General features: G+C 42.8%; 2 protein-coding genes across 3 annotated transcripts in view; both read left to right on the forward strand.

Moving 5' to 3' along the window:
• Positions 1-390: 390 nt before the first annotated feature.
• KIAA0408 (KIAA0408 ortholog) lies at positions 391-18,009 on the forward strand. Its single transcript, XM_068405071.1, has 6 exons — positions 391-564; positions 4,679-4,878; positions 7,608-7,949; positions 8,297-8,376; positions 9,719-11,093; positions 13,017-18,009. Exons 2-6 carry the CDS (start codon positions 4,744-4,746, stop codon positions 13,188-13,190), a joined length of 2,106 nt encoding a protein of 701 aa, XP_068261172.1. The 5' UTR covers positions 391-564; positions 4,679-4,743; the 3' UTR covers positions 13,191-18,009.
• A 49,594-nt stretch (positions 18,010-67,603) lies between these two features.
• Positions 67,604-72,089, forward strand: part of ECHDC1 (ethylmalonyl-CoA decarboxylase 1) — a 47,499-nt gene continuing 43,013 nt past the window's right edge. The window contains exon 1 of one of the 2 annotated variants that reach the window (XM_068395406.1): positions 67,604-67,819. The gene's annotated coding sequence lies outside the window, so the exon portion shown is untranslated. The remainder of the gene's footprint in view (positions 67,820-72,089) is intronic. The other variant, XM_068395559.1, reaches the window with a different exon arrangement.

The following is a 72,089-nucleotide window of genomic DNA, read 5'->3' on the forward strand; positions in this document are numbered from 1 at the left end:
AAGCAGTTTATGAGGATCAAGTTGCAAAGCTCAAAATGATCATACTAAAAAATATAACCCTGAAAAGTGGGTCTGGAAGGCAGCAAAGAATCTTCCTTTACAACATGGATGCTAATAAAAGAAACCTAAAATTGCCTATTGTCATAGCTTTGATATTAACACTGGCTGCTTTGGCAAGCTTTAAAGACTGGACTGCACTATAAAACCTAAAAACGTCCTGGACTTGGGAATTGTTTACACAAAATATGAGGAGATATAAAGTTACAGAGCTGGGGGTTGGAAGAGATGGCTTTAAAACCATCCTCCGAGCACTGACGTCACGTGGAAGCCAGCTGCTGGGATGATGCTGAACGGAACTGCTTTTCAGTTTGCAAAAGTTGCGGAGTTACTCAAAGAGAGTTGCAAATGCTGCCCCAGTTGAAAGGTTGTGTCTTGCTTAGCGTTCTTATTTCTTTTAAAGCTCAAGATTCACAGAACTGGATGCCAGCTAGCTATGCATTTCATTGCTTTTACTGCTGTTTAGAAATGGACTGAGAAACTAACGGATTTCTTGTTCCATGAAAGGTATGGTTATGGTTTATTTTAAATCAGTGTTTTTGAACAGTTAAGATTAAAAAAGAAAGTAAATTACTAACGTGGCAAACAGTTATTTAAACTTCTCTCTAATGTTATTTATATATAATGTGGCGTTCATGTATGTTATATATGGTCTTTATTCTTAGAGAAAGACTCTTCGTTAGTTCAGTCAGTTTCTTCAGAGCAGGCACAGATACTTCAACAGAACAGGGATGACAGGTAGCATTGTGAGCACTCAAGTCTTTCCTTCTCTCTCTCTTTTCCTTCCTTTTTCTTTCTTTCTTCCCTTCTTCCCTCCTTTCTTTCTTTCTCTCTCTTTCTCTCTTTCTCTCTTTCTCTCTTTTTGTCTCTCCTTTAATTTCTCTCGCATTTTTTCCATTCCCATCTCTCTCTTTCACTCTCTCTCTCAACTGTAGTTTCTTTTTATGTATAAAGTGCACAGTATTGTGACACATGGCACACTTCATAATTGAACAAATACTTAAATTTACAATATCCTTTGTCATCCAAAATGCAGCACTTTGCTGGAAATATAATTTAATCACTTTTTTCCTGTAAAATCAAGGGAAGATTTGTGTATCTGAATGGTTGTGCACATCCAATCTAATTAATCTCTGTTGACAAATAACATCTCAGCTGATGTCACTGCAGATTATTTTCAGAAGTTGATAGAGGTAGGTTGCAAGCTATTTGCATTTAAAATATGTAGATAGAAAGGGCACAAGTAAGACATGGGGGAATAATAACATTAACATCAAATAGTTGCTTATAAACATTTTTTGCTTGAGAGGAGGAAGGGCTAAAGGAAAAATTAAGGGAAAATTCATGTGATGTAGACAAGATTGATTCTTTGGTTGAATTTGATTGCTCTAATGAGCTTCTGACCTTGTCTAGGACATGTGGAAAGTGCCAATACTGCAAGAGCACAGATACTGTTCTGATTCACACAGCAAATTATAATGTGGCATTTTACATCCCTTTGGATTGCTTAAGCTGTGTGAAATAGCCATGGGGACATCTCGGTGCACTATACAGACAGAGGGTATACTACCAGGACTACAAATTGGATTTTATTGCTAGTAGGGAAAAAATCAAGCAAAAAATGCCCCAACAAAACAAACAAACAAACAAAAAATAAACAAAGAAAAAAAGGGGAAAAAGTCATAGAAATAGGAGTTAAAACTCTCTGATGAATTTATCCACTGTACAATAGAAGCAAAACTGTACAGTCCTCCAGCTGCTAACATCAATAAACATGAGTTTTCTTTCTCAGAATTTATGTCAAGAGGAAATCGGAGAAGCATAAGAAGCAATACGAGCTTTTTGGGGAACTTGTAGCTACAAGTGACTATCTGTAACTTCTGTAACTAACCTCTTCCAAGACTTGATTTCATTTTGATGGTCTCCAGTCTCTTTTTACAATCGGAGTCCTATATAAAAGAACTTGGAATTTGTTAAGATGAATGTAAACGTGGCAATAGTAGTTCCCCACACTAAGAAACCACCAGGGGCCTTTTCAATGCTATATGCATGCTTGAAAGGGGTACATATTATATATCTATTCTTATATGTGTAAAAAAAAATATGCTGTATGGTATTGACTTTCTTTCTAGCAATATGCTGCTGATTGATGCATGGTCGTTATTACTAATAGTGCACTAGCAAAATCACCATTTGTGCAAGTTGTAGACAGATTATGCCTGCCTGTCTTGTTCATGACTTTACAGCATTTACATGTTTTTCTATTTCTTTCTCACATGTATTTGAAGGATTCTAGTGGAGCAGAGAGTTGACTTTTGTTTATTTCTCAGAGATATCTTGAAAGGTTATAAAGACTTAAATGTAACCAAAAAAAAGAAAAAAGCAAATGACTACTAAAAATTGCAACCTGTGAATTAGCAAAGTGAGAAAGTATTGAAATGGTTTCAAAGTTCATTAGCAATAGATGTTCAGATTGCAACAGGTCTTAAGTGAAGTGGAATTTTTTTGTAAGTTGTTTTTTGGTCAGTACTTAACTGAAGTCTGGCACAAAACTGAAACGTTGGCCTGGAGAGGTGCAGTTTCTGTAGTCTGGCTGCCTTCCCTAAGAAGCCGTGAGCAAACCAGTGCTTGATTTCTTTTGTGATGAGAATGCTGTGCTGTCTTTCAGCAGCTCTGAGTTTCAAGGAATTTTATGCTGTTGTAAAGCTGCCCTGTATGTTTTTAGGCAGGTGGAAGAAGAAGGGTCTGAAATCTGTTTGTAGATAATTGAGGGACAGATTGCCATTTCAGAGCTCCAAGGCAGGGGTGAGTCAGAGTTTGAAAGAGTAAGCTCCAATACCACGTTACATGGTGACATGGTTACACCACTGTGAAACAGGCTGACAGAGACATTTGAAGAATAGTCAGCTTGTTCTCTAAGTCCTCTGTCCAAAATTGCTTGGGGTAAACAGTTTTGCAATCCCTGAATTAGGACTGAGCCCATGATGGCTGTCCGTTGAGAGATCCTGTAGTAGGACTTCCTATGACCCGAAGACCTGAGTAACCCGTTGGGTTAAGCTGAGCTCTTCTGCTTACTTGCTCAAGAAAGAAGCTGACTCCAAGTTTGGCATCAGCTTCCCAGTCAGCTGAAATAACGCAGACACTGGTAAGCAGTGATTATACAGTAGCCACAGCTGCATCAACAAGACTTGTCCAATAAAATATAAGGTGGGGAAGAACTTTATGTGAAGCTCAATAATGAATTTTTATTATATCAAAGAAAACATGGGTGATAAAATGAGTGGTTCCTGTGAGTTGACAATCACTGACCATCAGTCAGGGAAATGAACAAATTCCAGGAAGGTAAGCTAGGCTTACCCCTAGTTAACTCTCTGACAATTCGTTTGCCTGCCCGTAGGCTTGGTTTCTGGCAGGAGACCAAAGCAATGCAGAGGCATTTTGTGACTAGAATTAGATGCCATGTCCATCTAAGTAAAAAAACAGCTGGCTTTGAGAGCCAAAGTTAACAAACACAAGTATCAATGTGTGTGTACCAGCCATTATATCACAGGAGCCATCATAACTGAATGAATTAATATAATTTCAGCCCTGCTGGCATAGTAAATGTGCTGATGGTAGTGGAGTTTCTACTGTAAAGTGTGAGAAAGCAAGAGGAACACCAGGCCCGTAAAATTTGTAGCTGTTTTCCTCCGAAGTCAGATGAGCAGATCCAAAATATTTCCCTTAAAATATACATACGTAGTGGTTCAATTAGTAATTTTTCATTCACAGATACTAAGATACTAAAGACTTCTGAAGGGAAAGGAGAAACTGAAGCACAAATTAGTTAAATACTCTGAGTAAGGTTTTGAACTAGATTTTAGTTAGTGCTACTGGAGAATAGTTTCTATTTTTCCCTATGCTGGTCCCGGAACTAACATTTATAGATTTAGATTTGTAAATCCAAAACACATGAGCTCTTCATAGTGACCTATAGTCCTTTTTATAGTAGAAAGATGCTTTCTACTGTATATGTACATTTGTTACCTGTTACTAGCTTTCCTCTCCTGATTTCCTTCATGTATTCCTACAGCCATGAGAATTTTCTGCATGTATCAAGTTTACAGTCTTCAGTTGCCAAAAGAATGTCACAGTCTTTGTCCTGCTACATGCATGTGTGAAAGGAGTGCGTGAGCAAACATGATGCCTTTACACTTGCAGTTGTCTTTTGAACAAACATAAAAATAGCTTTCACCCTCAAGGGCAGACATTGCAGGATCCCAGGGTCCTGAAGTGCCATTCAATATCATGCAGACTTGAATTTCATTGAAAAGAGGTTTATAGTGAAGAGTAATGGCAAAGATGCGAAGTGGCCATGTTACAGAGCCCGCTGTGGCAGACAGTTCCTGAATTCTATGATGCTGGGTGCGTGTCCCTCCTCCCCTTTCCCGACTGGGCCTCTCTGCCCTTGGGTTTGTGTCCTATAATGCTTAGTTTGTGCGTATTTCAGGCACACTCCAGATATGTGATGCTGTCTCCTGCGATCACATTTCAGTTAATTATTTTGAGGTTTTGCTTGGTTGTTTTTTTCTCTGAAAGCTAGAATCAAACACAAGTAAGACTTATTTTGATAAACTTCCAGGAAACATTCAGGGAAGAAAGAAAAAAAAGCAGAGCTATCTTCTTGCTGTTACATAGACTGTAACCATGGACCTGCGTAAACAACTGGAGAATACTGAGAGCAACTGGAATAAAGAGAAGATGGAATTGCTGGAGAGATTTGACAATGAAAGGAAAGAATGGGAATGTCAATGGAAGGTCATGCAGAAGAAGATAGAAGAGGTACTTTTAAACAAAACTCTGAACACTTAACATTTTCACTTGAGTCTTATCAGTGACTAGGAGTCACTTCAATTTATTTTTTTTCTTAACTAAATCCTATTTCTTATCTGTCACTGGAAGCTTCTAATAGCTGATGGTAGGATGAAAAGCCTGGGGTTAAGCAGTATTTGCAATTGCTCATTTCGTACTCATGAATACAAAGCAGGAGGTTAAATGTCACTTTATGGGAAGTTTGCTATCATATTGTTGGCTGTATATACTGCTGCCAGTTCTGGGCATGCGCTACACTGCTTGTTTTATACATGCTTTTTTCAAGTACAGATTCTGAACAACAGCATATGTGGGATTTAGGAAAATGCATATTTAGTAACAAAAAATCTAGGTATCATAATTCTCTGGCAAAAAGGAATTACATGGCACAGGTATGCTGGGGTAAATGGTAATATTAAAAAGAACATCATACATTAAACGTTGCATGATGCAGAATCATTCTGGCTAGAACCTGCTCCATTTATGGACGGCTTTTAGTAGAGAAAACGGCAATGGTAAATAGCACAGAAGTCCTGACACCGCTTGTGTTTACACATAGTAACAAACACTCTCTGCCATTTCTAACGCATCTTCTTCCAGAAATAGTTTAGGTAATTATTTATTGTTCTTTTATCCCCAAATTGTCACTGCAGCAGAACCCTCTGGCACTCTGTAATGCATAAATTGAATCTGCCTTGGCAACACATAGAAGCAAGGTTTTCACCACTGAGCTTTCCTCATTTTTCATTCGAATATACACATGGAGTAGTTCTGCTTGCTCTCTGCCAACACTGTCCTGTAGCTGAGCAACACAGGAATGTATGGCAGAGATTGCTCATATGAAAGTATGAGAAGGAAAATGATCAGAGCCAAACGAATTGCAGCAGTACACTGCCCATTAAACCAGCCTGCAGCATAACTCCATAACGTCAACTCTTTTATATTTTACCTGCAGTTCAGCACTTTGGTGTGATAGTCTTAGTATGAAAGCCTCATTTTGTCTTTTGTGTTAGGACATTTCTGTGCTGTCTTACCTAATTTCACCAACAAGGTGAGAGTGCTTCAAAAGTTGGTAGTGTGATCTGCATCTGTAGTTGAATTTCAGTTTGTTAGGTATATGAGCTGTTCTGGAATGACAATGATGTGTTGTGAGTAGTTCTGACAATGGGAGCAAAGAACATGTTTTTTCCATGTTTTTTATTAGCAGATGGATTAGGAAGGTGTGACAGAGACAAAAAAAAAACAGATAAGAATGAAATGGAGCTGAGGGGAAGAGAATGAAGCAAATCACTGGGTACTGCAGAACCAGACAAAACTGCAGATGATGATACCCCAAGGTTATCGGTATCCTAAGGTCCCTTCTTAAGCTGTGTCTATAGCTGCCCTTGATTTCAGTTGTCTGACATTTCTTTGCCAACAGGCCTGGAGAAGAGGGGCGATACCTTTTAAATGCCATCATCTGTAGAGGGATTTCCTCAATAAAACTTGTGCTACCTTATCAGCTTGCAGTTTTATTTGGTAGCTTTCTCCTAACCTAACTTAATTCTTGGAATCTACCAGGAAGACCTATGTGGTTCAGGAGATTATATTGTTGAGTTATGAGGGGGTATCCTTCCTTCTCACTGCTATGCTGAGTCCTTATGAGGCCCTCATTTCTTGGAAATTACGAAGTTCAGCCCTCAGGTTCAGAGTGAAATCTGAAAGCCGAGGATGAGGGCAAGTGTTAAGTCTCTGAACGTGAGAATACTTCTAATCCACAGCACTACCCATGAAGTGGCCACAAGTTCTTGATGTTATTCTTTTTCACTGTCCTTCCAAAACCTGTTGTGTTGGCCTTGTGCACTGTGAGATAGCAGGCAGATGGCTGCTCAGGGGTGCCTGCTCTGCACTTTATTCGTAAGAGCAAGTTAAGAATGAATGTTTATAAAAAGCCATGGGATTCTTGGCACTGGAAATGATACTGTAAGCAGAAGAGGTTTTTATGATGTTGCTATTTTTTCTAATTAATAATTTATCACAGTTCCCTAGTTTGAATGTGCTGGGTGATGGGAATTAACACCTTTTCATTTACTAATGAAGCCACTGGATCTCAGCAGATAGCATGAAAAAAGATAAGAGGGTGACAGCACATTGCCAAATAATACCATTCTGCAGCACTGATTTATCACTACAGTCACAGGGAAGAATTCCACTTGCCTGAGAACCAGGAGAGTCTGCTCTAGTGCAGATGGTGCTGTATGTGATGAGACTTTACTTCCCCTCCTTAAACTAATACGCATTAACAGATCGTAACATAGCCAGAGCCCTCTCCCTCCCTCACATTGCCCATGCATCAGATCAGGACTGTATCCACCACATAGTGCACTGATATTATTTGGAAGACAACCGTGCAGCTTCTGGCTCAAGGCAGGGCCATTGACCTTGTGAGATCTCTTCCAATCCCGTCCTATGGGTGGAAGCCATACATTAAAACCACGGCAAAGAGTTTGTGAATGGTGACAGCCCTTATCCTGTGACAGTAATGATCTGAGAACTATCATGCTGTGTGACTCAACACTTTTCTACTAACACATGTATAAAATCTTTCTACTGGGTGCTACTGAGTGAAGCATCGTTCAAAACAGAAGATGAATATTTTCTTTTACCATAAAGTTCATCACAGTACCATGATTTAATAGAAGATTCTATTGCTTTTTCAGCTTTACCAGGAGGTAAAACTTAGAAGGGAGAGCAATATGAATGTCCATGGTAATAAGGCCATTCAAAGCAAGATACTGGAGCTGTCCATGAATTCCCCTGCTTCGGAAGAGAGTGACACAGTGGAGCTGAACTATCGACACAATGTGGGAAATGACAGGATGGAAAAAGGGAGTTTGCTCAGTAAAAAAGGACACGAATGTAAAGAAACCAGAGCCAAGAGCAGAAACAATACTCTATTAACGGATAATCTGGCCTTTGAGAACTATGAGGAACCTGAAGACAGCCTCAGCATCAAAACTTCCAAGAAAAATGCCAAGAATTATATTGGTGATCTCAATGTAGTAAGTAAAGTATGAGCATGTTTCAGTTACAAGGGTGAGGAAAATAGTCAGGGCTTTGGCCTGCCGTGTTAACCTAAAATACTCATCTCCCTAATTTTAGCTTTCCAGCAAGGCACTGTCTCTACTTCCTCCTCAGTTTGCTATTGATTAGTGTCTTCTCACTGTTCAAATGTGTTAACAGCATGCTCTTTACCTCTGTTCATAACCCCGGGGGCATTTCTGTATCTTTCCTTCTGCTACTTTCCTCTGCTGTGAGTCTTAAATGCAAATCACCACAAGTTTCAAAGTAATTCTGGAGATACCATTTTAAAGGCTTAAGTTAAAGGACTGTTTCTATATTTATAAAGGCTCTTAAAGAACTTGCCAGAGTCAGTGAAGAATTATGCAGCTATCAAGAGGAAATTCGAAAGAAGTCCAACCACAGAAGGTAAAAACATATTTGGGCTCTTTATATGAGAGGAAGAAAATGAATAATGAGACTGTGCTCCTGTTCACTTTGAAGGGGAGGTTGCTGTTGAATTTATTAGGAGTCGGGCAGTTCCTATCCTCCTAGTGTTTCAGTGCTCAGAATAAAACATTCAAATGAAACATAATGAAATATGATACAAGGGCACGTTTTACTAGCAAAATGGAGTTTATCTCTAGAATCTACAAAATGAAATTAGTATTTACATGAGATGAAATTGTACTTGTTTCTAATGGCTATATAGAGGATTGGGAAAGTGAACAGATATTTCTGTCTGCCCTGGTCCCATTTCCGTGCAGTTCTATGCAACACTGTATGGGTTTGTTAGGCTGGGAGGTTTCTTACATTAAGGCCAGTTCTAGCCTGAAGTGTGGGGGATGTGCCAAGGACTGACGATTCAAGACTGCAAAGAAGGCAAGAGAAGGAAGAACAACTAGACATTTATACTAATGGAAAGATAGTAAGCCAGACTGTGAAAAGTATGGCAAATCAACATTCCACCATCTGTTAAAAATTCCATGTTCAAGGTTTAGCAAGCTAAACACCAATCTTCCTCTTGAGTTGGGCAGAAATTCTCAGAAGGTAAGACTGAACCCATGGTGTGACAGGGTGCACACCATGAAAAAGGTTGAGAAAAGCTATGTCTCAGCTATGCTGAGACTCCATGGAAGTCTGTGTCATGGCAAGCTCTTCCCAGATGCTCCCAAAGAACAGAGAGACTTCTTACACTCCCCCATGCAATCAGTTGGCGGTCTGTCACTAATTTATTATTGTAGCTGGGTTAGTGTTTGTATCTGTAAAGCAAATAGATTCATAGCTGATGCATAGTTTCTAAATCCTGGCTGAGAATGGTGATTTTTGAACAGATCTCAAAAGGCACATTTGTATTGTCATGTGTGTCGTGTAATGTTAGGAAACCTACACAAGTGATGCATTATGTCCTAAAGCTTTCTTCATTCAGTTCAGTCACATAGGCTCTTACTGGAGTCATTAGAACTCATAAGATCCCACTGTCCTTACTGTAGGATAGGTAAGAAAACAAGCAATCATCTACAAAAACTCAGAAAAAGAATTTTAGTGACAAGGGAAAGGAATACAAGATTCCCTTTGTTGAGCATTCTTCATATTCTTCATGTATGTTTCAAGTATGCTGGGTGTATCAGCTGCAGCAAAACTGCTCCCAAATCTCCTCAAACAGCCAATGTTAAAACACCTGCTCATGGGGAGAATGAATCCATGCTGAGGTCCCCTGGGGGAAGGCTCTTATTGTTCATCCTTAAAACACCTCTCCTTTTATTTCCAGAATGAAGTCACTTCCTTTCCTGGGGGAATTTGAGGAAACCCAAAACACAGTTATTCTTCCTGAGATGAACCATGGGTCCAGCAATGAATCACAGACTTCAGCTGCTTTTGAAATAGAGGAACATAATAACAGGAAGAATCTGATGAACTCCAGCAAGGCTTTGAAGGACATGTCGTATGGTGGTCTTACTGGTGACAGAGGAACAGAATTCAGACCTTGGCAAAAGAAAGAAGCTCCACCAGTTCCTCCACGGAGCACTTCTCGGCACCTAACAAACTCACTTTCTGCAGTTGTACAGCTTTCTGAAGCACCAATAAGAGGTCCAGGCATCAAAAGCAATTGCAATGCTCAGGACTTCAAGAGTGGAAGAAAACTGATGAATCCTTCATCTATAAACCAGAATGAAACTGCAGCAGCCTGTGCAAATGAAGGGCAGGCTGTGAAAGGTCCTGTGATGATAACTGCTGCAATACCTGTAACCAAAAATGAGTGCAATGTACCAACAAGTTTCTGTCACAACACATGGGCATATGATGTGGGCAAACTTGGAAAAGACAACAAAAGTGAAGCTTTCCCATTGTCAGCCCAAAAGAGTTGTTCAGATGGAAATATGGCCCAAAGCAACAAGATGTACCAGAAACAAAATCCCAAGTCTCACAGCAGCCCTTTTTACAGTAATGACTTTTATGCCCCTGCTACCCTGCACAAAGATCTTTTGGAAGACTCTAGGTATACTTTGGGAAAGACCCACAGAAATGAAACTTTAGCAGCAAAGATTGATGAGTTTAACCGGACTGTATTTCACACAGATAAACGTAACAAAGCTTTGCAAGAAAACCAGGTGCCTCAAACAGCATCAGAAGATCACAAACCCTGCATCCCACTGTGTGACTCTGCTATTAGCAGGGCAGAAACTGTAAATACATCTTGTGTTTCAAATCCCAAATTCACTGCAGCAAAGGAGCAAGAAACTAGCAACCCCAGCAAAGCTGTCAGAATGGCAGGGCAACAAAAGCAAATAAATGGACTTCCAAATACTAGTGGTTATAGGCACATGCTTCACGAGCGTGACTGGAGACCAAGTGATTTATCTGGTCGCCCGCGTTCAGCTGACTCAAGGTCGAACTATGGTGTTGTTGAAAAGCTTTTGAAAAACTATGAAAAATCAACAGTGACTTCTCAGTGTAATGCAAAAAGCTGCAAAGATCAGTGGACACGGGCAAATTCTGAGTTCGCCGATGGGGGTTGTGAGACATTGAGTCAGTATTTAGAAATGGTCCAGATTGAGCAAGGAAAGCAAGAATTGCCAAGGAATTCAGCCAGGCATATTGGGCAGCAAATCAAGCAAGGAAAAGAGAGACAGAAGTTACCAGAGGTAAGGTTCGTAAGAATGGCAAGAACAAAATAATTCTGTTTCATACCGAGCTTCAGATTCTAAAATGAGGCAGGCTAACGTGATATTGTAAATAATTATGTAAAAATAGACAATTTAGGCCAGGATCTGGATGAATCAGTAGTATTTCCTCTGAAGATAATAGAGTTGTGGGAGGGCAGAAGCACGCAAGTAAGAACGACCAGTGAAGACGTGTGCCAGATTCTGATCTCTGCTGCTATTGTGTAAAGCTAGATTTTAACTGCAGTGCAGTTATTCAAAGATTGAACTAGTGAGAACGGCAATCAGGTTTTAACTCCCTCCCTTCTTCCTTTAGCTGACAGGTTATTTCATAAGCCTTCCCAAAAGGCTTAAACATACTTGGCCATGTCAGAATCATAGAGGGCTTAGATAGCATTCTTCAGCATCCAGGGTGCTGCTTGGTTTGGGATTTCCTTGGAACTGCCTACAAAAAGGGATATTGTAGCTCCATAAAGTTGCCAGTAATAAAGTGACCTCCTCTTACTCACATTTCAGTTCCAGGCTTCTCCTATATATTCAAGCATAGGCCCGCAGAAACAGAAGAGTATGGCATGACTAATTAATTTCTATTTGGCTGAATTTTATTTACAGAAATTTAGAAATATTGCCTTTGCCAACATTCTTTCTTAATGAAAAGAGAAACAGATGGTTTTGAAAATACACTATAAATTGCAGGTTCTGTAAAAGGCACAAAGAAAGAAAAATCATTTTTCCTGAAGAGCTCTTTGGCCAACGAACACAAAGAGATGTATGTCCCTTAGTGTCTCAGAAAAGAGAAGGCAAATATGTTTGGAGCTGATAAACTTAAATGGGTTCAAACTGTCAGCTGATATGCTTTAAATTGTCACAAATTCACAGACTTCGGTGGAGCTATGTGGATTTAAACAGCTGAGAATATGACCATGCAGATTTTCTTCTGCGTATTTTTCCAACAGCCTTGCAGTGATGCAATGTGTTGCTTAGCAGACACATCTTTACTACAGCACAGACAGAAAAAAACATAAAGCTTCTGATTTCTTTTTCATCCAATGAACTTTTGACAGGAAAACAAATTTTCGTTAACGAATATGTAGGGAGAAATTATGACTAGGTAATGACTGAGTTTACATTGATGTAAGCCCAGAATAACTTTACTAAGCCAATTGGATTTTTTTTCTCCATAGGCTCACACTTTATGTTGTCATTTCTATCTGTACAAACTAAGCGTAGAATATTGCCTGATTAGGGGGTACCATTTTAGGTCCAGCAGCATTCACATCACAGAGATGTAAAGAACTACACATGGCATGAGGCATTTAATTTATTTTCGTTATTTCCAATTTACATCACTGTACCTACAATCAAAATCTGTTGGTTTTCCTGTGTCTATAAGGCTCTACATGTAGATGTGACACTGCATTAATACAAAACCATTCTGAATTAGTTACCAAGTGTAAACAGCTTCACGTTGCACTAATGGAAACAGGTCTTAGCAAGATGTGACTGCTGAAATAGGATCTATCAAAAAATACCTGAAAGGTATGTAGATGATACTCCAGTAATACAAGATGGTATTCCGAGTTCTACGTTTAGAACAGTATACAGTGTTCATTGGCAAAAGAACTTCTAAAAATGAAATGAGAAGTGAATGTCAGTTTGGTTTGCATTAACATTTTATACCTTTCCTTGTGTCTGATGCTTGTCTCCACATATTTTAAACCGCAACTGATGTGAGAATCCCTATACATAGAAATAGCTGTTCTTTTGCATTCTACGCGTTACTGTGCTCCTTTTAATAGCTTCAGACCACTTGTTCTGAGGTCACCCCAAATGTCTTCCTACATTCTTGCTGCATTCCACAAAAGCCATAAGTTGTTAAAGCAAGAAATTGCCTTTGTGTTCTAGATATCTGTGCCAGCTAAATGTTCAAGTGGGAAGGGTTTCTCCCGGCCTGCTCGGCCAGCAAATCGACGCTTACCTTCCAGATGGGCATCCAGGTCACCATCAGCACCGCCTGCTGTGAGAAGAACGGCATACAACTGCTCTGTCTCCTTTCGGTCAGAGACCTCAGTAGTCTGAACCCAGAGCTGTGTTAGATGGTGTTGTGAAAGCTCTACACCTCATTATAACTGTGTTCGGTATGTGTTGTAGCAACCAGTTCTACACTGTTGTATCTTGTCCAAGAGTGACCCCCACCACAAGCCGCGCAAAGCATTTTGAATCTTAGGTCATCATCACCATGGTCTTCAGTGTTTTTATTGAGACAAAATAACTATACCCCTGATTTTCTGTTTTTTTTGGTAATAGTTTGCAACGAATTTCTTTTGAGTGGCATCTTCCTTAATTTGCCAATCTATTTTGAGTTGAAACAATGTATAGTGCTGTATATTCTGACTCTTCTGCAAACAGCAGAACGTAAAGCCGTATGCATGATCATGTGTTCGTAGGTGCATGTGTTGGACTAGGAAGTATACAGGTCTGTATTTAGAAGAGACAAACTGTGCTAGTGTTGACATTGAAATTACAACCTATATGCCTACATATATAGATATACTTTGTGTTTATTTTAAAAAGTTCGAAATACACAGTCCTGATGACATTTATATTTTGTATATCTTTTACATAGGTTCACAGGTGTAGTATTTAATGTACAAAAACTAAGTATGCATTTTTGTGACTGCAGCGATAATGCCTTGCACAATATGTAACTGAAGCAGACTAGCTCAACTGATTCGTCAGTCATGCCTCATGGCATCCTCATTCGGTTTCCTAACCCTTATGCTGCTAGGTCAAAATACCCAAACATATTTTTTCTGAATGAAAATATTATATGATTTTTAATACATTAGCCTTTTTCAGCAGCAGAGACATTCCTGAAATGTTCCAATCCCTTTAAAAAGCTTAAATGTGCCATTATATATATAGCATACTGTAAACACTTTGGTAGTTTCAACTAGTGTAACATACAATTTATGAAGGGAAGAAAACAGTTGTATATGCTCAATTCTGTAAAACTTATTTTTCCTTCTAGCATTATACTTTGAGGTTTGGCAAAGTCAGGTAACAATGGACTTGTTTACTTTCACTCAAGGCAGGAGAACAAGGATGGTTGTTGTTCCCAGTGCTGCAGCCACTCTCCTTTTTTACTCTTCTCCTAGACTAGAGTGCCTGAGCCACTTGCTAATTTACTGCTCCCAGACTGACTCGTGGCAGTCAGTTACAACGTTTACTTGCACTCTGGCAACAAGCTGCATCTAGTATGGAAATATTGCATTGAGGTGTGATCACAATGGTGAAATCCTGAAATGGTGAAATGCCCGAAATCCTAGATGCATGGCGTTGGAAGAATGTTTTTGCCATCACTTGACTCGGTATTATGAGCAATCTGAATGACGTGCACAGAGCCTGGCTTGTTCCTTCCCACAGCGTGAAAGAAATATGGAAGCTGCCCAGACTCTTGCTGAACTTTCAGAAAGACGGTGTCCTTCATCCTGGAATTTTTGCACCCTTCTCTAAGCTGTTGCTGGATGCATAGTGCGGTAATGATGACAAATGTTACCTTCAAACAGCATGTCTAGGTTAAAAGGAGTAAAGAGGCACTTTTTCAACATCAACTTGATCTTGTCTTGCAACTTTTCTTCTCCTGGAGAAACACAGCATGTTCAAAGGAATTTCAAAAAAATCATCCCAGGATCCATTAATGTGCACATCTTCTTATGTGAATGTAAAATGGATTTCAGAGAGAGTGTAGGCCTTTGTCCTAGTGAATTGTATGTGTGGCAATATAGGGAAAATTAGTTGTGTTTATTTTGATAGTGATCTATTGTCCTACTCCAGTCATGTTGAGAATCCACACATTTTTCCTTCTTTTTAGGGCCTTATTCTTCTTTCCTCACAACTTTGGTTTTGCAGAGAGAGAAAACAGGAGGCCATGTGTTCTGAGCAATATAGCCGGTATGGTAGCATCAGTAACTGTTCAGGCATGCCAGTATTGGAGCAAGCAGGCATTAAAGCCATAAATCCCACCTTATCACGCCATTGTGGCTGCCTGTATGGCAAAAACACGCTCAAAGTAATTTGCCCAATCTAGACTTCTGGTCCTTTCTAGGTGTGAGTGGTGGGAAAACCCCACAACAATACATGAAGGCTTCAAACAGATCAACAATTCATCAAAAAATACTCAGACATTATTGCCAAATTATTACTGGAAAAGATGCAAGGACAAAAAATCTTGAAGAAAATTTTTAGAGTTTGGATAGAGACAAAAATCTGTGTGCTTGAGTGAAAAATCAATAAATTGGCCTGTTTGCCCTAATTCAGAGATTGCACTCCAGTAACTTCCTTAGAACTAGAAAAATTAGAGATGATTCATAGTGAATTTGGAACATGGCTTAAGATTGTAGCTAACTGTGGAAATTAGCAAACCAAAATGCCTTGCAAATTGACCTTTTAAATGCCTGAGTAGCTGAGCAGCTTTAAATGCCTAAGGCTGAGGAAAGGGTAATATGAGAGGATTGTTAAAAAATGATTCTTAATTTCAGTCAATGTTGACTGCAATAAAACTTCTTTAAATTACCTTCATGGTAAAGTGAAGCAGTTTTGTTCTGAAAAATGGTGGTGCACTTTTGTTTGAAGTATGTAATTACAAAAGCGTTTTCCTTTGATTAGTCAGTGAAGGTGTTTCTTTAGTTCCCTTCAGTTTCTTTGATCGCCTTTGACATATATCACGTTGTTGAATAACAGAGAAAGGATCAAATACCTACAACATTCCCTGATGTGTGTAAGTTTAATGAACAGAAGGTTTTTGAAATAAACTAATAGGTCAAGGACAAGTCCGTTTTGTCAAGATTTTCTGTGTCCATCTAATTACAGACATCGGTTCTAATGCCCAGAAGTATCAAAACTGGTGATTTTGTAGGTGGACGTACCAATTTCAGAAAATCACCACTGACAGTGGTTAAATATTCTCTTCAACCGCACCTGTAACAGGGACAGTGCACTGTGATGAATTTTTTAGTTCCCAGAACTGTGATTACTGAACCATAGTTATTGCTTTATTGCACTTATTTGCTATAGGGGGAAGAGCTCCGTTGGACTTTCAGGTTGCCCCGTGTTATCTCTAACAAGGAAATAGAGTTACCTTGGAAGCTATGAAGCAAGAGACCCTACACACACACACACGCGCGCGCGCGCGCAAGAACCACAGATGATCTAAGTATAACTTGACCTTTCTATTAATCTAGTGTCACCTATGGAAGCGGTGAGTTTTGTAAGCCTGTTTTTAAAATAGGTTTTTAATATTATTCCTCCATATGCTGTCTAAAGTCTTAATGCAGCTATAGGTTCTTCTTACTTGTGCTCTGAACAAGTCTAAGACTCTCTTTATTGCATGTTTATGGTCTTTAGTACTGAAATAAATGCAGCAGGGAGCTTTCAAACTCCCTGCACACACAGTCAGCTGCCCATTGAATGGACATTGAGTGGGGATGCCACTAGGAATCAGCTGACCAGTACTTAGTTGACAGAAAGCATCATTCTCCCTCAGGCTGGGAGATGGACCCATAGTCTTTCCCGAGACCCTTTTAGGGAGGAGCATGGAAGGGTAGAAACACATCGAGAAGAGTCAGTTAAACCTTATCTACATATGCAACATAGCAGGCCACCTGAAAGCTAGAAAACTGGCTTGACTCAGAGCCTCTGCTAGAGGCAGAAGGAGGAGAAGAAAAAAATTTCCTTTAAAACCTCTGGGTATAATTCCTCAAACTCAGAGTACATTTCCACTAAATGTTTTATCTCTCCAGTGTTAGTGATAGACTTCTTATGTATCATTAAAATGTTGCTGAGGGGATGAACTGTGCTTGTTCTCCAGCAACAACACAATTATCTTTCACTGTTACACATACTGTAAGGGAGTTAGCTGTTATATATAGCAAAGAATTGGCAATCAGTGTAATATAATTTTCCAGAGCATTCAGAGCACCAATTTATTTCTCTAGTTGTCTATTTAAAAAATTGTTTCTGTAAATAGGGATTTTGTATCCAAATGACTTCAACAGCATTTTAGAAAAAATCTACAGCAACCCAGCAGGCAATTAATTCCCTTAGTGTTTTATTATTCCTGGACCAAGCCTAAATTTCCTAGCATGCAAGAGCTTATGCAATTCTCACAGTGCTGCTATGCTAAGAATTTCTTTGGCTTTGAGATCTGTAATACACAGCTCTAGCCATTATACTGCTGATACTCTCTATTGGACTAATCTGTAATGGTGTCTTTGGTTGTGTATGTGCTCTTTAAACTGGAAGGCAGAATGCATTTGCTCTAAATGCACTACATCAAAGCTCCTTGTTGCGTCTGGCCTTTCCACCCCTCCTCGATTCCCAGTGGATGTATATTTTTATGTATGTGGTTTATTGCCATTGGTCTATATGTATATGCCGTACCATAGGACTTTCTATTTGTACCGCAGTCAAAATATTTTTTGGACAGCCTATTCAAAAAAGCAGTGATATTACTATTGTCATTCACAAATGTATTAGATCTTGATCTTTTGTCTTGCATGACTGAAAATTCACTTCCTTCATCATCTGTTAGTGGCATACATTATACAAAACTTGTGCTCTTATTTTCTGAAATTATGATTAATCTGCTTTTGTGGTTTGCTTCTACCCCTCTCCCTTGCACCTTTTCTGTTTTGCAAAGTACTTGCATCAGCAGAGATGTGTTTCTGATGGGTATGGTTGATCTAGTTGCTGTGTGGCTCTGGGAGCTCATACCTAAGGGTGCCTTGATATCTATGTTACTCTAAAAAGAATTGTATCAGAATTTCCATGGGCTAAGAGAGATCGAACCCTCAATATGATCAAAGTGAAAGTGTGCAAATAAAAATTAGAAAGAAAACAGACGGATCAAAGAGGAGGGTGCAACACTTGTAGTAAATGTTGTGGCTAGTTCTTTGCTTCTAATGGAAGATCCCTCTGTCCTACCTCCTTCATACCACCTGAAACTTCCAGTAATGTACTGTCTTTTCTCAATCAGCATTTTTGCATATACGCTTTCGCTGCTCTGTGAGCCCTTAATAGCAAGAGGTGCTGAAGGGCTAATATTAGTAATGTCAGATTAACACCAGTCCTTCCTCCTCCCCTATTTGATGGTATGGTGGTTATTGGAGAATGCTTAAGTTTCATTTGTTAATCCTTTCTGTGGCAGCAGTTTGTTTTACCAGCAGGTCCATGACGGTGCTGACAGCATGAAAATTACGGAAGGTGCAACATATTGTGCCTTCCACCCGTGCCGGATTCCCAGCGCTGCACAAGGGCACACTGTCACACTGCTGAAGTGGGGAGATTCCTGGAAGATAAACGTGAACCAGCCTTGTGCTTCAGTACAACAAGAGCCAGACTGTACCTCAACTCCGCTGGTCGTGCCAGGCAGCGTGACTAGAGTACACAGTACTCAGTCCTCAGTACAGGATGTTTTTTACCACACTGGGACAAAAATACAATCTTATGGTCTTTTCTGGAGGGATGGATGGTTTTTACCACACTGGGACAAAATTACAGTCTTATGCTCTTTTGCAGAAGGATGGCCTTCTCTAGGGACATCTGGGGAACAAAGGAGAAGTAGAACCTATCCTAGGATGGGGCATCTCCTGAATTTGAATCAGATCCATTTCATGTAGTGTTAAATCCCTTACTACTTTTGAGGGAAAAGAAAAGGCGGGAGGGCGGGAAAGTCAGTGCAATATACCAATTAGTGTTTATTCTCATAGTTTTCCTAGTACCTATCCAGAGGCTTCTGTTCTATGCCTTTTTCTCTAGTAACCGCAGTCTACAATGTTTCTGTTTAAGGCTCCAGAGTTTGATTCCTTCTAGTGGTGCATGTTTGTGTGTGTATGGACAAGATTCACTGAAAAATGACACTGTAGGGGAAAGTCCATACATCTTACACTTTTAAATCAGATTATCTAACGTGTGAGCCCAAAATATACTTCTCTGTTGCATGAGATAATGTTTCCCTTTACTACAGAGTAGATGTGATCCCAATATGAATTGGAGGAAAGAGAGCAGGCACTGCACAGATATGTCTAAGGCATGTAATACAGGTAAGCAACTTGTACTGGCTGATATTAATGGGCGAGCTAAAATCCCTTGACTAGTCACCCCAGTAAAGCCAGAGGTTCTTTAATATTCAGTCTCAGTGGATGCATAGACTTCTACTAACTGGCTAACATGTCACAGGGATCTTAATCCTAAGGAGTCTGGTTTTGATTGCCCCTCCAACTGGAGGTATGCAACTGCCTGTGGCAGATGTGCCTGCATAGTCTTTTGCCAGTGCCCCTCAAATTTCCCTAAAGTAGTTTACTGCAGCTGGAAGAACTTTTGACATCACCAAATCATATTCACAGTAGAAAAGGGCTTTCATTAAAGAAAATTGCACTCATATGTGAACTCTGCAAACATGACACTGCCAGCTGGCATGGTGACACAGCAAATCATACTGAGTTTTACTTCTGTATCACGAGGTATCTGCAACAGGTCAGCTATTCTGGTACCATATGTGATATAAAGCTGCTTAAGATGTTATTGATGGAAGTGCACCATAGATAGATATATGTGTACCTATGGTCTGCTTGTTTCTTTGCAGAATCCTTCTAGTTCCCACAAAGATATTCTGATTGTTTTGGGAGTTTGGGATTTTTTTTTTCACAATCACTTGAAGGCAGTTGAGCTACCCATTGTAAGAAGTTACACAGGGAGTTCTTCTGAAACGAAAATGTCTACTTAGAGAAGTAGCTGGATACCAGATGAAGTATTGTTCACAAGCTGGCTCATACACTGTCACATCTCCTTTGTGTATATATATATATATATATATATATATATGACACGTCTTAGCAACTTTCCCTCCATTGTCCAATGCAGCTGTTTTTGCCATAAGACACCATTTACTGCGTATATGAGTACCACAGTCAGATACGTAGTACATACAGACAAATGATGTCTAAGATTGTGTGTAAACAGACTCCTCACAAAGAATGGTACTGAAATGCTCTACATTAAAAGCAGCATGCGACTTAGTGGGATCCAGCAGTTTCTGAAAGCCCATTTTCATATGAGTAAATGCAATCAAATCTTTTAATGAAAAAATGTGCTTATGCATGTCACCTTTTCCTTCAAAATATTGTAAGCCTACCTTACAGCTCTGATCCTGATTTTTTGCCTCTTGTACTGCAGGAAAAAAAAAAAAAGGGGGAAATAGAGATACTGAGAAAAATCCTCTAGCTTAGGCACTGCAAGATGACTGGTACTGATCTCCCTATACATGGGTGTGAGACTCTTGACAGCTTAAGATTAAACAGAAAATCAGTGTTGTCCATGCAGAGAAGCTGACCTTCCTTTTCTACTCTAGTTTTACTCCTTCCTTCCCTCTCCTTCCAACCACCCGAGCAGAAGAGAAATAAGCCTGGTAAAAATAGCTGCCCCCAAGCTACTCTTCACTTTCCAGCTCCTCTTCTGCAGGCCTCCAGACCTGCAAAACACATGAAGTTTCCACGGACGAGCTTTGAGAAACTAGAGAAAGATACCTTTTGTGGTCTTTCTGCAACAAGCACTAAAGCAGCCAGTTTGAGGCTGAATGGTTTTATGATTTTTTTTGTTTTGTAGTGTGGAGAAAGCTTTTGCCTCTTCTATGCAGGAGTCTGTCTCCCTCTCAACCACCTCTTGGATGGGTTTCTGCAATTTAAATTAATTTTACAGAACAATTTCACAGCAGTTTGGACAGAAAGTGAAGAATTCCTCATTCTCTATTGGAAGCTAGCCAAAAGCTGAACTAGATGTACAAAGGGCCAAGAAGAATTTAAAACTGTTTAAAAATCTCCAGCCAAAGTGATCTGCAGTCAGCCCACCAAGGTTTTTAGAACTGAACTGTCTCTTTAAGCTTGGCTCTGGGAAATAAACCAACTTGTTTCTGTTGTAGTGAGTGGAAAGTGGATGATGAAAGTAATTTGCAGCATTCAGAAATGAAGATAACAGCAGTCTGGTGATTTAAGTAGCACTATGCTGCTTGTACAGCCTTCTATGAGTAGTTATGTGTTAGATATTCTGTTTTTCCTAGGATGCCATTCGGTGCCAGCCCATATGTCTTTTGGTCTAGACAGCTGTGTTTCATAGGAGGTATACATTTAAATATGTCTGGGAGAATCAGGCTGATGTAGCGCTGGACACACCATCTCTGTGATCTCCAATATTTGAGAAAATCAAAGCTCACTAATTCAGAGTGCCTGCTTTCCTTTTATGTGTGTACACATACAAATATGTACACATCACATATATATATATATATATACACTGATCAGTTTATTTACTGCTTCCTTCATGCTTTTGTGCTGTCACCCCACTGTATGGAAACAGCAACAGCGGGGCCTGTACACAGGTACAATCAGCCTTAGCTAAACTGGAACAAACAGTGGCATTACACTGGACTTTGGATCTGAACCAAAATCCCAGTGAAAAGAAAAGTTGAAACATTTTAGGGTAGGGAGTTGAACCAAGTCATTTATCATTCATTTCAGCTGAAGTAGTCCTAATCCTTTCTCATGCTATTCTGTTCAAACCTTATAGGTTTGCAGCTGTCTCTACAGGGCCAGTTTGAGTACATTCATATTTTTCCCTACCTACATTTCCCTGTGATTTGGAGAAAGACAGGCTGTAGAAAAAGGACTTCGAGTAAGATTGAAGATTTCCCAATTCAGGATGATTCGTTTCAGTTCATTCACTTGGCACACAGGGGTCAAGTGTAAACTGTGTCTGACTGGAATTTATCAAAAGTTGGAGAATAAATGAGTCTTCAAATTCAGACATTTGGTTTAGTCTAATTGCTGCCTGAACCTCCCTGAAATCCAAAAGCAAATCTCAAATTAATCTGCCAGTCCTGCTACCTCCCAGAGAGTTTGCATTTTGAATGACTGCAGAGAGAAACTTCAAATTTTACATGCATGTGTAAGTATTAACAGCATGTAGAGACTATAACGAATCTCAAAGCACTTCATGTAGCTCAAAATTTCCTGCTAATATTTCACACTGGTGATCTCCACTCTAGCCTGTAAGACCAACTGCGTAAAAGCCATGAACTCTCAACACCCACAGGAGAAAGAATAACAATAAAAACACCAAAAAAACACAGAAAAAAGTCCAAGCTCCAGCCACACCTGGGACATCTCTACTAAAACAAGGAATCAGATACCAGCTTTGCTGCACAGGCTCCAGCATTGATGACTTATTGCCATAGATGGATGTGGAAAAGGAGTGGTCTCTTCCTCTTGTACAGAGGAGCAGTAGAGGGGCTTCTCAGTGGTCATAGCTGGATTCCCAGGTTTGCACCGACTTTCCTGAAAGAGCAACAACTGGCAGAGCTGAACTGGAATCAGCTCTTGTGCAATGAGTGGATACTGATGTCGTTAGTCATCATCTTTGTTCCAGAACTCCTTGCTGTTACTACTGACCAAGAAAGGCAGGAGGAAAGAAGGGTCTCCTTGCCACCCATAGCAAATTTAGGACTGCCAAAGGGTGAATCTTACAGCATTTCTTTTCCTAAACACAGTAAAAAACCCAACAGCTTCACTTCTACTTTTTCTGAAATGCTGTGTACACACCTAGTCACTGTTGACTAAAACTGTTTTTCATGACAATGATATTTCCCACTGTTGACTAATTGAGTATTACAGAAAACGCCAGCTGCAGCAGGTCAGGAATAAGGAAATACCATTCTTGAATTTCTTATTTCTTTGGCAGAGACACAGAGGATTTGGTTTTGATTACACACACAGCTTTTAGCTTTCAGTTGGATCAAGAGGAGAGGGCATTCATCCACCTCCATCATTTCAGGCAGGTCTCGATCTACAAAATTCTTTAATGCTATCACACAAGAAGAACTTCTGATCACTAGACTTTGTTTGGAGGAAGAATAAATGACTGTGATCCAGCTAAGTCATAAATTTGGGGGTTGGGAAGATCACTCTTCTCCCCACAGGTAGCTTACAGTGCAAGAGCATGCTAGATATGTGATGTTAAATCTTAAAGCACTGGTACATATTTATTTTCTAGCTGTTTTTCTGCAGCCCTGTGGAGCAAGCATTAACATTCCTATTTTTGAAGTGAAGGAAAATGAAGCAGAAAAAGAAACAGCAGGAAACTCTTGACTTTCTGGAGGCAAGTGGGAGGAAGGAAGTGAAGCAGAAGATCAGAGCAGAAGGGCTTTAGCAATGTAATACGTGCCATGCTCTTTTTTACTGCCCTTCCAAGAAGGAAAGAGTGAAACCTCCACCACCTTACAAGTCAAATGCTCAGATTGTTGTCAGCTCACCTAATGCTGGGGAAGAGAAAACCTAGCTGATTTTGCATTGAAGTGAGTGAGGGACTTGTATGATTCATTCCAGCAGCTCTTCCTGGGAAGGTGGGTGCCTCCTGCAGAGGGAGGGGAGGGAACTGGTGAGAGGGGCACCTACTAATGAGCCGGCACCGTTGTGTTTGCTGTGATGGCTCACTGCAGCCTAAGCAGACTTTCCCTGCCCAGAACGGTGCTCCAGCCCAAAGATGTTACTGTGCCATTAACATGTCCTTGTAGTACCGAAGACTTTCTGTCACCACTGCCCTAGTAGAGTTGGTCAAATCGGATAATGCATTAGCCTGGCCTGAAACAGTGTATAAGGTGTTCCTGTATACACCCTGCAATAGGTCTGGCAACATGTTCATTTGTTATAGCCAAAGGCAGAACAGTCAAGTGAGGGGCAGAAATCGGTCCCTAGTGATCTGTACCAGGCTACCCAAGGGTAAGCGGCAGGTCTCTGGCTAGAGTGCCGAAAAGATGAGAAGACAGATCTGCTCTCTGAGCTTTGTGTCCTGCTTCTCCATATCAGAACTCAGACTCTTAGACCTCTCTCTCCCCCCACCAACATGAAAAATCAAGCTATTAAGCAGTTCAGAGCTATATTATACTAATGCTAGATCTCACTGAAGACTGAGGAGGTACCATATGTTCTGCCTAGGCTCAGTTCACAGTGAGTAACTTACTGGTTGGGTACAGTCTTCAGTTACTTTCATAGATTAGTAAGGAAAGAATTTTTTAGAGATTTAGTCATTATCTCAAGTAATTTGGTAACTTTTTCAAGCTCATTCTAGCCAGCGAACTGTGCAGTAATTGGGTAAGTAATTCAGTAAATCTATATTCATAGTCTTAAGAGTCTTTCAAGATGGATATGTGTTCTACAGAGCTTCATCCTTGTACGTACCTTTCTGGTCTAACAACTGCGTGTTTACTGTTAGTTTTCTGTTCTTGTTCATCTGTAGGGGCTTAATCCAAATTCTGTAATCCAAAGAACAGAAAAAGCAGCAAGATGGATCATGGGACTGGCACTCTGGAGATCTGTGCTCAGTTTTTTTTGATCTACCAGGACACGCCTTAGCTGATCTTGCTCAACTAACTGGGTGAGATTCTCAAATAGGGACCTAGTGCTTGCTTATTTCTACAGGAGTGAGTGAGGCACTTGCATAGGTCTGTGGGCCTCAGCTTTCATTCCGCTTGTGCAAAATAATGGTTATAATAATACTTTCTTTGGCTGACTGGTCTGTTTAGATTATGTTAGTCACTCTACAGACATAGCAGAGAGACAACAGGAACTCCCTTTCGGTGCAGAAGGAATAGTAACAAATCCAAAAACCACTGAAATCATTAGAAGTCTTTTCTATCTTGGATCATGCCCTGTGTGTTTAAGATAATTTTCAGCTAACATTTCCTATCATTGAATTTGTGAGAATACTAAGGAAAGGAGCCATGAAAGAAGGACCTGAACAGATGCAAAAATAATTCTTTCCTTTGATTAACAAATATTTTGCAATTACTCTTTGGCAAAATTTGCCGAGTGTTAGTCCTAGTTCTGGGAAAATGTGGGTATCCCAAAGGCCAGCTAACAGTCTTGCAGACTGTCATTGAGAGAACAACTTATTATCAAGGTAGTGGATTAAGTTATTAAAATGTTGTTGGATTTACCATATAAGGCATTTTGGATTAAAAACCGAACTGGTCTGTGACTCTCAGTATGATTTAACAGATTCCATGCGGCAGGTTCCAAATCTGCAATACTTTATTCTCCTGCCCCTGATTAAGGTCTTGGATCCATACAACTCTCACATTTAATTGCACTCTTCTCAGTTAAAAACACATCTTTAATCAAGTGCTGGGAAGCCACAGTTAGCACAATCAGATGTTCTAATGAAAGAAAGAAGTTGTAGGTATTGCCAGCAGAGCTCACACAAAGCATGCTGAAAAGGCAGGCAAGCTGACGGCTGGAAAAGTTTCTGTCTCTTCTCTTCTCTTTAATCACGCCTCCCCTCTCCTGCTGACATTTTCTAACTCAGTAGAAGCTGCCAAATTGCAGATGGTTGTGGGGCCTCCGTGAATCAGAATAAAACAAGGAAGCTAGTATTTGTAGGAGAGATTGGAACAGCAACAAATAAGACTGACCTGATTATTCAAGCGTAGTCAGACGTAATGCAAAACTGTGTCTTCTGATATTTGCTGTGTGATTTATATACCAATATATACTTCAGAATGCAGTCAAAAAGTGCGGCATCCCCCTTTTTTCCCCTCTGGTGTGAACCTGGTAGATTTTTGGTGCTCTGAACCTGCTGACTTGTGAATGTTGCTATACCAAATGCCTCAAACACAGTTTACAGGGTGCAGCAATACCAAATCAGATAATGTTTGCTCACATAGTCATAAGCATAGATATTTTCTTACCAAGATTTTTAATTGCTAGGCAACCAATATTCCATTTTGATGAAGATGTGATATTGCATGCTGGGACTTGTATTTTCAGCACTGTATCAGGGTATGGAAGTAAAGGATCAACACGCTGACAACAGTTGGTTCCTAGATTCACTCTGAGGTCACTTTTGTTACCTTTTCTGATGCTTTGTTATTGAAGGTCCGTGCTGGAGAAAAAGTAGGTTCCATTGCTGACTTTTAAAGAACACAGGAGAAGGAGAGGAGTGCTGAGTCTCAGGCAAGGCTCATCAAGCGCTGCTTCTGCCCTCCTGTCTCTCTGGTATTAGAATAACCTCCTCCAGGAGTAGGACTGCTGCTGCAGTACAAGCCCAGCTAGACTGGTAGCAGTCAGTAGTATCATGTACTTTGGGGGAAGGAAACAAAAAAAAACCACCAACCCAAACAACAAAAAACCCAGAAGTAGGAACATGAGTTAATTTGTTCTGAAGATAATGTTTTTCCTATTCTTGGTCACAGGAATATGTATCTGTGCACAGCGATGAACTGGCCTTTTCATATTTTTTGGATGGAGAGCAATGCCATTGTTCCCACTTTGTAGCTGGAGAGCAGAGGCACAGAGAGACTCATGTTTTAAAGGCATTGAACTGTGTCATTCCAGAGACTTCTCCCCAGAGTCAGGTTTTCAAACCAAGTTTCAGCATCTGGCCAGCTATTGTCTTTCCTCCCTGCCTGGCCAAGCTTAGATTACAGGGTAGAGAAGGAAATTGAACCCACACCTCTCACATCCACCATTATAACTACATCCCCACCAACTAAGACTGGGATTTGGGCCCTGCTTACTTGTACTGTTACCACTCTGGAAACTAAGCTGTGAGCGTACATAACTTGCATTTCTGCCTCAAGAGGTGCCTTCTTTAATGGCAACATAGGTTAGCTGTGCATATGGTGAAAATGTACATTTTTTAACCTGCTTTTCTTTCATTCCTCCCCCTGATCTTATGAGACAGAATGAATGAAACTTCCTGATTCACTTTGCGTCATTTTATGTGCTTTTAGTCTTGTTTCTTTTTATTCAAACTTTTTTATTCAGTCTAAGAAAATGGTCCCAAACTTTTCAAACATCCTTTAAGGGGAATTTTGCCTTGCCTCTAACTATGGTTTGGAATTGCCTCTAATGCAATTCTGTCCTCTCAAAACAGGCAGGAGTAAACAGTTTGTTTTGGATAAGAAACTCTCCATGGATTATCAAATGACACAGAACATATTTCATACTGTTCTCCAACCCCTTCTTTTTCTATTCTGGCATACATCAGCTCTTTTCACCACTGCTGCAAATTGGGCAGAGGTTTTTTTGTGGTTCTCTATGCCAACACCAAGTTAATTCCTAACACGGATTACAGGTGTCCTGGGGCACATCCACACAACAAAGTGAAGCTGGGGCACACACTGACATGAGAGATGCTAAGCCACCGAATGTCACTTTGTGGTTGTCTCTGAGTCACTTCAACACATCTTAGTAATGGAATTAGCACCTGGGTCCCAATTAGTGAGCCCTGCATGTTCACTTGGTGCCTCTGAAAGATGATTTTCAAGAAGCTCCAGACGTTCACTTGCAGGCAGTGAAATTACCATGTCTATTTGTTACTCATGTGGTTAGAAAACACACATACAAAAGAATAATCTTTCCTTTTAGAAACTTGCAATTTTGTTTTGTATAGCAGTGGGCAGCAAATGCTAATGAGAGACCAAAAACCATCACCCAGACTGAATGACATGTCTCTTTCTGCAGCCAAATTTAACTTGCATTGAAGTCCATGGGAGTTTTGCCAATGACTAGTAGAAATGCTAGAAGTTCCTCAGGGTCAGACAAACAGTAAAGCTATATAGGGAAAAACCTAGCTGAAAGCTGAACTTGAAATATATATGTAAAAGTTAGCCCTGCTCATAAGAAGTTCACTGGCTGGGCTTGCACAGCTGCTCAAGAGCAGTCCCTGGACTAACTATGAGGCTGAGTTCATCCTGCCGACACCACTTGCCAGTGGGAGCTCCTTAGGACATGGCTCCAAGGAGAGACAGATGATGCTCCCTGATGTGAGCGCTACACTACAGCAGCTTCCCTGGCACACCTCCCTGCTCTGCAAAGCATCCCATGGCCCCATTGGCAGTGGTAGTGGCAGACCGGTGGAAAGGAGTCAATCCTGGACGCTGCCTAGGAATAATCTCCTTAGCTCTTTCTAGAAGAACCACCTGACATGGGCAAGTGATGGTTGAAAAGAGCCTAAGTTCAAGCCAAAAGCAGGGATGCAAGTTCAGCCTGCACAGGTACAAAGTAGGTTAGCCCCTGCTCTGAAACAAGCTGTTATCAAATTTTTGTGGTACAGTCTCATTAAAGTTGCTAGTTTTCTTGTTTGGTAAAATATAACCCTCTCTCCCTTTAAAGAAGATGATAATTAAAGCATGCAAATGCAGTACACAGAATCCTGTTGCTTAGACCTTGATCCTGTTTAGTGCTTCTGAACCCCGGCTCCACTAAAGAAGTGTTTAAGTGGATAATTTTGTTTCAGTAAGTGAACCATTCTCTTAGATGACCAGAGAGTATTTAGTGTTCTGCCAAGCTAGGGTTCAAAAAAAAAGATGCTCTTTAAAAGAGGGCAGACAAAATCAAGTAGGAGGATAATCATACACTGGGTAATTGTTTAAAAATATCAGAACTCTAAGAGACATGCATTTTAATGTGAGAAACACAAATCTAGTTGTGTACTTTTGGAGGCACCAGAGGAGATTTGGACCGCATCGTGCCGGACACATACAAACACATTGATCAGAACTTGTGAGCATGGACAGTATACAGCATTAAATGGACGAGATGGAGAGACCAACAAAATTGTTTATCCTTGTGCTGAAAGTTCCTACTGTAGGCAGAATCAGATAGAAACTATTGCTGGAAATGCTATAACCAAAATAAGTGTAACTAGTGCATCTCCAAATACTCTAGTGTAATTTGTCACACCAAGAGGCATCCTACACCCTGGATTTCTTATAACTGTGCAGACAAATATTAAAAGACATTTTACTGCAAAATGAGATAAATCTTCTTCCACATGAACTCATAGGCTCACCAAGTTCAAGAGATCAGCCATGACTAATTTCTGAATGACTAGGTCATAGCAAAGGAACTAACTATTGTCTGGTATTGAAAGTATCAAGTGTGACCTCCTCCTAACATTGTGTGTTTACGTATTTACCGTGGTGATGCTATTTACACAGCTGTGGTCATTCTGTCCCTATGGGCCTCAGTGCTGCCTATGAAACTGGATAGTGTTGCCAGCAATGGAGGAGGAGGATGTCACCAATTGACCCTGATAGTTTAGCACACCTGATGATTATGTGGCATGTTAGATCTACAAAGCATTGGGCAAGCAGTGGTTTGGTAATGTGAATTCACAGTTTATGTCAGAATAACCATTGGACATCTCTAGTAAAAGTGTAACTGGGTACCTGTGCTTGCTTTGGGTACTTGAGTACTACCAAGACTTTACAAACAGAGAAAAAACAACTTTTGGCAAAATGTACAAGCCAATAATGTAGAGTTTCTCTCGTAATCGGGCTCCAGATATTAGCAACTCCCCAGGACACAGTCACAGTCCACAATCTCAACAGTCAAGAGGTACAGACTAAGAGCAAGCCAACCTCATCTTTCTCAAAGGCAAAGCTATTTTGGGATCCAGGCTGCAAATAATATACTAATGGGTATTTTCAGGTCCTGGCTTCTGTCATCTGTAACTTACTGACAGCAGTGAGTTTCCTCTCACCAAAGAGTAACTGTGTCCAAGAGGCAAATGAATCTGGTTTATCTCTGAGGCTACCTTATATTTTGGTCTTGATTGCTACCTATTTCTCTTGCTGCCTCGCAGTCTTTCTCTCCGTGTTTCTCTCCTTGCCTGGCAGTTGAAAAAAGCAAGAAAGCACAAGCAGTGTCTTAAAATTTGCCACTTAGGGAGACAAAAGGAACTTATACTATTAGTTGCTGTAGGCGACCTCCACATAGATGTGAATACTCTCCTGGAACACCAAATGCATTCTGCCTCCCTTCTTTCCACCTCCCAACAAATCATCCTCACTGGCTGTCAGAAAGCGTTAAATGCTCTGGAGAAACCAGGGATGTAAAAGCGGCTACAGAAAATAGATATGTGAAACTATAATAATTACCATTGTACTTACCATATTGCAGTATATCATTGAAGGGTTTTTTTTTTAAAGCATTAGCCAAGCTTTTAAATCTGTCAGAAAAGAAAGATAAAACATGCACTTTTCTCAGTGTTTCTCATCACTTCATTTCTGAAGAGGGAAAGTGGCTGTAAGTTGAAACTATGTGCTTCTCCCAGGTCCAGTTCTCATTAAGCGTCAGTACACAGTATTTGGATTTTATTTCCTCGTGTTCTGTGTATTTGAAGTCTGCAGGTTGATCATGTTCTGTGAAGGTTTTCCTCAAGCTCATATGGACATATGAGGTCTCTGCCGCATGACTAAATAGTTGGTCGATTGTCATGTACCACCTAAGGCCTGGGTATCACTAGTAATCCTCTGTGGACCAGCTGCTAGGCTGCCATTGATACAAGGTAATGCAACATAGCTCAGACAGCTGTGAAAATAAAGCATGGCACCCAAGGACTGCAGTCACATCTAACAATGCAGGGGTTAGGAAATTTGGGGGTTTTTCCTCTCTCTGGCACTCATCTGCTGTGCAACTTTGGGAAAATCACTTTGACCTGTCATCTTCCTCTCTTCCCTTCTACTTTTCTTCTCTTTCTTGTTTACTTAGGTTAAAAGAACTTGAAGGATCATATGCACTTGGGATCTCTAGACTTCCCCATACAAAGAATTCTTATGTTTGTTGGGGTTTGCATTCAGCTAGAATACGAACCTTTTGGTTCATATGACCTTAGAGAGCGCTGTTGTGAAGACAGCCATATATGTAAGTAGTGTGAGTTCAGTGAAGGGATTACATATTAACTGCAGCAAGACCAGTGAATGGTACAGTGCCTGAGTGCAGAAAACAATAGCTATTAGTCTGAAATAGCCCTAATTGAAACTGGCTCCTAACTAAACCACTACTGTGAGTCACAGCAGTTCTGCAATGTAAATACTTCTCTCAATCAGAGACAATAAAATAGAATTGGAGTCAGCTTGTTGTTATTGATTAGAACATAATGCATTAGACAGCATCCTTTTCCATACGCTCTATTTATAGTGTCTGCATCATGGAACAGTCGTTACAGCTTTTCCATCCTCATTGCACAATCATGAACAAAGCATTGAACAGGCATTCCTGTTAGCACACTAACTCAGGCCTGTCAAAAATGATGGGGACTAAAGCCAATCGGAGAATTTAGCATTTAGCATTTCTGTAAGAATCTATCCAAATAGAGTGAAAACCAGGGAAAAAGAGGTGGGATTTAGCAAAGGATGTTAGCTTTCTCTATGTGGGGTGTGCTACCTGTTGAAGACATGGTATGTATGTTTACACTGCCAAAAACTACAGGGCAGATGGCACTACATGGGTCTTTTCTCCCTGTAAAAGTGTCTCTGGGCCCAGCTCTGCAGCTTTCCCTCCACTCCTCCATGAACCTGCAGTCCCAGGAGAGCCCTTCTCAAAGAGGTTTGCAGAGGAAAGCAAGGGTTGTGTTCTGCCAGACCCAATTCACTTTAAACTGTAGTCAGCTGAGTGAGGTATGTACTAACAAACAGGCACATAAGCAGGAAAGTACCTTTAGGCTAATGCAGTGCAACTGCATGCACAACTAGAGAGAAACTAATGTGCTGACAAAATACTCTTCCTACCGCTTGCTTTGAATGCCATGGAGGGTTCGACTTTGAGGCTGCTATCTTCAGAGCTGTTGCTGCAGGGTGGTGATGATAGTGCAGTATCACACGAAGCCTTTGATCACACACAGAGTCTGCTTTCTGCAAGGGACACAGAAGGTTGCCATCTCAAGAATGAGGTGTGCATAGGCCAAGACTGACGCTATGACAGAATGATGCATCCCCAGCAGAAATAGCAACTTGTAATGCTCTTGAACAAGTCCATTTGGTCTAATGTTTGGAGTAACCTCACAGAGCCCAAAAGGTGAGGTTAGCAGATGCTTACTATCATACAGAACCCCTCTTTGTGATATGAAGAAGGTAGTTAATAATCAGGCTCCCAACTGAGCAAAGCACATAAGCACAGGATTAACTACTTGAAGTTAAACATGTGCCCAAGCAGTCCACTGAACTGGAACCAAAGGGTGGAAAAAGTGATAGCAAAGAGAACATTCAACTGAGAAAAAAGAAAAGAAACATGCTACTGGAGACACTCATGACAATCCTTTCAATTTCATATACTCCAGTATAGTCTTTATTTTGTCGCTGCTTGTACCATAACACAGCTATTCAGAGCTAAGCTGGAGTTATCCATCCTGGAGGGGTCTGCATTTCAGTGGGAATTACTTTAGGAGTGTAATTTATTCTGATTTTTAGTAGTAATTGTCTACTTTTTTGGCAGAGAAAGTGAGTACCATTTAAAAGTGAGTAGCAAACAGCAGTGGAAGAAGACCCACAATAAACTCTCTTGTTTACTAGCCATGAGCAAACACATCTTGCTCCAGATTGTACATCCTTCTGCTACAGCAGACCCTGGACCTCAGAGCACCACAGAGCAATGTGCACCTGCTATAAATAGCCACTGAGGGCTGTTTGAGAGTCTTCTGAAGGTACTAAATATTTTTTCAGGACTAGATCTTTCATTTGTCCTTCATGGTATGACACAACATGAAATTATATTGCTATGATATAATAACTTGTATATTTTGAGCTTGGCTATCATTTAGAGCAAAATAGGCAGTAAAAGCACTAATCAAGTTGATACAGAATTTACATCTATTTCAAGGTCTTTCACACTTCCTGCATTGTGTAAAATGTGCCAAAGGCAGCCACGTTCCTTGGTGATATGCTTATTGTGCTCTGTGCTCCCCACGGCCTCAGCAGCACCCGTGATCAGGACCATGGAGCAGTGCTCCTGCTTCCTCCCTGCAGGAGCCTTCATCCCATTCCTTCAGTGACCACGGTCCATCATGAGCTTCTAGCTGTTAAGGTGTTATGAGGAGAGGCTGAGAGAGCTGGGTCTGTTCAGCTTGGAGAAGAGAAGACTGAGAGGGGATCTTATCAACACTTACAAATACCTTACGGGTGGGTGTCAAGAGGAGGGAACCAGACTCTTCTCAGTGGTGCCCAGTGACAGGACAAGGGGCATTGGGCACAAACTGAAACATGGGAAGTTCCATCTGAATGTGAGGAGGAACTTCTTTACTTTGAGGGTGGCAGAGAACTGGAAAAGGCTGCCCAGGGAGGTTGTGGAGTCTCTTTCTCTGGAGATATTCAAAACCTGCCTGGACGCAACCCTGTGCAACATGCTCCAGGGTGAAAGCAAAATATATATCCAGAGGAAAGAATGCATGTCATTCCCAATGCACAGGGCACAGTGCAGGAGGGTGTGCAGGAGTGGGTAAAGCTGCCTGGATCATCTCACGTCAGATTCCTGTGGGTCCTAGGAGAACATATGGGTCCCATTCCTCACTACATGTGGCCCATGAAGTTATGCTGAGCAGTCTGCAGAACCATGTGAAAGCTAGCATCTGCAGGGAATTATTTGATACTAGCAGTGTCTTGTGGTTTATGAAAAGGTAGGCACTATCCTTTGGTCCATGTGGTGTGGGACATGAGTTTGATCTTAAGCACTATATTGTGTCAAGAAGTGGCCTATAGCAGAATGACAGTGTGCTAGAGAGCACACCCAAATTGCTGTGCAGCAAGGGCAGGATCTGTACAAACACACAAACTTTCACAGGGCCACAAGCCAAAGGACATATATCATCTCCAAGGGATGACAAGAGCTCTCATTGTTTTTTATGAGCCAGAGCTGGGTTGACTGCATGGCTGTTAACTCAGACAAGCCAAAGCTGTCAAACCCAGAAGATCCTGCTGGCCCGCTGCTTGACGCAAAGGACATTGTCCAACAAGATCTGAATTGTTCATAAGCTGCTCCTTATGAACCTCCTTGTAGTGCCTGAACTCATGTGGAAAGGGCAAGTACATCCTTGAAGGATTTCTGTCCTGCTGCTGCCTCCCGGGCACCTGGCAGACTGACAGGCATCAGAGGAGCATGCAGCGGTTGAATGAAAGAGAAGGTCACCACGAAAGGAAGTCAAAAGATCAAGTGCTGTTCCAGGCATGGCTGCTGATATATAAAATATAATCCAATTGGCATGCAAACCTTTGTAGCTGCCAAACATATCCCATGAAGACCTCAGGGTGGTCTCCAGGGCTGGACCACTGAAAGGAAAAAATGCACTAATGGCAGCAAGATGGGGAAGCCTTGCCAAGTCAGGACAAAAATCATGTGTGTACCAGTTTGCATGCCTGTGAAGACAGCTCTGTTACGTCTACGAGAAAGGATCCACACATGGACGCAGTCACGCACATATCCGCACACGCTCGGCTCAGGCACGTACGGCCCAAGGTGGCTCGCACCAGCATCGCCCTGCGATGCCATCGGCATCAGATGGTGCTCACGCAGATGGCAGTGTGCGATGCCACCAAAGGGGACTTTACTCCCAGACGCACATTCCCAGCACTAATGCTTGTGCCCCCACCTGGCAGTCAGGATCTGGGGAGAGGTCCAGCTGGACCCAGAGGAATAATAAAGGCTCACGTTCAGCCTGAGACATTCCCTGACTCAGTTTGCCCTGTGCCCCCACTTCTGCTGGTGACAGTGCAAGGGAGGCTTTGGACACATGCAGCAGGGCCAGTCTTGTCCCTTCTGATGACAGTGTGAAATCAGATCTGTGTAACTGCACATGAATCCCCAGGCTGGTTCATGCAGGCCAGACTTGGAGGAGCAGTTGAGGGTTTGTTTCAAGGAGACTGTTTGTTTATCCAGACTGTGCCTTTAGACTAAAATAGAAATAAGCTTTAACCATGAAGAATTTTATCCCCCTAGGTACTTAGATGAATTTAGGCCACCTGAGAGCCCAGTTGCTGGCTGACCTGGCTTCTCTCCATTTTTCCCTTTGCCCTCCCCTTCCCAGCTGTGTCCTGCCCCCGTGCTGTAACGGCTCTGGGGTCTGTGGAACCCCATGCTGAGCCGTTCGGCGTGTTAAATCCTCAGCACGTAAACCCACCAAAAGGAAATGAATTCTTCCCTAGCAGGTCAGGGTACTGACATGCCTTTTGCACACCCTCTGACAACCATCAGAAAGGGGTGGAAATATGGGGGTAAGAGCAGCGAGGGTGGCAGTCTGCAGGTAAACCAGCGCAGGTTCCCCCTTTGGGACAACAGCCCCAGAAGAAAACAGTCACCTTTCGGTCTGAAACTGTGCATTGCCTGACCTGTTTTGTGAATGGCAAAAATGGTGAAAGGCAAGTTAAAGTATAGCCTTTGATCTTACTAGTGCTTTGCAGTTAGTTTTGAGTGAAACAATCGCAATTTAAAAAAGCAGTGAATTTGCTTTCTTGGCTTTCTTTCTCTTGGTGGCCAGCAGACAGGAGGTGTTGAAATAAGAGATGTCTTGTCCAGCTGGATCAGTTGATTGATATTTGGGATAATTTCCATCAAAAGAAATAATCAGTTACATGAAACACATGTACTTTTGTGTGAACATCTTTAACCTACAAAGCACAAAGCCTTGATCACCTGAGCACAGCTGGAAGGAGTGGGCATTTCCCATGCTCAGCACCCCATAGCCTGCCACACCAGTGAGCTCTGTGCCCATGAAGCCTGGTTTCTGTTGCCTCCCAGGAAGACCCATGATGCTTTCTTTTCATTTTTTGCTGTCAATACACATTTGTCTTTAACTCATATGCTCATCCCAGGCTTGTGACTCTGCAAACTTCAGCACCATGACATGCTGTGCAGCCTTCACTCTTTGCTCCTCATGTTTTCATGAGGTTTTGCTAATGGCAGCTGGTGGCTGCTCCCATTGAGTCAGGAGAAGTGCACAGCACATATCTGGTTTGCAGTCGTGTCTCTCATGTAGTCTTGTTTTAGAACAGGCAAAACTGTCAGGACTTGTGCACTCTTGAAGACAGAACTTCAAGAGGTTGATTTCCTGATGTCTTTTCTCTGCATAAATACCCTATAGTGGGAGGGGGAACATCCCTGTACAGCCCTCTCTCCCTCTCATATATAAGGCAGCAATTCACTCTAATGCAAAAAACCTGTTCATGGTCTACATGAGGCTTAGTCCTGCAAGTATCATCTCATGTCTGCACTGGGCGACACTGAAGTTAGTACTTATATTTGTATTTGTGTATTTTTTTCTGCTCTTCAGCTTTTATGTTTTAATTTATTCATGCCTGGTCCAATTATTTTCTCTTTACACTACACTTTATTTCTTTCCATTATTTTTTTGTCTACCAGGAAAGTGTAATTTCAGTTGCTACTTTCCCTAATTCCACGTGCAGCCCTGCGTACCCCTCTCCCCATACACCCATCCATTTGCTAGTGGCTTGACCCAGACTGGTCACCCAGTTTCTGGGAGGTGTTTTGAACTGCAGAGAAACACTCTGTACAGAGTTGAAATATCAGTACGTGCACAGACTTGAGATCGCCAGTAATGGGCATTCAGAGGCCAGAGAACTTCCCTGAAACTCAAACCAACTTTGAGCTAATAGATTTTGATAACAGATTACATCAAGAAATAAAGTAATATTGGAAATTTAGAAGCATGTACATTTACTTTTCTAATATTTTCCATTTACTTTCATTTTTTTCTGCAGAACTCTGCAGTTACCCTTAGCAGCAGTAGCAGGACTGGGTTTAGCCATGCAAGCGGGATGGGTTTGGTGGCTGGATGCAACACTGTGCTCACTGCTGTCATGCCAAAAACTCAAAAGTTCAAAGGTATTTCATGGGTCATGTTACTTTGGCCACTCCTCCCCATCTAATATCGAAATCTGATGTGTTTTTTGGAAGAAGCAGCTTCCCCTAATCCAGCAGGACTGTTTTCATTATAAAAAAAACCTCTCGCAGTAGGGCTGGAGCCTGTGCTGCTTTGTGCCTGCTGGCTCCAACAGAGGTTCCTGGGGTGGCATGGAGGCGGAAAGGATGTGCCAACGGCTCCAGCCAGTGGTGCTTGCTCTGACACTGTGGCAGCCCCCTGGCAAGACGTCCGAACCCCATGGCCCTGTACAAGTTCCATACTGCATCGGTGCCAGCCCTGCCGGAGCATGAGCTAATGTGGGGGGAGAGCGATGGAGCGCTGCTGGATGGGAACCCCAGCTCTGGTGGTGAATGAAGGAGGCATGAGAGAAGGCTGGGAACGGTGGATGGAGACAGTGGGAAGTGGGAGGGGGAGCCCTGCGAGGAAAGTTTCCAGGAAGGCAAATGGGGATAGAGAGGGATGCTGGAGGGTGGCTGAGCAGAGGCATGGAGAGCTAGGGGACAGGATAAGGATGTGGGCTAGCAAGGGGAAAAGATGGTGACACAGAAAACCATGGAAAGGAGATCAGAGAAGAGAAAATAAGGAGACAGGGTGATTTCAAACTCCTGGGATAGAAAGCAGTTGCTGAGAAATGGAAAGAACTGTCTGAGGGAGCAGAGGGACACGGGGAGCAGACCAGCGTCAGGATGGCACGAGGACTGGAGGGGAAGGTGCGGGCAAAAGAGAGATGGTGCAGAGAAAAGGTAATGGGGAGAAAGTGAAGGGAGGCTGGACTTGGGGTAAGAAGAATCAGGAAAAGAAAGAGGGAAAGAAAACATGCAAGAGGTTAATGTAGTGGAGAGAAATAAAGAATGAAAGTGAAGAAGCAGGGAAGCGCCCGCAGCTCTTGGAAACTTCAGATCATTCAGACTTGTTCCAGCCCAGTTTTTGTGGGTGACTCTCAGGATAGGCTCAGGAGTTAAACAAATTCTCCTTTTTGGAAATTTCCTTCCAATAGTAATGAAGCAAGATGCTTGAAAACTGGCAAGTTTCCTATAACGCAGAGGAGATAGAAGGAAAGAAAAATAATAGATTTGTCCATAAAGACTGTAATTACAACCACATGCTCTTATAGTAGAACTATTTTTAAAGTATCATTCTAGTATGTTTGTTTATTGACTGTCAATGGGGAGGTAAAGGACCGTAGTGTAGTAAGGAATTAACCAACTTGTGTTTGCAGCACTGCCCGCTGCTGGATGGACTCGCCTGTATGTGCTGTAGGATACGTGCCCATGCCGTACAGCATGCGGTAGCAGGTGGGGAGCTGAGGTGCAGTTTCACCAGTGGTTTTAGCCAGCCTGCTATTGCTCTGCTGCTGGAGGGGCTGAGGGAGCTGGCAGGGAGGAGGAGACCCTCTCCTTGCGGGGGAGCGATGCCTCCCCCCTCTGCTTGGGGGACCCCGGCTCTCTGCCGGGCACTGGCCAGCTGGGAAGGAGCTGATTTCCAGCCAGTTCCCGTGGCTTGGCTCCTTCTGCCTCAAAGGCTGAACAAAAGCAAGGGAATTCAGTGCTGAAAGCAGCCAACTCTCCACGGCCTCCGGTACTGCCAAATTCTCGGAGCAGAGACTTTAATTGCATGTAAGCAGTGCCGTGACAGCAGGGCTGAGACTGAAGGGCGGGCTTTCTATCAGATGTCTTGTTGTGAGCTTCACAAGGTGCCTACCTGATAGCGTGATGCTGCTTTTAATCTTTAGTGTGGTCCTCAACCCCGGCGTCTGAATTTCGGCTATTCAGATCATAGCTTATCCCTATCCTGGCACGGGGAAGGAAAGGCCACACACAAAAAAGAGATGCATGTGGCATTGCCTGTGGATTTTTGGCTCATTTCTGCAGCTGCTGTCCCTGGAGGCTCTCGGCTGAAGCCCAGAGGGCAGAGGGTTAGCCAGAGGGGCTGCAGGAGCTCTGCCACTGGCACCAGCCGGTGCCACACGTGCTCCCATCCCGTACCCTGCAACCCGTCCTCTCTGTGCCCCCACCCTGTCATAGGGAGTATGTCGACCCTGATAGATGTACCCAGGACAGATGGTGAGTATGGCTGATCACAGGGTGGAAAAACCCTTCCCCGTCTGGTATCGCCGACTGTATGGAAAGCCACCCCCCAGCTGCGCCAGTGCCTTTCTCCTAGCACCCACTGAGCTGCACACCCCGAACAAAAGCCACTGTGTTTTAGCACCCCAGAGCAGAGGTTGTTGATGAACGAGTTCAGCAGACGGCACAGGCTGACACCACACACTGGAGCTCGCCTCCTAAGGAATTTCTCTGCGCTAAAGTGTGTTGAAAGCTTTAAAAAGCATTAGCAAATATAGTGGTTAAGTACTCTCCTGCATTTTAAATATCTTGTTTACTGCATGTGACATTAGAGAGCCACATTTTAATATCATGTTCAAAGAGGTATATATGTCAGCATGCGCCGAGGGAACTGCTTTGTGATAGCCCTGCAAACCTACTAGAGGGGTGGTGAGAAGCCTGCCTGTGACGCTGCAGGAGGAGGCATTTGCCAACAGCAGCAACTCCATTAAAGACAGCAGTAAAGTAAAATTCCGTGAAAATCAGATGTGCCCGAGTGGCAAGCTCTTTTGGAAATCCATCTGGAAGAAATGACATTTGTTCCATGAAGATGTAATGAGAATCACTTAACAACATACAAACAGAGTATGCATTTGTCAAACGCTACTGAACAAGAAAAAATAGTATGAATACCTGGCACTAAGAGTAAAAATTCTCAGCATATTTGACTCTTCAAAATCTCTGCTTACAGATGTGAAAACAGCTTTGTTTACTTCATAACTATCAAGTTTATAGAGTCTTAAAACAAGCCTCCTGAGACCATCTGGTTTTATAGGTCTTTCCTTACTGATGTAAGTGTTCTTGGGAAATGGTCTGGGCTCTGGCATTTCATTAGAAATAGAAATATATTGACTGAAACAGACTGTAAAGCAGGCTGTTTCTTGCCATGGTACATATCCTGATGATACTGCATTCATGTATACACTTGTTAGGGCCTTGTTTTTCAGAGATCCTGACCCATGTAATTCCTGCTCATGTCAGGAACATTTCAGGATGAAGCAACCTTTTAAAAATCAAAAATCAGGTCAAATGTAGTTTTCTGTTTTGCTGGTTCCACTTCAGCATCTCAAGAACACTGCACTGGTATGGTGTGGACAATGTGAACCTGCTCCCTGCTTCCCTGCTCTGTGCTCTGTGGTAACTACTCATTACTATAATTATATTGATTATTTTTAATAGGGTAGTGAATTGCCATGGAAACTGCCAGTTTGTTTCTTCTTCTGCATCCTGGCATTTCCAGTTACCTTAGGAGTGAAGTCTGAACTAGCTGTCTCCCATAGCAGTATCTGTGGTCAACTGTGTGTGTGTACTGATTCTTGAGGGGTTCATAGAAGGAAACACAAGCGAAGGAAAGTGAGAAAAAAGGTCTCCTCCTCTGGGAAATGCCTGGTGCTCTGAAAACAAAGAAAGTTGGAAAGCACTTGGGCTAGCTTAGCTTCTCTTCAGCAAGGGCTTCCTGTGAGTTTACATGTGTGTGGCTTTGCCAGAGTGTGCTATAGAGCTGCCATTGTTTCTTTTTTTTTTTTTTTTTTGTTATATTAGCTATACGGACATATATAGGTCACATGGACATTAGCTATACTTTCTGTGGACTTTTGCGTACTGGGTGATGCAGGGCTACCTGCTAAGGCAGGAATTCCTAGGGAATTACAGGCATTTCTGCCCATAAGCAAATGACACTAAAACTATTAGCACATGAAATAGCCTGGGAAACTCCCAGATGCCCTGAGGTTTAATAAATGAAAAATTGCATTTGTATGATGCAAGGCCTGAAACAGAGGACAACTTCACTGTTCAGGCTAGTTTAATCCCAGGAAAAGGTATTTGCTTTCTGGAATAGCTCATAAAATGATAGGAAATAGGGATGGAAACAGCTTCAGGAGGAGTATCAAATATCAAGGCAAGATCAGCCAGACTTGAACTGCCTCAGAGAGCTCCCTTCCCACGCCTTGCCATCCCTGATACTGGGAGAGCTTTCTCCAAAGGCTAAACAGGACCTCTGACATTGCACTTCATTAAAAACCCTTCCTCCTTCTCTTACCCACTATTGCCATGGAGAATTGGGTTTCCCTTTCTCCTTGCAGCATTTGCTTTCATGTCCACCAGGCCTTTGCATCAAAGATCCTCCTCCAGGGCAGTCCTGTCCATGTTGGTTTGCCCTCTGCAGAAAATGGTTGCCAGAAGGGTCCCTGCTGTAGAAAGCTTGAACATGGTCCTGCACAAGCTTTAGACAAGAGCTTTGTTCAGACTTGTTTACTGCACATAAGCTGTCAGTGCTGTCGGAGCACAAGCAGAGCCAGAGGGATGTAGTAAACTGCCTGCTCAGGATAGTCTGTGTGCAAGCATACCCCCACACACACTGCAGTTCCTCTACCAAGGCAACCTACATTTTTGCTGGCTTTTGGCTTCTTTGCATAAAAACTGTAAAGCAACTTTCACAGGTCAGGGAAATGGGGAGAGAGCTCATAGAACCAGGTAAAGCAGTGGCTAATTCTCTTGGGTTATCATGAAATAGTGCTCTTTGGTATTTTCGCTGTAATAAGTGTATCAGGATCTCTGAAACAGATGGGAATAAATTAAAATTTAACTCAGTCCCAGCTTGAAACACACATACTGTTTCCTATTGTCAAAACATGATTGGATGCCTTATTTTATTTGTGGGAAAGGGCTGAGTGTGCATCTTGAATGGATTAATTTCATTTCTTACATAAACCTACAAAATTGCCCACAGATCTAATCTATATGAAAATTGTTCTCTTGCTAACAACTCTTTCCCCTAAATTCTATCATTTTTTAATTCTAAAATCCATCTTTACAATAAATCTGAGCTGTGTGGTTGTATAATTTTGGTTTTCCTTTTAACTGCAAATAGATTTTCAGAACTTATAAAATGGCAGTGTGTATGAATTCTCCTTTTGCAGTATTTGATTAACAATATTAGTCCCAGAGCTATGCTGCCATCAGAGAAGATGAAATGCTTTTTATGCATGGGAATAAGGGGCTTCGCAATGCCAGACTTTCCAAAGGGGCAATGGGGGGAAGTTGAGAGCTTGACCTTTCTTTACACAGCCCTCCAGCTGGATGTAAGGGCCACGCATGGTGGCCAACAAGGCACTGTAGCTTGGCACAGCACCAGCAGCTCCGGGATGCCTGCCCGGCCAGCCTCACCGCTGGGACAGTTACACACAGCCCGGCCACAAGCCTGGAGCATGAGAGCAGCCCTCACATGCACACAGTGACCCGGGAGGTAACTAGAAAGCGCAGTGCCCCGGGGTGGACAACGACTTTCATGCACATGCTTTCCTCCGCGAACCAGCACAGCACTTGCTTTGACAAGTGCTATTGGATTCATGCACCGATCCTTTTTATTTATTTCTTATTTATAGAGGGAGCGACTGCTAAATGAAAGTTCAGATGTTACACCATCAGTGAAAGCCTTTCCATCGCCCTCTGCCCTGCGCTGGATTTCTTTACCTCCCATTCTCGTCCCCGCAGCAGCAAAGCCAGGCAGGGATGTGGGAAAGGGTGCAGCCCACCAGTGGTGAGGGGCAAGGACAGGAGGTGCAGGAGCTGGTGTGTTTATACATGCAAGGCTGCAGTTTGGTAATACAAGACCTTTAAGACTAGGAAAGTTAGGGTTCCTAGAACTGGATCAAAACCTCTCCAGGCCCCTGAAACCAATCTGACACCAAAAAACTCTGCCAGCTCCCACTTGTACAAAGAACATTGGTGGATTCAGCTTTTATCAGCTGGCTTTATATCACTGTTTTAACTTCACACCACATCAGGTACTGCCTGCTCTCCCACAGCTTGTGTGAAAGCTTCAGGCTGCCAGAAACCACTGCTATGGGCTTGGGTTAATTTGGCAGGAACATGATTGTTTGATCTCATTTGTCCTGTTAGGACAGGTAGCGCTCAGGTCTGGTACTAATTATCACGAAACCACAGCCGTGAGAGAAGGCATAGGCAGAGATTGGAGAGCAAGAGAACAAGACAATTAAAAGACAGAATGAAGGAATAAAAGGAGGAGGGGGGGCAGAATGTAAATCTCCAGGGAATAAGCAAAAGTGGAACAATAATAAACTCCAGATAAAATTATTTGGGGATAAGTAGCCAAAACAGGCATGGTGAGGGGAAAGGATAAGGCCTGATATTTTGATGAACCCTTCATCCAAAGCACTTCCTAGTCATTGCTGAATTAAAAAGAGGCAGCGTACGAGATGGGTAAACACTCCTCCTCCCGTTTTCCAGGTGGGGAGCTGAAGATGATGGTCATAAGCGGGTGGTGGGTTTGTCTGGCATTTCGCAGGAAACCTTGGCAAACCCCAGGCAGCTCTCTCGAGCCCTAGCAGCAGACAGTCCCCCCTCTCCAGTCGGGAGCTGAGGAGCCGTGGCGAGCCGTCTCCACTTCCCACAGGAAGGCTTCAGGCTTGCCGGGGTGGCTGGAGGGGGTAAGGCCGAGGGCGAAGAGTTGGAGGAACCAAAGAATCAGCATTTCCCTCTCCCTCATGCACACAACTTCTGGAAAATGTTCCCAGCGAGCTGTCAGTATCTGCTAGCAAAGACAAACTCTGTGTCAAAGGGAAAACACCCTCACGGGTAAATGAGCAGTACATTTTTTTCCAGGCCATGACAACCTCATCCAAAATGTGTTCTGGCAGTGGGCTTTCATCTTTCTTCACATGTTTCTGCTCCTGAGGACCTCCTATGGCAGAAACAGAAACAACACTGAAAATAAGCTCTTCAATCTCCATTTTAAGTACGCCACTGTGTTCTCTTCAAGGACTTGGCCCCACGGTAACAGAAGGCTTAAGTGCATATGAAACTACTTTTCATTTTAATGCTTCTCTGTCTCAGTGCTTTCTCTCTGTGAATTTTGTAGGCAGGACTCAGAAGCTGAGATCCCAGCACAGCATGGGGCAAGGGGAAAAAGGACAGCTGAGCTCACCAATAAAATAAAAATAGAAATGGTAGCCACGCCGAGAGGGGCAAGGCTCTGCAACCATGCAGCCCGGCTCAGCATTGCCCTCAGATCAGAAAACCAGGAGCAGGAGGGAGGGACTCGCTCTTCCTATATGGCTTCACCCACATCCTGCTGGGGAGAGATCCCATTTCTTTAACAACATGGATCTGGCTAAGAAGGAGCTAGAACAGTAAATATTGAAGTGGGCAGAGTTGATAAAACCCTGTTCATTTTTGTTTTCTTGAAGTATTACGTAGCAGCAACAGTAAGTGGTTCTCTCTTCTCTATTAGACGCCTTCAGGGGAATGTGAGGGTTTTCTGATTTTTTTGAATTGGTTGAAGTCAAAACCTGGACGGTGGATTTAACAGTCTGAAACCCAATATGCTTGAAACTATTCCAGAGCATTTCTGGGCTCAGATGTCTTTGGGAGAGCATCTCTGGATATCAAGAAGCTGTTCATGGCATTCATCTGGAATTTGCCTTTCCTCCTTTAACCTTGTCCCCTTTGGGGAGATTTTCACAGAATTGCGTCATCAATTCTGATAGGAGAGGTAAAGTCATTTCTTTCTGCTTCTTTTATGTAACTGGCAGGATATCTAAGCCATTTGACTGCTATCAATCTCCTTGGGAATTAGTCATCTGTCTCCATTTAGCCAGCACCCAGGGCTAAACAATAACCAGTTGTTCTATCACCCAATCTTCCCTCCCCAACTGAGAAAAAGAATCGGGAAAAGAAGGGAGACTCATGGGCTGAAATTTAACAGATTTAATAAAATAAGAAAACCAATATCAGTACTAATACAAAAGACACAAAGTTATACTTAGCCGAAGGGGAAGGGGACCCCCCCCATGCCAGCAAGCTTTCCCATTTATAGCGAACGTGACGTTAATGTTACAGAATACACCTGTGGGCCGGCCTGGGTCAGCTGCCCTGGCTTTCACTGCTAATGGCCTCGATCACCATACCATGGCTGGCCACAAACTGAAACAAAATGTAACAGAAAAGTGATTCTATAAATTTTATCCCTGCAAAACCAGGACAGCATCTAAGTATTTTTGGGATTTAAGCCAAACCTCTGTGAAGAGATCTCCTTTTTGCACTTATAACATTTCTAGTCAGTCTGTCCACAGCTAAGTGCCATAACCTGCCTTGAATCTTACTGTTTTCAGCCATACATCCCATATTCCTTTACTGAGTTTGCAACCACAGAATCTACCCTCAGTGAGGGTAGCTGCGAGCTGTACACCTTGGCAAGAAATGGTGCATGGGTAGAAGGGCCTTCTGCTGCTCCCATCCAGGTTGTGGGGTGGAGAGCTGCTCCATGTACTGGCAGCTCAGGGAGGATGACATGGGGATATGTGGGGATCACATCCCCCATATCATTTCATCATCAGAGGATGAAATTTGCTCAGATATAAGTTAGGTCAAACAGAAAGCTAAAAAAATGGAATCCCCAAAGCAAACAAATGCAGCTGGATGCAATTACTAGCATGAGCTCTGTCTGTTCTCTGGCCACTTTCGGTTCTTACACCACAAGTAGTCACTAACGGAGCTTTTCAGCAACAGAAAAAAAAATGGCATTTTAGTGCTACCTTGGCTGGCTTTAAAGCATGTGTTCTCTTGCACTGTTTCTGCAGAGTGGATTTTGGAAGATGATTCAGCTTTGACAGCGTGTCCTTTTTGAAGGGCTCTGCTGACCTTTCCTGAGAGTTAACAAGACAGAAGTGAGCTGCCTGCATCATTTCCCCCTCACTCCTTGACAGCTCCATATAAATAATAATACTTACAACTGGCAGATGACATTTACATTGTCTAAAGAAAATTACCTCAAAGGAGAGAGGCCCCCGACGTGTGAAGTTTGTAAAATGATAGGGAACTTGTGTGTTCTGCAAAGTAAAATATAAAAATAGGTGGGTCTCAGTGAAGATGGAATATCTCAAGTGAAGTTTGACAGTTTTACTACATATCTGTGCTTCATCACAACCCAAATTGCTCCTTTCTGCCTTTAACAGCTAGATTACTTTCCTCACTAGCATTTCTATTGCAGCCAGCAGCCAGGAAAACCGAGGCATGCAGAAACAGGCCCTGAATTTGTTCTGTCTTCTGGCAGATGGCTTTTACTGTCTGCAGTAAATCCAGCTTCAACCCTGGGTTTTCCCTGCTCATGCAGTTCCCACCCTGCTAAAGTCTTCTTTCAAATGCTGGTGTCATACACTGGGTACTCCCATCAAGCCAGACCCCTCTAACATTGCCAGATCTAAAGCAGTACTAAGGCGATATTTGAAGACACTAGCAGGTATCAGAGTACATGATGGCCTGGATTTCTAGGTGGTGCCAGCTGATGCACTTGCAATCGTGCTGCCTACATGAGGAAAGACTCTGGTCTTTCTCTGCACCTGGGATTTTCCTAGCACTTACGTTTCAGCTTTCTTGGGGCCATCATCTCTGTGCGCCCCACTGAGGGACATGGTCACCTGTCAGCAGCTGTCCTAGCCTTCTACACAAATTTCTGCAAATAGGTATCACCAAGTATTTACCACTTGCAACTGGGTATGGTGGTTGAAGAGCTCTCCTGAATGCCAGGGAGCTCCCCGATTCCAACAGGCGCAAGCATTTCTGGGTGCTCCTACTCTGCTGTGATTGGCATTATGTATCATAAAGATAAAAGTCACCAAGCCCTAACCACTCAATATGCTCATACTGCCTTGAGCAGTGTGTTTTTACCTAGGGTTTGTAGACTACTTCTAAAAGATCTGTGAGAAGGAACTAAGGAAGGCAAGCCTATTGTCCCTAGGTTTAAATTCAGTGGCAGGCCTAGATGCTTAGAAAAGATAAAATTAAGAGTCAGCAAGTCAAGAAAGGTTTCAACACACTGTCCTAGGATATATTATTTTGGGTCTGAAATGTGCAAGTTAAAAATCAGTATCAAACTATAAAGTCCATTGTCAGCCCTTAAATAGGGATAATAAAGATTTCTGTTCTTAAAGGTTACTGTTGCTATTGCAAGTCATGAAGGTAATAGGTATGAAGGACTCCAGCAGAAATTTTCAGTAACATACTGAGTATGATATAGTTTATAATCTATCTCCTTTGATCTTTATCTTTTGTCTTCCTCCACATGTCTCTGCTCCTCAGCCGTCTAAAAGGGAAACCTGTTTAGATTCTACAAAATGCATTGGGGCTCTGCTTTTCACATGTAACTTTATTTTATTGAATCAATATATATGAATAAAATCTATAAGAAACAAATCCTTGTAAAAAGCTGTGTGCAGCCTTCTGCCATGCGGTGGGCAGTCCCTTGTCCCACTCAGCTCACACTGCCTCCCCCAGCCACTTCATAAGCCCCAATAAGAAAGACATACCGCCAAAAAGAAGATGGCAGATCCCTCAGTCAATCCCTCACTGGGTACAGAGGAACCAAGGGTTTCTGAACACATGGCCACAATAGCCCGTATCATGGTGTTTCCAGAACAAAATTTTGGGGCATCGATGCAATATGTGTGAAACATGAGCATTTGTGCTGACTGAGTATTTTGCTTGGGATTGGTTTTTTGAATAATTGTTGCTAATACTCTTGCTAATGGTGCAAGAATGTTGTGTGTTTAAAAGCTTATTGTATTACACAACTGGACAAAGTTTTAGGTTAAGGTCATATCTCTTATTAGAATATCCAAAATAATGAAAAGTTACATATGTGCAAACTACCTCTATCAACTAAACTCTTCCATGGGTGAAATCAGGGTTATCTTACACTAAACATTTTCCATGAACTATGTGTCTTCACACTGTCCACACATACTTTTGTGTTCTGTTTGGATATTTCCAGATTTGGGATTTTCTCAAGTATGCCTTGATTTATCAGAAATAATGACAGAAGGCCATTGATCTTTTTAGCTTATTTTTCTATGACTTCTGGATGAAAGCCATCAAAACTCAGGCTGTATTGCATATTCAGATGTCAAAAAATCCTATTTAAATCTTTTGAAGAAAAATACATTATTTTCTGGAACATTTTATGCATATGTTGATTGCAAAATTGTGTGGGTGTTTTTAAGGAGAGCTGATTGTAGTTTAAAAAATGTCCTTTTCATTGGCTTAGGTAAATTGAATTCACTTATAGTAACATATTCCAAAGCAGGATCACTGAATCCAAATCCAGGATATCAGAGAAATGTATTTGTGGACAAGTACTTCTTATGACTGCAGCTGGTGGCAAAGATTAGCTTTACAAGAAAGGTGTGGCCTGAGGAAACTGAGGAAAAAAAAGCTTCCATTTTTTAATAGCTTTATGATGTAAATCAATGCACTTAACTTACACTTACCATTTAATACAGACAGTGCAGTACCTAAATTCGGCACTGTAGGTGAGACCAGGTAATCCTTTGGTTGCACCGCCATTAGAAGATGATAAAACTTGTGAAATATTGCATTTTCATTAGTATGAGCCTTGCACTCCTGGGAGGTCAGTGTCCAACTTGTAGTTGGGGATCCTTTGAATAAACATTGGATAGAAGGAAATTTCAACAATATTCCCGCTTGCCCTAAGATGATATTCTGTTTTTACATTTCTTAAAAGAAGAATGTGAAATGAAGATTTAAATGTATCTTCCCTTGTCTTCTTTCCTGTTGACAGAGTTATTTACTCAATATGTGTGAATAATTGTTAGTGACCAAACTGCTCTGTGAATTCAATCTTTATTTGCCTGCAGTACAGGTGGGTTTCTTCCAGTGTATTTCTTGGCTAAATTCACCCATGTGCTGGTATTAGAGCTTGCAGACTGGACCCAGAAGCCATTCCCCCTGACACTGCTTCTTGCTGTGCTTGCTCTCACGAGTGACATGATTGCTTCTGATGGCTGGCTGGCTGGCTCTAACTCCAGTTTTAAAATCCCACCAGAATTTTGATTTTCTGTTTTTTCCTGGGAGAAACACTGACATAAACAGGAATGAGGAACTCCAGAAACTATGAAATCATTTATTTTCCACCCAAACAGGCTGTATGTGGGACATTTTTCCTACAGTAAACACCGTTCTGTCAGATTTATTGCCTGGGTGAACAGTTTCCATTTAATTTTCCCTCCTCACCATCACGCAGGTTTATTGTCACATTCATATGGAATAATCAGCAGAACTAGAGATCCAGATCCTTAACGTGCCTTCTACCACTGAGGCAACTCCTCCTGTTCAAAGGAAACTTGAAGCATCTTTAATCCCTGCACAGACGCAACACACTTAACCAGAAGACTTTCTTGAATGATAAAGAGGAAGCAGATCCAGACTGGAAGGTGGAGAAGCCAAAATCCCATATGATCTATCTGTTCTGGTTAGTGAGATACTTCCTTGGTTAAATGAGTCAATGTTTTACTAGATAGACACCCTAAAGCTAGTCTGGTTTGTGCCAGAAGTTGGTTTGTCTCCTGGATACTTTGGCGTGATGGATTGGTAATACAAAGTGCTCCTTGGAGAGGCAGGAGATGACTTTCAAAATAGAGGCTGAACCTCTGTTCAGAAGAAGAGGCAAGACTCATTCTGCTGATCTTCTAATTGTAGAAATTGGGCTAAAATCCTCATTTGACATGTTAATTTTTTTTATTTTAAGGACGCATCAGAGAGCCTCTCTACCTGCTTGGAAAGCTATGTCCCATCCAACTTGACTTTCCACAATGTAACTGAGAGCAAAGTCTGTTTTCTGGAATGCTCCTGCAAGAAGAATAATTCTTCATTGAAAACAAACCTTCCAGGACCACAGGAACAGCTGGAGTTCATTGAGTTTTAACTTATGACAAACACCCCTTGTTAGGTTTTGCAGTATGAACTCAGCTTTCATTACTTCCTGAGGAGAGAAAACGTTACGTCTGCCTTCCTGATGGGGCTGCAACAGTTTATTCATTTCTCAGGAATGCTAATTCAGTGCCTTTCTTCTTTCTCTTCTTATAGTCAAACCACTCAGGCAAAAGTTTGGGAACATCCAAGACTATTTGAAAGCAATTCGCACTCCGTATTTCATTATGCCGTCTCATTGAACTGCTCAGCTATCTAAGAGCATCCAAATGACAATGTCATGCAAGCGTGTCTTCATTATGTCAATCCATGATCATAACAATGCTCGTATATGTATACATATATTTCTAGCAGTTATGGCTCATAGGCTGTAAAGATGATGCGCTAATCTGAAGCAGCAGGTTGTTATGGCCTCCACTTCTTTTCTATAAAAACCCAGCACCACATAGTCACATGGATGTGCTCTGTAGCGCAGTGTTAGCACAACGTACAGCTCTGCTTTCTAAACAAGCGCTCCTGCCTTGAAATGAACCTGAAACACGTGGCTGGGATGTTCATTTTCCACCAAGGTGCTTAGATGCTGTTAGGCACTTTGACTAGCCATGCTGCCATGGGTGCCTCTGTCAACTGTATCGGGACTGCGTTCTGCAATATATTATTAAAAACAGAGGAAGTACTATCAGCTGTAGAGCTGGGCAATCTGTTAAACTGAACCCTTATAATCTTTTGTTGAACAGATTAATGAAATCTTAAGTAAAAGCAGTTTGCCTAAGAGCCAAACTATGCCTGCTCTTGAAAGGGATTGATTTTGCATGAGCTAGATAAAGTATTTATTTTTCACCAATATGTTGCAAAACTTCCTTTTGGCCAGTCTGGGTACAAAACTAGAGTTGTCTGAAGAGTTTGACTGAGCTTTCCTTGGGTCTTAGAGATTTGTTTGACCATCCTTTCTCCTCTATCCCTCCCTGCCTCACGCAACAAAGGGTATGTAGCACAATCTCAGTTTTAATTTGACTGAACAAACCAAATGTTTTAAAGGAATGCTGCCATGTAAATAATACGATTCTTCCCCCTTGTGGCATTTCTCACAAAAATCACAATTTGTGATGTTACTGGTAAATATTCTGCAAATCTGACAGACACAAATGCTTGTGTTTCATTTGTAGCTACAGGCAGGCAGAGGGAGGAGGAGAGCAGAGGTTTGAAGCAGGATTTGAAGATGACTTCTGTCACTTCTGACATGAGTTCAGGGTACAGCAACGCCACACCTCAAGGTTTGGCAGTGACATCAGCTGCCCTGTGGCACATGGCTTGACAGGACAGCGTTGGGCTCTGCCAAGAGGCTGTTCTGTTTTCAGGGGTCTTGTGCTCTTCCAGTGACACCATTTAACTCCATGCCACCCCAGCGATCACGGGAGTCAATGAAGGTAGTGTGTGTCCCTGCAGCGAAGAGGCACCCATCAGCAGTATCTGATTAACATCCTGTTCTTCCTTACTCTGATCCTCGCTGTTTGTTTAAATAGACGCTCTGGAGCTCACTGAGGACTTCTGGCATTTGATACGCTGTCAATGCAATGAAGATACGGCTCCTCATAGGAGATCGCTCATTCCTCTGACTCGGAGCAGCAATGGCAGAGGATGCATTTTTCATGTGCCATTGCAGAGCACAAGAGGAAGTTTCAGAGGAACTGCAAGTGAGTTTCAGGATGTAATACTATGGCATTAATTTGATGAAGTTATCAAAATATAAATTAGGTGAGGGCTTTGCTTGACACTACTCTTCCTGTAGTGACTTGGTGTAATAAATCTGCATAGCAAGTAACTCTGCTACTCCCCATTTATCCTCATTGTTTAATGCCAGATCCCTGCATCAAAACACACTTGAGCTTTTTTAAGTTCATGATGAAAAAGAAACCAGATTTCCTGGAGGGCGGAGGGAACGCTCTTGGGTCACATCGCAGAAATTCCTGTTTGAAGCTCTGGTTCTTACTTCAGCCACAGCACGTCTTCAAGGCCTGTGAGCAGCATTCAGCCCTGCTTGGCGACCTTCTTGTACCAGTGTGCAGCTCCCAGAGTAACTACCAGGGGTTACAAATGAGGCACAGCAGTAATTTAACAGCAGAAAAGCACTCCTCCCACTAAAGTCTTTGCAAAACCTTTAACTAAGGCAGAGCTGCGCTTCATTGAATAGCATCTGCACATTTAACTACTTTCACTCTGTACTGCAGGCAAGGTAAGGGGCACACGCCTCCGTTGTAATTTTTCCTGCTTGGAAAATCAGAGCCTAAGTCTGCTTTTGACATGAAAAATAAAGACCCATGTGCACTTCTCAGTCTGTTTCAACAGCCTGGCCCAGAGATTCCCCGTAAATTCACTCTGCTGCACCAAACCAGCACTTTTATTTTTCAATCTGAGTCCTGAAATAGTAGCAGCCTCCTATTTAATTCCCCTGGTAACTGCATGGAAGAGAATAGAGTATTCTCTGGCATAGATATGCAGAGCAATAACTGAACTTCATGACGAGCAATTTCAAAATATCATCAGTCTTTGCCACCGCAGGGTATTTTTTCCTCAGTTCTCCCACAAAACCCTGCTCACAGTCAGCTGTTTTTACACTCTCTCATTAGTTCCCACACAGGTTCCCGAATATTTGATTACTGCTTTGGTCAGATCCATTGGTCTGTTGTAGCTGTTTCGTAGCACCACAGGAACACAGTGGCCATAAAGCTGGAACATGCTTTGTAGCTGCTGTGTGTTACTGCAAGTCTCACGTCGTTAACCAAATACAGCTGTAGACACAGAGGGACCGGGATCTAGTCCTAACGTGGCAGCTTGGCAAACCTCAGCTTAAAATATATGTGACAGATATGTTTTCTGCACAAAATGTTAGAAAATCAGCTCTTTGGTCACCTTCTCTGGTCAAATCACTTAGGCACCATGAGGAGCTGCATCACTAAGGAAAAAGCCAAGGCCGGGCTGAGGCAGTTCAGCCTAGTGTGGTGGAACCAGCTGCTCAAACCATGGTCATAAAAGCCAACTTCAGCAGGGTTATACAGCACCAGTTTCCCCCTGCTGTCGATCAGAGCTGGTCACCTACACAGCACCTTGGAAAAGCAGCTCGTGGCCAGCAGGCAGCTGATTCCTTCCCACAGCAGGACTGGGAAACAGTCTCCTGCAAAACAGCTGAAAACACATTTAATGGAGAGTGTGTTGGATTATATCACAGTGAGATGGGCACATATCTGCCTCTGTCTGATGAGTGTGTCTGGGCTGTTTTATAATTATGGTGATGTAACTCCTGCTGCCTGCCTGTGAGGGCAGGAGCGGAGCCAGGCCAGCTGGGGGGGTGTCATACTGGAATATTGGATTACAGAGAAACAGCTGACAGCTCCTGCTCTGGCTGTCACAGCTGTACATAGGCTTTGAGGGACAGTCACATTTTGTAGTTTGGGACACCATTGACTGAAGTTTAGGTTATATCATCGTACATTCCCTGCCTACAGTGATATTTTTTAAATGCTTGTTTTTATCCCCAGGGAGCATTTGACCTTCTGTAACACAGAGTACTCAAGATGGCACTCGGTATTGGGCACTAAATTATAAATTCTGAGGCCTGGACAGATGGGGAACCATCTCATCTGGCTGCCTGAACAAAACAGAGCATTGCATTTCACCCATTTATTCCTACATTAAGCATAGTTTTTTGGGAATTTGATTGAAGACATTTGAGTCAAGTGCACACCAAGAGCTAAAACCCCCACTAGTTCTCTTAGCATTTGTTCCCATGGTTGATTCCCTACTCCACCCCTGTGCTTAAAATATGGGTGTCTATTTTCTCACTTGAAAACATGAAAGATTTCTCACCTGGCATCAGCTGGTTCACATTGGTTCACATCAGGTACCGTCTCCTGGTGTGGGCATCTCGTCAACAAAACCAAGCCAAGGTGTATGTGGTGCACAAGCCTCAGCGTGGCTCCTGTGAGCCTCGCCTTGTGCAGATGGGTGCTGCAGGCATGGACTGCCTGCCTCACCTCCTCACCCTCACCTGTACCTGAGGGCCTCCCTGTTAGTGTAATTACTCTGGCATCTCCACTGCGGAAAGCGTCCACCCCTCACAGCCAGGTGAAGACAGCAGTAAGCGAGGAGCTGAGGTGTTTTCCTATCAAGAAGCTGCAGCAGTCCTGAAGTTTCCACTCTGAGGTAAGCCTCAGGTGCAAGGCTTCGTTATTTCCTTCTTGAAGTCAAGCCTGTCTTGTGAATACCAGGCCAAACTAAAATGCATATTGATTGTTGTGTTGCCTTCCCTGGATTTGTATCACTAACATCATCAAAGCACCAGCTATGACGTCCTATGTTCCTCTGTCCTGCTGTAGACATTGGGTTTCCCCATTTGTCTAACCCTACAGGGGAGTTGAATTGGTCTCTTATTGTAGGAAAACTGTATTTCCATTTGGTTTTGTTAAGTCATTCCTCAGTTACTTCAGGAATGCATATAACCACTATTACTGATTAATAACAATTATTATTGTTTAATCTAGAGGAAAAGCTAAGACAACCAGCAGATCCTCCATTATTTGTTTTGGAGTATACCACTCCCAGAGATTGTCCCAGACCCAAAGGTGCAGCAAGAGCACCAGAGCTTGCAGCCTCTGCCTCTGGCCTCAGGGAGATGCAGGCAGCCGTGCTGAAAGCTCTCCCCCAGTCTGCCACGGGCGCAGTGACTCTTGCCAGGAAAGGAAGGGGCAACTGGATCCCCATGCTGGAGAAAATGTAGGCTGAGTCTGAGACTGGGCTGCATGGTGCATGTTGCTGTAAATCACACTGTTTCTATGACTTTCAAGTCCTTTGGACTAAATGGAGTGCCTCATCGCTTTTTCCTCTAGAAACTCCATTCCTCCCCTGAACCTGTGGCTGAAGGACATGGTTGGACGCTAATTCTGTGTCTGCTCTCAGCATCCACCCTTAACTCAAAAGAGAGGTCTCAGACTAGGGTGGTCCTGCTGCTCAAACTATCATTCTTGTTTTATGCTGAGGCAAGGCTATGTTAGAGTAGGTACCTCAAGATTATCAAAATACACCACTCTTTCAAAGGGCATAGTGAGGTCAAACTGGACCAATATCACTTGTATACACACATACACCTCTATCTATCTGTCTGTCTGTCCATCCATCTGTCTATCCATCTGCCTATCTATCCATCTACCTACATATCTATAACACAGATTGTTTCCTGGTTTCTTCTCCAGCCGCGTTACCATGAAGTGTTACATGCTAAAGAAATTCATATTGGTTTTCTCACACAAGCCTCAGTAAATGGATTATGATCTGTGTCATGCAGCCACCTCAGACAGGATGACACCTAGGTGCTGATATACAACACAGACAGTGTTTACCTATCAGCACAAGCCCTGCAGCTGCAAAGCTCAAAAAGTACAGCCACAGCAAGGGATCCTTCTGCTTCATGTCAAGAGCGTTGACCCGCCAATACCGTCTTTGCAAATAGATTTGACTGTCTCCTGTCTCGGTGAGGCCAAGTAAGCTCTCTGTGCACAACACCTCACCCATCTTCTTCCCCTCCTCCTCTTTTTTGTTACTCTCCTGACACTTCCCTTCTGTCTTCACTGTATAAACTTGCCATGTTATTAATGCCTTGTTTCTTGTTCCTTCCTGCCTTGACTTTATAAGGCAAGACCAAAGCTGCAGCCCCCTTGGAAAGAATAAATGTTATTACTACAAGGGAATGAAAACTCCACTGCTCCCGGGTTGTAGGCTCCCACATTGCCATTGTGTTTCTGGGAGAGTCAGGAAAGGCAGCTAAAGTCCTTAAGCTACCCACATCACATGAGCTATAAAACCCAGGAAAGTGTGTCAGGGAGCCCTGAATATCTTGGGCAGATGACCATGTCACAACAATAAATTTCTTCTCTAAGCTCATTCTGCTTGCAGGTGACAAGTGTGTGTGCAGTCCTATGATTTAACGCAGGCCTTATGTGTGTAAGTCTGGTGTCAGAGGAAAGCTACATTTACCAGAAATGGTGCTAGTATCTGGTGTATCTGATTGCTTGTAGGAAAAAGCGGAGGTTTTCCTGATGTGAACTGCTGTAAGGGACATGCAGCTCCACGTATCAGGCTGACTGGATCCAGAAAAGGATCTCAGAGCACAGGGCAATGCAGATGAAATGTCAAAAAGACACTAACATACTGGGGAACAGAGAAAGCAGGAAATGTTGTATTTATTCTGTTGAAAAAGCTGTTATGATAGCTCAGATGTATGTCTTGGCTATGTTGTGTCATTGTAACAGAAACGTTATTGTTGAAACTTACTCTATTTTTAAGATGATAGATAGAAAAGCTGCCAAGAAGGGCTAGTGTCTCTATACCTTATTGAAGCAGGAGATAATACTTGGTGCAGGAATGATTAGAAATACTAGTTTCTGCTAAAGCAGCCTGGGTTATGGCTCTGTGGACCTTTATTCTGCAGCAATGCTTGCTGAAGTGGCCCTTTTTTCCTTGTCACCTTGGTGTCTTGTTCCTACACCGCACTTCCCTCCTTCGTTGTGCCTGGCACAACTGCTTGTATAGTCACGTAATGAGCTAGATCAGAGAACTTATCTGTCTGAAAGCCAACTTACATTTCCTTGGCTGTGCTACTTTTCAGCCAAACCAAAACATAGATTCGGTTCACAATCTGGACACACAAACCCTTGTGCCAACATGATGGAGAAGGTATTGGGTTAGGACTGAGCTCCTAGAGGAAAGTAGGGTACCATATAAAGTGTTCCAGCAGTGCTACCAAATGTGGGGAACTCTATTAATTCAAAGTCTCTAGTCCCTGCAGCCATGGTTAGTGGTCTCTTTAGCCCAGTACATCACGAACTTGTGTGATGTGTAGTCCAATCCAACACATACTGAGAGGTGTTAATGGGCCCCAGTCCTTAGCCTTGCTTCTCTTGCTGTATCATGATTAGCTCTGAAGTTATTATGCTGTAAACAAGTAACGTATTCAAATGCAAGTATGTTCAGAGGGTGATGTAATCAGGTAATCTGACAATTTGTGGTCACTTGCTGAAGCACTAAGACCAGCAGTAGCCACCTGGCCAGGTGGGGTCTTACAAAAGCATGTCTATGCTTCAAAATGGAAGCAATGATAGACAAACCTCCTTTACTGCAGGAGCCAGGAGAAAAACTAATGCCATAATTAAATCAGTTATCAAGAAGAGAAGGGGTAGAGGTGGGGCAAAAAGACATAAAGTAAATTTCTGCTCCAGGTGATCTGGCTCACTCCAAGGCTTCCACTTCTTTAGAGGCTGCCAGGTCCATCCTTACTGCTGACCTACTCTCACAGTGCCAAACACTGCAAGCAGGAAGCCCTGGAGTCTGTGAGCATTGTCTCTCTACCAGACTGCAAGACAGCAGCTGCAGGGGCTGCCAGCGAGGATGTCAGCCCGAAAGAAACTTCTCCCAGTGAAAATCCTTCCCTGTCAATATGGGGAAGAAGGTGCTTGGCCACCAAGATTTCCCTGAACCTACAACATCTGTTAGAAGGAGGCAAACTCTAATGTGCACTTACCCTTACATACAATGACTTTATTTCCCAGGAATTTTGCCAGTTTACATTTCCAAACATACGTCAAATAATTATGTGAGAATATAATTTTAAATTTTTTTAAAGTTCATTTTTAGTCCTTCTTTAGCAGTCTCAAAAATGTGATTCAAATTATCATAATGACTCTGAAGAATTCAGATAAGAAATACATTGTGTGTGAACATCACATTTATTACCATGATTTTTACCCTCAAAATTAGTTTTATGGGATTATGCTGTCTGCACATCAGTCACTCCTGTTGCAGTTTCTGAATCCTTTTCTTTGTGACAGACAAGTCTGTCAGAAATCTCCAGGTCTCAAAGGTATTCAGATTCCTGAAAGTTTCATGTAAATCACCTTAGTGGGCTCAAATGAATTCCCTGTCAAGGGAAAGTTAAGCAAAACAATCATTACTCCCTCATTCTGGCAGTGGTCACCCAGTGCAATGGCAGTCACTCAGCACACGTGCTGGGGTGTGCTGCCTCTGCCTTGGGGTGCCCTATGGGGAACACTGGGTTGTTGCAAGGGAGCTAGATGAGCCACCCGGCAGGCATGAATCCGTAGCAAAGCACATCTTGTTTTTCTCGCTCACAGAAAAAAATGTCCAGTCAGTCCCAATACTGAGTCTCCTGGGCTTGGAGTGCAGAGGGTAACGAATGCTGGTCTTGCTGTAGTTCATCGTCTTCTCTCACCCTACAGCCTTAAATATTCATTACGATTTAGCAAATTAAGATGGAATTTCCGTGCTGTTTGAAACGGTATTGATACCACTTCAAAAGCAATGTGGCAGAGTAGAGGCATGGTAGTACATAAAGGGACCTGAAAAGTCCCAGGCTGTTACATGGTGGCAGGGCATGGCAGGAAGAGGAATGAGCTCACACAGCAGCTAGTGCAGAGAAAATTTTGGAGAATCACTTCTAGTGTTTTCTACTTTTTATTGGTGGTGTTTGTCAAAAAGAATCCTGAAAAAAAGGTCTCTTAAAGTAAATGGTGGCTTCTGTTCCTAGGCCAATAAATGTGCCGTCCATCTTCTAGTATGGAAGAACTTATTTGCATTAATAATTTGTATTAACAAAGGCTTTACAAGTCATAGCAGGACAGGTTTTTAATAATAGCATGGAAAAAAGTTTCTCTCTTCTGAGAAATCTCTGTGAGACGCAACAGCTCAGCTCCTGGTTCTGAATGATTCCAGGCTGGAGCAGGAGCCGAGTGCCACTGCGAAGACCCACCAGTCAGCTGCACTGGAGCCCACCAGGAGATGGGATCCACCAGCTACCACCGCATTTTGGGTGGAACACTTCTTCCACCTTCCTCTCAAAGACCTGTATTGCATGCATTTAACGCAGCACTTTGGCCTCTCTTCTACTTTGTAAGGATGTGGTGGTGTAGCTGTTTGACAAACGGCTGTGGGGCACCACAGAGCAATAGAGGAAGAGACTGAAGTGCTGTGGGAGCAGCATAAATATCTGTGAGTGCTCATGCTACTTATGGGGGTCTCTGTCCTTGCTGTGTGACCTGGCATATGACAGACAGAGCCCGTCTCATGCACTGGATCCTGACAAATATCCTGGTTCACTTTTTTCCTGGGTGTCCCATCCTCCCTCAATGGCATTTAGGGCACAGCTGCTGCTCTGAGGTTCCCAAACTGTTGCAGGCAGGTTGAGTGCCAGGTCCCAGGCAGGGTTTTAACCGCCTAGGGCTTGAGGTGAGGCTAATACCCCATGCAGCATCTTTGTGCACAGTCAGTACAAAGACTCATTTCTGTTATTTTCCTTTTCATTTTTTTTTTTTTTAAGATGTGATTATGTTCCCTATCCACCTCTTCCTGCTTGGATGAAGAAACAGCGAACGGAATACTGCACAGCATGACAGATTAGAAGCTGCTAAAATACATATGGCCACAGATGTCTGATCACATTTGGTGAATAATAATGCCAATACCTAGTGTTACAAAACACTGTACAAAGCACATGTGTCTAGCCATCCATCTACCATTCTGCAGAAGGGGAAGGGGAGGTAAATGGAAAGGCAGGAGACTCCTCTTGCCAGTGCTCGTTGTCTTCATCAATGGGGAATGTTTGCTCACTCTCAGCAGAGATGTTAGCTCAACCCCACGGGCAGAGCATCCCCTGCTGCCAGCTCACGTAGCTCCTCTGCCTTCCTGTAAAACTGCACAGAGGTCTGTGTTCAGCATGGTGTCAGCATGCACGTACGCAAGCACGTGGGCCAGCTACCCTCCGAGCTGACCGGCCTGGCCTCCCAGTAATGCCTGGCTAACAAGTGTGGAGCGAAAAAGGCTAAATGCCTTTGGAAATGATGACATGGTATCTCAATACCAGCTTTACAGGAATAGAAAAATAAATTTGTCTGCGTTAAACAAATTATTATTTGTGATTTACTCACTTGATTCAGCAGTTAAAAGCTTGTAAAATTTGTTTTCTTGATATATTACTGGGAAGTGCATGCTGTTTAAGCACCAGAAAGACGGAAAGGCATTCTGTGAAGTTTCAGGCTTTTTGTTAATATTTTAAATCCTATTTTATTCACGTGTATCTGAAAGGCGATAAAGAGAGATGATAAAATCGACAAAGTGATCATTTAATTTCTGTATGCCATTTCTTGTCAGGGTAGGCTGGTCATATTTTCAGATGCACTCCTCAGCAGCATCCCGAAATAAAGCTGTCTGAACGGACAACCAGATTATGCACAACCAACGCAGGCAGGAGCAGCCCTGCCTCAGGGACACAGATCATACAAATTCACACTGAAGCTGACTCCAGCCTGCCGTCCCCGGTTGCCTTCAATAGTTCAGGGATTTTGCACCCCTGTTACTTTAGGCCAGCTGGCAACATGCACCTATCTACGTCAACTTAAGTAAAATAAAGTTTGACTGCACTGCTAGTGAAAGCACAGCAAGAATGATAAGGTAACTCACAGATATTCATATTCCGGTGTTATTCAAGTTAGATGTTATTTTAGACTTAAATTATTTATTTTAAAAACCCCAACAAACAGTTAATTGAGATTTTGTATGTTGTTTGTCCAGTTGTCATCTGTTGATAGGGGGAAATGGGTCAGCACAGGATGTGTCAGTGACACAGCAGGAATCTTGAGGGGTTTATTTTCCTTCCAAATCTCTCTGCATTGGTTTTAGCTTCCAATTAAATCACAAAAGCAGTAAATTTGGCACTGTAAAAAGAGTCATGGGTTAGAACAAGACCTGTATAGGATTATGCTTTCAATTGAGGAAAAGTTCAGGGCCTGGTTAATCTTTAACGGCTTTAAGAACAGTAGATATTCAAGACATTTTTTTCTGTGAAAAACAAAAAAAATAAATAGAAACCCAGCATTTTACAATATTAAAGAAATACTAACTTGTAGGTGTAAACAAATTTATTCCTAAATTAACTATTTCAGAGATATGATCACAGCCATTAACAGTTATTTAATACTATTACAATATCTAGATTTAATACCACAAAATCTCTGGTGAAAGTCAGAAGTTTCTTTTTATTAATTACCTCTTTTACCATTGTAGTTTTTTTACAAGTTTTGTGTTTCTATTTAACATGGTCTATTACAAGATAAGCTCTAAGCTGGTCAGCTTTCCCGTGTAAAGTCCAGTAGCCTCCGTGAAACCGGTGTCATAGGATTCATCAGACTGCTCTGCCTCGACCCAGCTGAGAACCTCATTATCCATCTTTTGAAATAATTCAGCTGTGGAACCGATACACTTACATAAGGTGTACTTCAGACAAATAAAACCAGCTCTGCTTGTAAAGAGAAATGCTCTGCAGCTCCTGCCGCCACTCAGTTCTCACAATTTCCTCTTTCTCTGTAAAGTGTGAACTAGAAAAATATTATGAGAAAAAACAGTGACGACCAGAAAAGAAGGAAGAGAAACAATGTAAAGGTAGATGAAAGCAGGGAATAATGCTACCTTAAAGAAGGTACCTAAAAATATACCTAAAAATATTCCAGTTCTGCTCCTTTAGCAGCAATTCTCACATCGCATCACAGCATTTTCCCTTTCACCCAGAACCACTATCTGTCCATGTGAAAAGGGGAACTAGAAGCAAGTATTAAACAAAACCCACGTCGATTTAGGGTTTCTGTGAACAGGGATGGCAGGAGCTGGGGGGGGAATTGGCCCACCCACCCGCAATGGAGGCCTCTCTGTCACAGCGGGCACTGGACCTTCACCCCAAGGGCTGGATTTCAAGAGACCAGTCACCAGCTGAGGGCTTGTCTCCGCTTTAGTAGCGGAGCTCTGGCTGCTCTGTAAATGAAGACCTTGCCATGGCTGTGACGATGGTGTCCATGGCGGTTTGTTGAACTGCGCTTCACCGAAATGCAGCGACGGTGAAAGACGGAAATCTTCAGCCGGGTCTCTGCGTGGTTCCTCATAGATGGACCTCCTGCATAGGTATCTAGGCATAGAAGTCCAACACCTACCATGATTTCATGCTGCAGCTACTGATAACAACTGGAACCGCTCTTCCGAAATCTTTAATACACTGTGAGGCAAGAAGGGATGTGGTTTGGCAGGCAGAGCGGACCTGATTCAGCGAAGTGCTTATGTATCACTGAAATCAACAGGACTATTTAGGGGCTTAATTGCTTTCCTGAATCCAGGCCAAAGAGACAGAAAGCAAGCTGGTTAAGCTGCAAGGCTTGGATATGTATACCTTTAGTCTGGAACACTTAGATCCTTTATCAATATTATGATTCTCTCTAATAATTCATGGTGGTTTAGAAAAGTTTCAAAGGAAGCACATGCCTTACTTTCTGGCCCCGATTTAGCAAACATTTTGGTGCCTGTGTAGCATTATTCATGCAGATGGTGCCATTTTCTTAAGAACAGAAAGACATGAGTGAAGTGCCACAACAGGCTGTTTTCGCATGTCAGAGCTGTATTTTAATATCTACAGCATTTAAGCATTCCTACCAAGGTTATACAACTGCTAGAGACATCTGGACATGATTCTGAAATGTTCCCTATTGCAATCTGTGTGTGTGTGAATATTCTTGTGCCAGAATATTTATTTTAAACTCTCTTTAAAAGAAAGAACAATAAGTTCAGGGATTTATAATTTTTTTCAGTTGTTTTTCTTTATATAGTAAACACACCTCAGACAAATAAAAACTAACAATTCCAATACCGATGTTGAAATAAAGGTTTTCCTCACTGATTAGCCAGAACCCATAAAGAATAGCTGCATTTGCCCTAATTAATGGCCCATTTTCAGGAGAGGCTTTAATTAACAGATGGCATTTAAGCAGCACTACAATGTGCTGTGCAATTATCACCTGGCCTACTTCTGTTGATTCAAATGCTCTTGGAGAAAAAAGCACAATGCCTTTTTTTCCTGAAAGTTTTACAGAACAGAGTGGTGAGAGAGAACTGAGGAAGAGGGAGGAGACACAGCCAGATCTTCAAAGGGATTTAGGGTGGAGTTTTCCAGTGCCATCAGCCTGACCCAGTGACTGGCTGCCCCCTCAAAAGAGGCGCATCCGCTCATGCATCTCTCAGCTTTGCCCCAGGCCACATATTTCTAACGCACTCCCTCTCCTCAAACTGGCAATGCCCTGAGCACCACGGGGAGAGTCAGGAATAATAATAATAATTTGATAGCTCAGTGCTGCTAAAATGGGATGGTCGTCTTCCTACAGTTTCCTCCATCTTCTTTTCCCTGTTTTGTGTCTCTGAGGCTCACCTGGTAGGAAGCTAGGCTGTTCTGTTCTTTAGCCTTGGAATCAAAACAAAAATGTGTTGTTGTGCTAAAGCAGTTTTCCACTTGATGAGCTCAACTGGCTCACTGTGCAGTCGCCCTCGGTCCTCAATCCCAGGAAGGAGGAGCAAGAAGCATGTGACCACTACCCCTCAGTGGAGATGAGCTGCTATTTTAAACTGTACTGTAAATTGGGCAGTCTTGTGAAATCAGATCTTAGCTTCTGTAGGAAGGTAAACCACACACGAGCATATTTTTGTACTGTATACATTTCCTGCCAGAAAATTAATGTCTTGTCAAATGACAGTGCTGGTAAAGTGAAAAGTGGTACCACATGGCAGGGGCCTGCTGGCCCTTTTGGCTGGACTGAGCCCACTCTTTCAGTGGTGAGCTGTAACCAGACAGAGGACTTTGCAGAGCAAGAACATGCTTTACCCTACCTGTTCAAACTGCTCTACATTGCATGCAATAACTTAAGTAGCTATTAATCTTTAAATACATCGATATTTGCTGGGTCACTGAGAGAGTGAACAAACACCAATCTGTGGCCATTCCAAACCTCTCTCCTGCGCTCTGGCCTGATGAATATTTCATTATGCTATACCACGTGAAACAGCTTTCGGCATGGAGGCCTGGGCTCCTTTCCCTCAGCTTCCCCACAACACAACCTAGCCTGCTGATCAGAGCACATTCCCCACAACCTGCCAAAGCTGGTTTGCTTGGGCAGAAGAGGGCATTGAGCCCGGCTGGGTGGCACTTGATGTGCTATGCTACAAGAGATGGGTGTTTCTTTGCCTCTTCTTCCAACCATTTCTTGGTGGAGCCCGGGAGTCAGCTCTGCAGGTTCTTACAGGGCCCACAGGAGGAGACCCTTAAACAACGTGGGCAGAGAACATATAATCAACACATTGTGGTAGGACGGGTATGGAGCTACCTGGGAAGAGCTGAGCCCTTTGCAGACATGTCCAGTGACTGAATGTTGTGTGGGAATTAACCCCAGTCTCACGTGCTGGTGACTTTGATTCCCGAGAGGGACGGGTTGACATACGAGTGTCTGATAAGGTTACAGTCCTGAGGTATGCATGGTGACTGCCCTGTCCCCAGCCAGCCCCTGCCTAATGAAATCAAACCAAATTTAACTTGGCACGCAGGGCTGCATTTAGAAAGCTGCAGCAGCTCAGGGGTATTTCAGATATTCGCAGTGGGGACAGGAGAGACAGCTGGGGTGGTAGTCTTGTTAGCTAGCCTGATATAAACTGTCTCTTCCTGAGAGGGCACGGAGTAAATGCACGCAGACCAATATGATCGTTAAGCAGATCTCGTTTATTTTCGTATCTGAGGGTACATTTATACTATTCTATTGAGGGTACACTCCGTGTATGTGTCATTTCTATTATGATTGGTTAGTATGGTTTGTTCACACACCTCTATATTAGTTCTGATTGGCTTATGCTAAAATGTTATATCTTGCAGGTGCTGCATTCTTTCTTATTTTTCAGCTTCCCCATATCTTATTTTTCTCATAGCCAAGGTCCTCAACTTCCCCCATATCTTGTTGGTCTCATAGCTAAGGCCCTTGTTCTGTATTATGATTGGCTAGTTCATCACCACCCCATTACCACCCCCTGGACATGCCTGGACATAGCTCGTTCAGTACCTCGTTCCCACCATTGTCCCGTGGGAACCCCACATCTTCCCATGAATCACAGCTCCCAGGCACCAAGAGGATTTGGGAGCCTCCAGGGTTAGGCTGTGGGGAGAAACTGAATATTATGATTTTGGATCCAGAAATCTAAATTTTAGAAAGTTTTCAAACATTTAGAAATAGAATGCAGGTGTCCACTTTTTTGTGGATCTAGTCTTTGGAGTATGCATGAGGCCATCCTTTAGCCTGTTACACTTCCACACAGAGTTGATGATATTTGCCTCCTGAAAATTAGACTTAAGGGACCCTTTATAAACTGACTGTGTGGTTATGTGACAGTTAGTATCCAATAATTCCTGAGATCTAAGCCTGAATCTGTCATTGGTTTGTTCCATGGCTCTGAAAGGTGTTTGTAAAAATAGCACCAGGGAGCTCTGTATCTATTGGAATTCAATATTTCAGTCTGGCAGCCTTGGATCCGAGAGTGAGGTGTTGCTCTTTTAGCCAGTACACCGTTTCCAGCTTCTGGGCCAGTGATAGGAAATGGGAACATACTAAATAATACAGGTGGTGACCTGTCTCTCCTAGGGCAGCACTGCTTCAGCAATGCAAGGATAAAGTGTTATTGAAATCAGTGGCATTGTTTGAATGAATAAGAATGAGAAACTTTGCAGGATTGTGTGTTTTTTCTTTTTTCTTTTTTTTTTCTTCTTGTTCTACAGTCAAACATTCAGGGACCAGTATCACCATCCTGCTGGAAGTTACATCCGGTAAGGGGTCTTTTCAAAGAGGATCTCATTCGTCTATTCATTTTCCTACAGTCCTCATTCTGCACTCTGAGTATATCCTATTTGAGTCATCATGTCGTATATGATACAACACAATAAAAACAAAAGTGAGGCAAACTGTTGTTTACAGAACTGAAGGTCAAGTTTGTGCTATTTTTGCTAAGTGCTGCTAGGTGGCAATATGTTACCTAGAAAACCATGAGCTTCCACCCAGCATCCCTCTCTGCTTCAGAACAAGCTGGGAGGTGTCTGGGCATTGCTCTGCTCCAAAAGGGACAAGGCCTTGGAGCAGGACCTGGTGAGAGCTGCTACTCTCACAGAGATTTCTAACTCGATATTGAGGTTTTCCAGAAACAAATGCAGGACTGAATCCTATTGCAAAAATCTCTCCTCTGTGAACTGAAGAGGAAAAAATAAGAGGCAAGCCCACCTGTTGAAGTGTTTCTGTTGATGCTGGGAGCGTTGTAATAAGGGAATTAATCCTTCTGTTGTATAAAGATACTGCCACCTGGGACTAGAATATTTCGTATTCTCACAGGATTCTCTTAACAATACAAAATTAAAAATATCTGTTTGGAGTGCAAAGATTTTGTTTTTCCAAATGTATGATTAATTGAAATCCTCTACGTGTTCAATCATAATATTTAAACAACTAGACCAACGTCAGGACATTTGTATTGACAGATGGGTTGAAAAACAGCTTTAATAAAGGTGGAGAAGATATATTTCCAGATACATCTTTCAGCCATGCTACAAATACTTAAAACTGAGTCATCTTATGTACATGTATTAACAAGGACACAGTAATAAAGACTGGCTCATATTTGCATATTGCTTTGAATGCACAAAGTGATCTGCATTAAAACAAGCATTTATTTCCCTTGATCTGGCTCCTGGCGTGGCAGCCTATGTTCTTCCAAGGGAGGAAACCAACTGCCAGTGTTGGAGTTGGGAGACGGTCCCAGAGTAACGACACAGCCTCAATATGAGTATGGAGGTTCTCCTTTATTTATGTATCTGAGGGTACATTTATACTATTCTATTGAGGGTACATTTATACTATTCTATTTTTGTACACACTCTGTGTACATGTCATCTCTATTATGATTGGTTAGTATGCTTTGTTCACACGCTTCTATATTAGTTCTGATTGGCTTATGCTAAAAAGCTATATCTTGCAGGTGCAGCATTCTTTCTTATTTTTCAGCTTCCCCCATATCTTGTTGGTCTCATAGCCAAGGCCCTTGTTCTGTATTATGATTGGTTAGTTCATCACCGCCCTATTACCACCCCCTGGACATGCCTGGACATAGCTCGTTCAGTACTTGACCATTGTCCCCTGGGAACCCCACAAGCCAGGGGAAGGGCAGAGAGGGCAGGGCTGTGTGTGACGGTGCCATTTTATGCTAGTCGTAAGTTTACACAAAATTACAGCTTAAGGATTCCTCCCTTTTGATGCCGGGGTGGTTTGCAGCTGGCTTGGCACTTGGGCCGGGCTGTCAGAGCGTGGGTGCAGGTGAGCGGCACCTGAAGCCAGGGAGGCAGTAGCCAGGAGCACGCCTGCTGGAAAGGGCTCACACTTATGCTGACAGATAAAACAGATATACATGAATAGATAAAATAGATATACGTCTCTCCTTGCAGCAGCATGGGTAGGGCGTTAATGCCTCTCCTCCCAAGAGAGCAACACTGGGGAGAGTAAATGGGGTGGGAGGTCAGCAAGCAGCCACTTTGCTCTAGGCTGCATCCTACTTGCAGAGGCAGGTATCCTAACTCGAGTGACCTGAGGAGAGATGTTGTTCTGGGATGGCAGAGAAATTAGCATCTTTAATTACACTGGCTTGGATAGAAATCCTGAGCTTGCTTTTTAGCGATGCAGGCTACTGGTTCAGGAAACAAAAATAATAATGACCTGCTTATGTGGTACTTAGCAACCTTGGAGCTAACAAGTGTCTTCTGCGGCAAAACTACTTAAATTTAGACCGAGTTTTCCGTGCCTGGGGTCACCCGTAACTGGATGTGGCACGGAGCAAAGGACACTGCTTCCCCTCTGCGGCTCAGGCCACCTGGCTGCCGGCCCTCAGTCAGCCTGGGGCTCGCAGGGGCTCAATATGCACTTTAATCACCTTTGCTTCGCCCCGGGGCCTGCCTCAGCACCCGCGGCTCCCCACGGCCGGGCGTCTGCAGGCCCAGAGGCCTCGGCCCGGCCTCCCCCCTCTGCACGGAGCCAGGCCCCGTAGGCCCGGCCCGGCCCGGCGCGGCGGCTGTTCCCGGCGGGGCCTCTTTCCCCGCAGCACCGCCCGCAGCTGCTCGACCGGCGACGAGAAGGGGAGCGGCGGGGCCAGGTCAGTGCCTGCCCGCGGGCCTCCGCTTCCCCCCGGCCAGCCCGGGGCCTACGGCGCTCGGGCGCTGCCCCTGGCGCCTCACCGGGACCGCGGGAGGGCGAAGAGGGCCTCTGCGGGGGGGCCTGTGGCTGCTGAGGCGGCTCGGGGCCTCTGCGGAGCCCTGGGGTTGCGGTGACGAAGGGGAGGGGCAGGGTCCGGCCGGGGAACGGGGCCCGGCTGGGCCCGGCGGCGGCAGCTGCCGTAGGGGCGGGCGGGAGGCGCGGTGCGGCCCGGCCCGGTGCGGTGCTGTCCCCGCGGGGCCGGTGGGTGCCAGGGGCAAAGGCAAGGCGGCCTCGCCGGTGTTGAAGCGGCCGGTGGTGCTTCTGCCTGAAAATGTGTTATGCTCTTGCTCGGCTTCAGCTCAGAGACCTCGGGGCTTATTTTAGGAACAGCCGGTTACTGCCCCCTTCATTCGTGCTCGGCACAGAGCCCTCGTTTGGCTGTTGATGTGAAATACATAAATAAATGAAAAACGGTCCGTGCCAGGAATGCTTGCCTAGGTCAGACCAAGTGCTGCAGTGCATTTGTCAGGATTTTGGCATTGCACGAGGTCAGCAGCAGGAAACCTCTGCTGGGGGAGGAGTTTCCCCCTTTTCCCCCTCAAGTCTTTTCCTGCCTTCCAGGACAATACCATGCAGGATGCCCTTGCCTCCCAGAATTTAGTGTGTAGAGCCCAGTGACACACTGTCCTGGTGTGCCTCTGCTAGGTCCCAGTGCAGGGGAGCAGAAGATACACCTCTGAGAATCGTGCTGCATGGCCAGTTCTGACATCGGTGCAGTTTTGCTGTTGCTGTCAGCGAGAGCATTTACTGGTGGTGGGAAGGAGAGCAACAGTACAGAACAGTGTACTAAGTGGAATTCAGTGCACTGCTCGATTACAAAACTTCTTACAGTTTTCAAGGCAAATTAATCCTTGTGAAAGCATCAGTATTTGCAGTTACAGCTAGAACAAATCAATCCTTACGCTTTTTATGGTTTAGGATTTGGTGACTAAAAAGCAAACGGTGAGTTGGTTGTGGTCGTTTCCATTCCTGTGAAGTAGATCATCTGTTCGTTTTAAAGGTGTCCAAAATACACCTAGCTTTATGTGAACTTAAAAAGTGTTTTCTGTCACTGTTATAGAGGTCTTTTGCTGGCAGAGGTGAAAAGAACCTCTTCATATCAAAGCATTAAAAAATAAAGAGCCTGCGTGCTTTTTGCAGAAGATAACAGATTCTTGCTCTCACCCTCTGCCATGAACTCAAGATATTGTATTCACCATGTGACCAAAACCTAATGTTTTTAGGTAGTGTCATGTGTATTTATGGCAAGACTTCTTTTGACAGCTGTTTTGTATCCTTGAATGCCATTATTTTTCACTGGACTTAGGTATGTTTCTGTGTGATTTGTTTGCAAGGTCTTCAAAAGAATTAACATGTGATTGAAAGAGAATATAATTGGTTAGGAAAAGAGACACAATTTGCATCTAAACCTTAGCCTGCAGGTACCAGTAAAAACCACAAAACTAAACAACAAATAATTTGTAAAACGTATAGCTTGCTATCCCCAAAATTGAGCTGCTCAGAAACAATGAAAAAAACAAGGGAAAAAAAGAGACATAGAAGCAGAAAAGAGGTGTAAAGCCAGCTTAAAACGGGAACCACAGACAAAAAGGTTTTTTGCTTACAATATTGAAAGGGGTTTTTTTCCACAATTTATTTTTATTTCACACGGCATGATTTGAAGCCATTCCAGTTAGTTAATTTGGACATATTCTCACTTCTTGTTCTCTCAGCTTCTGGACAAGTAAATATTGTTTCTAACCCTGACATCAAGAAACTAGGAGGCCCAAACTCTCAACAGTAATATAGAGGCTAAAAAACCTGTCCTTTATATTACCAGCTACTTCTAAAGCCTGTTTTTAGAGGAGTCACAAAGTTCTTTAAGTACCTTTACACTGAAGTGGAGGGACTGTTGATCCCACCTAATTTGTCTGTAATGTGGAGACAATATACTAAAAATCTGAACAGGGTTCAGCAAGTTTGAGAGCCACGGCGTCCTGAGAAAGGCATGAGCTTGAGGCGGCTCCTGTTGAACTTGGTAGGAGTTCCTGCTTCATGTAGAGATGCCATAGAGAAGGTGCATTTTCTTCTTGGGGGGTCAGAATTTCCCAAGCTTTGTTTAGTTCCTGTATCTGTAAGTTATGTTTTCTCAGTAGCTTTTCTGCTGATGATCCCTTAGCATGCTTAAGATCTTGCTCGCTGCATTCTTCCAGCTGAAGGAAAGCCAGCTGGAGAGGTGACTGCCCTCAGCTTGCTTCAGCTGGTAATTATTAGAGTGGGAAGAACCTGTCAGGTAAGGTGTTTAAGTTAACCTAACCTACACATCACTGAATGAAAGAAGAGAGATACGTAATCAGATGAAGTAGATGGAGGGCTCTGTAACCTTCATGTGAGGGGTGATGACAAGCAGCTGGAAACAGTGGCCTGTTCAGCCAGTGCTGGGGAGGAACCCTGCAGGTGAGACCTCCCTCCTACACCTTTCTTGTGTCTGAAGGCAGGGTCCAGTGACTCCTCTTTACTATGAGACCCATGCTCTTGTCGTGGCTGGCATCCAGGCTGGCCTCCTTTGAGCTTGCTGTTTCTGAATTCATTCTCTCTGTCCAACACTGGAATTTATTTCCTTTCCACTCCCTGCCCCCCAATCACCCACCAGCCCACTGTCTTAGGTTCCAGTCAGTTGGTGTAAACAATTTTCACTCATTTTCAACCTACTTTTTTTTTTACAGATGGACTATTTTCATGCTTTGGTCATATTTCTCCTTCACTCTCTGCTCGCATCTGCTTTCACATTATAGGGTCAGTTGTGCCAGTCCTCAGCATTGCGTCACCACTTGCTTTCCATTCATTAGTCAGTCACTGCAGGAACTGACAGTCACGGTCACTGCGCTCTTGTAGAGATGAATGCCTTCTACAGTGACTGGTAAGACACACACACAGGGTTGAACAGTGAATCTTCTTGTCATCATCTTCAGTTCACATCTTCTGTACCTTTCTCCATGCCCTGTCTTCGCACTTCTGTGCTCGTCACTGAAACTGCAGCTGCTGAAGGTCTTCATCAAGCCAAGTTCTCTAGTGCTTCTTGACTCGTCAGCTGCCTTTGATAGTGTCACAAAATTGCCTTTCTAATTGTTTTTTTGTTATGTCATTTGAATATTTTCTTCTCCCTGAGATTTCTTTTGTGGATTTTGTATGTTGGATCCCTTTGTCTCTCTTACACTTTATCTCGGGGTAGGTTCATCCAAAACCAGATATTCACCTGATGTCTTTTTGCAGGTAACTCGCAAGCCTGTATGTGCACATGACACCTATCACTTGCTGCCCACGCTTATTTCTGTGATATATTGAAAACTCATTCCTGCATCTTTTCTCCCCATTTCTTTTTCCCTGACTTGTGTCAATAATTCAGGCCCTACTTTTGAGTTGGAATTTTCCCTGCTCATGTGTTTTAACTTGCTGATTATTTCTTGTAGGCGCTCTGTAGTGCAGAGTTTCTTGTTTGTGCATGCAGATCAAATGCTCGTTTGGGCTCCTAGTGTCCAGTCCTCTGGTTCGTCTTAGTTCTTCTACCCATCCAGGAAGCTGCTACCTATGTCCCTTACCCAGTGTTCTGGCCGGCTATCTTTATGCTGGCTGGCAATTGCAGCTGGCAACATTGGTGGAGGTTGCTGTTTGATACATAGTGTTTTAAGAGAAAAACTGGGGTTGCAGCAGAGTAGTAGTGAAAGGCAAGGGCAAATATGCTTGTTCAAGAGTTGGGGTTTATTAGTTTCCCAAAGAATCTGCTTAGTTAAGGAATATTGGTGCTGGTGTTATCCCTATTATTATTATTATTATTTTTATTAACATTGTGAGAGCTGAATTTTAACTACACAATTACCAGAGGCTTTCAGAAGGCCTCTGATACATATGCGTACACAATAATACATGTGAGTGTCTGCACGTAGATACATATATTGCTCCTGCATAATGTGTATCATTCCTTTGATACTGAAGCATTGACATTCAATATGTGTTCATATTATATATATATCAGTTCAGTCTGCTAGCCCACAGGCAAGGGTGTTATAAAATCACTTGAGTACCAAATCGGATTTAAATTGTTGGTTGATGTCAGAGGTACAATAACTGTGGAATGAACAACTATTGATATCAATACTATCGGCTTATCTCTTAGTTGTCACCAGTGATAC

The sequence above is a fragment of the Nyctibius grandis genome, chromosome 1 (assembly GCF_013368605.1).
Source record: "Nyctibius grandis isolate bNycGra1 chromosome 1, bNycGra1.pri, whole genome shotgun sequence".
Taxonomy (NCBI): Eukaryota; Metazoa; Chordata; class Aves; order Nyctibiiformes; family Nyctibiidae; genus Nyctibius; species Nyctibius grandis.

Coding starts and splice junctions, on each gene's coding strand:
- KIAA0408 (XM_068405071.1), top strand. CDS start 4,744: ATGGACCTGCGTAAACAACTGGAGAATACTGAGAGCAACTGGAATAAA. Junction 4,879..7,607: donor TGCAGAAGAAGATAGAAGAG/GTACTTTTAAAC, acceptor TTGCTTTTTCAG/CTTTACCAGGAGGTAAAACT. Junction 11,094..13,016: donor AGAGACAGAAGTTACCAGAG/GTAAGGTTCGTA, acceptor TTTGTGTTCTAG/ATATCTGTGCCAGCTAAATG.